Genomic DNA, 71,896 nt, shown 5'->3' on the forward strand with positions numbered 1-71,896 from the left:
CACTGTAGAACTAGAAGCCAAGGAAATACCATCTAGAGTAACTATATAACTAGACAATTTCTCCCTGAAGCGCTCAGGTCCAAAGAGAACAACTTCAGTTTTGTCTGAATTTAAAAGCAGAGAGTTCTGAGTCATCCAGGTCTTTATGTCTTTAAGACAGGCTTGTAGTCTGACCAGCGTGTTGGTTTAATCTGGTTTCATAGATAAGTACAGCTGAGTATCATCAGCATAACAATGGAAATGTATGCCATGCTGTCTAACAATGTTACCTAATGGAAGCATGTATAAAGTAAAAAGAATCGGTCCAAGCACAGAACCCTGAGGAACTCCATGACTTACTCTGGTGTGTGAGGAAGATTCTTCATTTACAAGAACAAACTGGAATCTATCAGATAAATATGACTTAAACCAGCCTAATGCAGTTCCTTTAATCCCAATAACATGTTCAAGTCTCTGTAACAGAATGCTGTGATCGATCATACCAAATACAGCACTGAGATCCAACAGGACAAGCACAGAAACAAGTCCGCTATCAGAGGCTAAGAGGAGATCATTGGTAACTTTCACCAGTGCTGCTTCTGTGCTATGATGCACTCTGAATCCTGACTGAAACTCTTCAAACAGATTATTTCCATGTAAATGATCACTAAGTTGAGCTGCAACTATTTTTTCAAGAACTTTAGACAAAAAAGGGAGATTGGATATATATATATATAATTAGCCAACACTTCTGAATCAAGAGTAGGTTTTTTAAGTAAAGGTTTAATAACAGCAACCTTAAAAGTCTGAGGTACATATCCTGTCAACAAAGACCGATTGATCAAATCCAATATGGAAGTGTCAATTAAGGGGAAAACCTCCTTGAACAGTCTGGTTGGGATTGGGTCTAAATACAAGTTGATGGTTTAGAAGAGACTATTGCTGTTGTTAGCTCAGAGAGATCAACTGGGCAGAAGCCGTCTAAATACAAATCAGGTTCTAAAGATACTTCTAAAGCTGCTCTACTTGATGATACATCAGTGATGATAGTGGGAAGGATTCCATTAATCTTCTCTCTGATAGAAACAATTTTATTGATAAAGAATCTCATGAAATCATCACTGCTGAGAGTTAAAGGAATACATGGCTCAACAGAGCTCGGACTCTTTGTCAGCCTGGCAACAGTGCTGAAAAGAAACCTGGGATTATTCTTATTCTCTTCTATCAATAATGAATAATAAGCAGTTCTAGCTTTGTACGCTATTAAACTATCTTTCCAGACTAATTGAGACTCTTCTAAATTAGAGGAACGCCACTGTCTCTCCAGCTTTCTTGCAGTCTGCTTTAAAGCAGCTGTGAATTATACCAAGGAGCCAACCTCTTCTGACTGATTACCTTCCTTTTCAGAGGGGCAACATTGTCCAGTGTTGTACGCATTGAAGCTATAGTGCTGTCAACAAGAGAGTCAAGTTCTACTGGAGTAAAATTTAGGTAGCCGTCCTCTGTCATATCTGCACATGGCAGTGAAGAAAAGGATGATGAAATCAACTCTTTAAATCTGGTTACAACATTCTCTGACAGACACCTTCTATATGTAAAATTCTTCTCAGAAACCGTTTAGTCAAGTAATGAAAATTCTAAAGTTATTAAAAAATGGTCAGACAAGACAGGGTTATGAGGGAACACTGTTAACTGTTCACTCTCAATGCCATAAGTCAGCACAAGGTCAAGGGTATTTATTAAGACAGTGAGTAGGTCTGTGAACACTTTGAGAAAATCCAATAGAGTCTAATATAGAATTAAAGTTAATATTTAGGCTGTCATTTTCAACATCGACATGAATATTAAAGTCACCCACTACAAAGACTTTATCTGTACTCAGCAATAACTGGGATAAAAACTCTGAGAATTCAGACAGAAACTCAGAATAAGGGCCAGGTGGACGATACACAACAACAAACACAAGAGGTTTTTGTGATTTCCACTTTGGGTGGGAAAAACTGAGAATCAGAGATTCAAAAGAGCTAAAACTGATCTTGGGTCTTGGACTGATTAGTAACCCTGATCTGAAGATAGCTGCCATTCCTCCTCTGCCTGTGGTTGGAGGAACGTGAACATTTAAATAGTCAGAAGAAGTTGATTCATTAATGCTAACATGATCCTCCTGCTGCAGCCAGGTTTCTGTCAGACAAAATATATCAATATGATGATCATAGATCAAATCATTCACTAACAGAGACTTCAAAAGGAGAGATCTAATATTCAGCAAACCACATTTAATAGTTTGATGTTTTTGTTCAGTTAAAGTTTTTCATCAGGTGGGAAGCCGCAGAGAAGTGTGTAAGACTACAACTCTGCATCCTGGTCTCAACCCTGAGTTGTCATGTTTTTGGATGACTAATAAATTCGTCCATATTTTTAGAAATGAGAGCCGCTCCTTCCAAAGTGGGATGGATGCCGTCTCTCCTCATCAGACCAGGTTTTCTCCAGAAAGATTGCCAACGTTGTTTGCTGGACACCATCTGGACAACCAGTGATTGAATGAGGACATGCGGCTAAACATGTCATCACTGGTCAGATTTGGCAGGGGTCCAGAGAAAACTACGGTGTCCGACATTGGCAAAATTACACACAGATGTAACATTAATTTTAGTGACCTCCGATTGGCGTAACCGGGTGTCATTACTGTCGACGTGAATAACTATTTTACCGTATTTATACTTATCCTTAGCCAGCAGTTTTAAATAGGATTCTATGTCGCCCGCTCTGGCCCCTGGAATACATTTGACTATGGTCGCTGGTGTCGCTAATGCCACGTTTCTGACTATAGAGCTGCCAGTTACCAGGGTTTTGTCCTCAGTGGGTGTGTCGCTGAGTGGGGAAAATCTATTTGAAACGTGGACAGGTTGATGGTGACGGGCTTGACTTTAGGACTATGACTATGACTATGACTGCTCGAGATCTGCTCGGGGACGACTAACAGAGCGAGCTACGCTAGGTGGCTCCGCACTGACTAAAGGGGCCTGGCTCGCTATCAGGTAGTTTTCAACAGTGCAGAGCCGAGCTTCCAATTCAGATAACCTTGCCTCCAAAACTACAAAAAGACTACATTTGTTACATGTACCATTACCACTAAAGGAGGCAGAGGAGTAACTAAACATCTGACACACGGAGCAGGTGAAAGCAGGAGATGGAGGAAGAGAACTGGTAGCCATGCTAAGCTAGAGAACCAGGGGTGGCAACACCCATTCCGAAATACCGCCATTCCGACATCCCGCTATTCCGACATCCCGCCATTCCGACATCCCACCATTCCGACATCCCACCATTCCGACATCCCGCTATTCTGACATTCAAACGTCCCACCATTCCGACAAGGCTTTCAGTTTAAGGAAATGTGCGTTACTCAACAGGCGAGTCCCTTCTTTCTGTTCATGCAATTTATATGTTTAACACATGTTTACAGATAAGCGTTATTAAAGGCACAAAGCCTCGGCAACTGGAGGAGGAGAAGCAGACCGCGGTGGTTTTCAATCACACACTCCAATGCCACTTGTTTCAACTTCCGAAAATTTAATCCAGGAAAAAAAGGCTTACAAATATGGACCGAAACGGCTCCATAACATGCACAAGAATCCAAAAGAAACGAAAGTTAACTAAAAGAAAGCAAATACGCAGCATGAAGTGGTCAAAATTGGTTTTACGCATGCCTATGTGCGTCTGGCACATGCGTCTTCGGGCTCTCCCACGTTGGTTTGTGAATGAAAGCTATATGTTCAGCTGTAATGTCATGTAAAAACAATCTCTACATGACATTTACTCCCAGGTGTGACCAGTTAGGTCCTTAAGATATCAACAGGCTGTATAAAGCCTTGCGCAACGGCTGTGTGTTTGTGCCAAATGCGCAAAGCCCATCCGCGCTTCCCATAAGTACTCATAAATCACGTGAATTACATGAATAAAGTTTTTACTGCATTTTGTTGTGTTTTATACGTTCTATGCTGTCATTTCTCTCCTCTCCTATTGGCAAGGCAAGGCAGAGTGCTCGCAACTGTGTCCTGTGCAGTAGCCGTGATCTGTAATTGCAATTATTACTTTTGCATATGATGACAGCGTGCAAAAGACGCATGGGCTCTGTGGAGAGCTCCGCTCCAGCTGGCTGCTGTGACAGCTCACTGACACTGTATTTCTGCTTAATCAGTTTCAGTCTCGCCAGAGTTACATTAATATCTGTATTTTTATATTTGACATTTCAGGGGATTTTGATAATAGATTATTAAAGTTTGTTTGCGAGGCTGATATGCCGGCGCGCCTTCATTAGTGTAAAATGTTTTGGGTAAAACATAGGCTATTAAAAGGAACTGTCGGAATGGCGGTATGTTAAAAAAAAAAAAAAAAAACATATCGCCATTACGACCATAGGAGGAAAAAAGTGTCGGAATGGCGGGACGTTTAATAAAAAATTAAGTGTCGCCATTCCGACAATTGGAGGCCAATGTCGGAATGGCGAGATGTCGGAATGGCAGCATGTAACCGAGAACCAGACACACGGCTAAAAAGTGAAAAATAAAAACTAAAGATCTGTAAGAGTGAGCGTTAGAATATAACAAGTATGCGATAGAGTTAACTATGCAAGATGTGTAAATTATAGGGAGAAATGAGGTGATTATTAGTGGTTCAAGAGGAGCGAGAAATATCACAGTGCACACACAAAGCAACAGGATGTGATGCAATACGTCTTACTGCAAAGCAAAGCCGTCAACGCAAAAGCCTCTCTATTTAGTTGCCAAGGTTCCGGTGTAGGTACCAGATGTGCTCGGGTTACCAGATCTGCTCGGGGCCCTGCGCCTGTTTGGGTTTATGTTTACCCCACTATTTACATTTTATAAATTAAGTATTTTTTGCCAATATGAGGTTATTTAATAGAAACTCCAACTCAAACTACATTGCGTCCCATTTCATAAGATCATCAGATGTGCTCGGGGTGAAGATAATGCTGGATTTCTTTGTAAAAGCCGTCCATGTTTCCTACCAAGAGCCGCGAAAACGACTTCAATAGGTTGTTTTTTTTACCTCTTCAGTAAGTTGTCCGGACCAATCACATTCCCAATCACATTCCCTTATGTCATCGTGCCAACGTCCAGCCAATAGGCGCAGGGCCCCGAGCAGATCTGGTAACCCGAGCACATCTGGTACCTACACCGTCAGTGCTACTCCATCCCTGTAAATTGTAGGATATGTAATCAGGAGAATCTCTTTTTGGGAGTGATGCCTAAATATATTGTTTTAGGTATGGTGCATCATGAGGCATTCACAGGAAGAAGGAACCTGTCACCCTTCAACTTTAAGCATATGGATATAGAATATCTAGCCCTCTGTCAAGATGGTAAACAAGTTCCCTCCAAGGCATTCCAACCCCACTTCAACCAAGGCATTTCAGTCAGAGAATTTTACGTGTTCACAGCGACAGGTCGCCATTTAAAAGATCTTCTTCTGAGTATCGCTCATGAAGAATTTAACGATTACTCACTGTTTGTCTTTAATCTTAACCCGGTTGAGAATACTGATGCCTTGTCACCTGTTTCCAACGGGGATATAAGATTGGAAATAAGGTTTAGAGTACTGCTACCTCATACCACCAGTCTCATCGTCTACACATGTTGCGACTCCATTCTGGAGATCAATACAAGAAGACAAGTGTTGGTGGACTATTAAAAGAGTAAGCATGAATAACTGTACACTCTGAAAAATCGGGATCAATAAAAGATTTATTGAGAACAGATAATGGTGTCTTTTATCTATTTCTTACAAAGATTTATGGGAAAAAGATGACCCAACGTGGAGGCTTCTTTGGTTTTACAGAAGGCATTTTCTCCATTCCGTTTGGCTCCGTTTTGAGGTAATGTATTGTTCACGGGCGTGCGGGTTATTCACAGAGGATACGAGTATGTTCAGTTCATTCAGGGTATTGAGAAAATGCTTACAACCTGTTGGTTGCAGGGCAGGGGTTTTTCTTTTAAAAGGGAGTAAAAGGTTTTTAAGTAAATTAAATCAAATGAGATCCTCTCACAGCATGCCCCTGAAAAACAAATTCTTCTTTAGCGGTCCAACCATTTCTTTCATAATTTTTTCAAGATGTATTCACCATTTTTTGCAATCACGTTTGGGAAGAATTTTTAGAACCTCACTTGTTGTTGCATCCAATTCTAGCTGATCGGGTTACAGTTACAGTTACAGTCTCTCTCTCCTCTATCTGACCTTGCTTGATTAGGGTGAGGTATCTTTGCAACAGAACATCATATTTCTTCATTTTTTCATAAGAGGTCATTCCTGGTGTTGTGTGAAATTCTGCTCCCCTGAAAGAACAGCCGGAGAGGTAGATTCTGTAAGAAATGAGCAAATGTGTTAAAATATTTCAGAGGGAGAAAAACAGGCTGGCTGAAATTTGCTTTTATTTTTTTTTCATGCTAGAGAAAGACCAATCATGCCCATTTATGTCACAAGGACAGTGGGTTTGAGGAAAGGAATGTATGCACTAAGTTATTTCAACACTACATCTGTTAGAGCAGATGGTTTTCAGACACAGAGCACATTAACTGACAATAATGATTAAAAGTTGTGGTAGCAACTAGAAATCTCTTTCATTTATCCAGTAATGTGTTACATTTTACATTATAAACGTGGTTTACAGGAATAACATGTAAAACTTCCAGTAAGTTTTATTTTTTATATCAGCAATAAGAATGAATAAACATGATGTGTGGGAACACAGGGTTTGGAAGAATGACTTATCTGTTAAACTATCGTTCAAGTGAACACGACTCAAGTTGGAAAAGACCATGATTCTCTCGGCGTAAATAAAAACACCAAACTGTGTAATGAACACCTTTTATACTGGGAGCCCGCAGGTTGAAAGATAAAATAACAACCTTGACACAATTACAAAATTGTCATTTTACCGACAACTTTATCAGAAATTATGTCTAGACTATAGGATCTGCCACTCTGGCTGTTGTGCGCGCTCCCGACACCAGGGGAAAAGTTTATTTCAGTTGTGTTGTGCGAACAGAATTTCGTAAGAAATGAGCAAATGTGTTCAAACAGAATTTCGCACAACACGGACTCTCATTTCATTATCCAAATCGTCCTCTGCCGTTTGTCTCATGGAAGTCTCTGGTTGAGTTAAATGTTTGAACTGATGCGGTGAGATGAGAATCATCTTTTGTGCTGTCCTGAGAGACATGGTTCCTATCTTCTGATGATTCCACCCTCTAGATCACAGATTATAGGTGCAAGAGCTGTTAGGATGGGGAGAATAAATCCGCCTCCTTGACTTTTGAGAGCCAACTGCTTACGTTTTATACCGCTTCTCTTATCAACCAGCAGTCTGATGACTTTCTTTTACTTTTTCAATTTCCGATATTGAGAAATGGTCAGCTTAATGTCGCCCTTTAAAATATTCTGAGCAATCTCACACAGGGCTTGAAGAAAGTCTGGCGAGCAGTGACTGAGGATGTTTTTACGTTTCTGAGGTGTGGCGTGGTACAGAGCTCTGTGTAAGGGAGCATTCCTTTTTATACGCTCAGACATGATGACTAACTTACTTTGCTTTCAGGACGTAGACAACCGGCCAGTGACTAGGAAGTAGACCCAATCTGAGTCTGTACTGTTCTGGGCAAGAGTGAGTGAGATCAACGATTAAGTACCCGTTTGGCTCTCTGGTGGCATCTTCAAAACTCTCCAGGAAGAGAGCTTTCTCTAAGGGGAAGATTTGACGGGCTAGTATATTCACCTGCCTATATTCACCTGGAAGGAAGTGTAAATCCAAACAATATTATCAGGTACAACATCCATCACATGGTTACAATTCTGTAAAACACTTAACAAAAAAAGATTTCCCACATCCACCGGGACCCACAATCAGACATGAAAAAGGAGTCTTTAGTCTGGGGTTTAAAATCAATCTCCTTCACATCAGTGAAGCGTGACATTTTCTTTTACTTCTTCCTCTTAATCACCCTAATGCCTTAATAACCAAAAGGCAGAGTTTTTCCGTCAGGAAAAAGGCATCTCTTGTCATACGTCACCAAGTATCCCTCCACTAACTCTCTGATGCTGTCAAAGTTGATCATCTCGCTGCATTCATGCGTCTGTGTGATGCCTGCCTGATTATTCATTTCCGCACAGGTGCGACAGAGAGTGCACATTAGTTTACCTCCAGATGACTTGTAAGGTAGAACAGGGAAGAAGAGACCTCGTGGTGGATAAACGACGGCTCTAATGAAGCCAAAGTCATTGTCGGGGTCATCAAAATCTTTGCAGATAATCTCAGGGTGACCGAGGGGTACAGAGATGTAAAGTCTGCATAGTGCACAGTTTCATCTATCCCTGCAGTGTATCTCAGCCTGAGTGCACAGGTCCGACCACCGTACTAAGCCTGTCGGGGAGAGAGAGGTTATGGGTCGTAAAATTTCTTGAGAAATTCAATCACCTCGAATGGGATTTCGTGCTCCCACATGACCTGCAAACGGAGACCATACACTGACTGAAGGACCTGCTGTCTCTCGAGGGTTTTTGCACAGACCAGAAAGGGGACGTGTACGTCATTCTCATTGACAAAGCATTCAAAATCATAGAAGATTATTTTTTTTACCGAGTTGATCATCACCGACGCGAGGTTGAATGTAAAACTGTTGTTCACCGAGAGTTACATCAGCACCGGGAGGTAATGTCTCACCACAGATTGTGCATTTTAACCCTTCACACACGTGGAGTTTTTTCTGTAGTCATCGCAACATGATAAAATCTCTTATTTTTTGGACACATTTTAATCACAATCACGCAGCTCTAGGTCTCTCCCGAGGTTGTTTGTGTCTGGTGAAGCATGACGAGTTAAGACAGCTCCTATTGCAATCACCACAGAACACCGGGTTGAACTGCTGCCGAGTACAAGACTGCTGTAACAGACAGAGCAGTAACATGAGTGGGGGTGATTGTAGCTAGTGCAGCAGTATCCACAGAGGTATTTTTACCCGATAAAGCCTCTGAGATTTTTTTATTCCATAGTAAACAGAAAGAGAGGGCTCGATCGAGCTCTGAAATCAATCTCAAATTTATACAAAGCTCGGTCGTCTGAGGTTCTGTGAAACACCACAATTTTTCTCGTTAGGATGTTTTCAAATTTTCCAAAATCACTGAAAGATACAAGCGTCTCTCCCTTGTACTAAGGCCTGATTATCAGTGAGGACAGGGTCAGATACGTGACCAAGACTGATGGAGAAGCAGAGCCGATTGGTACAATTATCTGTAATGTACAAGTGACACTTTTTTCCTGTGGATCAACTCACAGTCTAAGGTTTTTGCAGCCTTACATTTTGCACCCCCTGTGGGGTTTTTTACTACCTGAATGATTAACTCCGGGTTACTATCTGAAGGCATCTCAGCGTTAGATTGACATAACTGATCTGAAAACTCGAGAAACGCATTCAGGATTACATTTTCCTTGTCAGTGACAGGGAACGGTGATGTGTCAAGAGATAATTTCACCCACTAATTCTATTTGCACATCATCGTTACATTGTGCGTGACTGCTGTGTAGAACGCAGCAATATCAGGCGCAATACGGCATGGGCGCGGTATGGTGAAGGAACGCCTTATTTCAAAATTGTTGAAGCGTTCACATTCAATTGGTGGAGGTGAATCTCTCTGATTACGACCAGGGTTGTCTACAATCTCTTGATTCAATTTCCCGCCATGCTGTTGAGTTTGTTCTGGTGCAGATGATGAGGGCAGAGAAGCAGAATTTCGTGAGACAGTATCTGGAGACTTGTTTGGTAAAGATGATGAGGGTATGGAAGGAGACTGTATTTGGTGATAAGGCTCAAAAAGCTGGATTTGGTGAGACATTATCTGGTGACTCATTTTGTAGGCTGTGGGTGGGAGACAAAGGTCTATTTAAATTCAGGATTGCTTGATCTAATTCGTGTAAGTAATCGATTCATCATTTTCAGCTATTTCATCTTCTTCACTATCAGACGTAGGTGTAGGATCATTTATACACCGAAGCGCATTCTCAAACCTGCTAAAGACATCTGATATATGTACTCCTATACTGTAGGTATCTCTCGCAGGTTCTCTACAGCGGTTTCTAATTCATTTGGAACAACTGCAGCAGCCTGATTAGCCATGTTTACACAGGATTAACAATGATTAACAGGGGAAAAAAGGAAAACTGACACATTTAGTTTACTTTAGAATTACCTTCAAGTCATGGGACATTTTCTGTTACAAGATCTGGCTTGTTTGCATGAACATGAGGGCTCTGGACTTCTCTTGATTCTGGGATGTATCCGATCTACCAACAACGCAGCCTCTGTGGTGAAAGGAAAATAAATAAAGTATTTCAAATATTCAGGTACGAGGTAGTGAACATTAGCAAGTAAAAGTAAAGAAAGAAAGCACACCTCTGATTAACCCTTTAATGAGTGAAGCGTACTCTGCTGCTCCGCTGATTTGATACCACAGACCTCATAAACCTCACAGGAGCTACAACCTCAAATTCTGTGAAATAGCACGAAACATAGTTTAATAACAGAAAAATAAAGAGAACATGCTTAAATGTACACTATGTGGAATATGCATAAATATTACCGGATAATGAACTCATTGAAAGCAAACCGGAGTCATGAACAGGACAATATCATTATATCAGACTTTTTACAGACTGTCACACACATAGTTAATCTGAATGGGTGCCATTTCGAAGGCTGCTTTCCCCCTAACCCACACCCCTCATTCTCTCTCCCTCCTCCTATACGTTACTTACGTATTGACGTCATACGACACTTACGTAGTGATGCAGTGCGCAGATGTAGGAAATCCGGTTCAACATTCAAACGCGAATGTAAACTTATTTAGTTACAGAAAGAAGAAGCAGGAATAATGAATGATAAGTTTTAACTGACCCCGAACATCAGGCTGTTTATCTAAGGGTTCGGGGATGTCCACAGTTCTTTCAGCTCCTTCTTCCTTAGTCGCTGAAAACAAACTCTTTTGACCAGGGGTGAAACATTCAGGAACCGGCAGGACACACGTGCAGGATCTTTTCAGAATAAGAAAGTTAATTTATAAACTTCTTAACAGGTATTTCCAACAGAGAAACAAGGGCTATGAAAAATCTATGACACTGATCTCAATAACTAAGGCCGAGATAAATGCCGGTATAAAACTTAATCAAAATAAACATTCACTCCACTCCAGGAGGAAATCGAAAAACGATAAAAGATTATTATTCAAATTTAGCTGCTCTCTTCTAAAGAGGCGTAACAAAGCTCTCCTTCTAGTGGAGGATCTAGAAAATTCAAAAAGGAATGAGGTGCTGCAACCACTCCTATAACGGAGGTGCTAATAAACTTACAAATCAAAGTCACTCCTAAATGGAGGAAACCAAATCGGACTACAAAAGTTACCAACAGCTAAACTGGAATTCTAACTTTAACCAAAGCAAAACTCTGAAGGAGATACGCTCGACTTCAATGATCAAACAGAGCTCAAAGATACTGAGTACACAGGATTCAAATGCTAGCGGTTCGGAGGCTAGGATGACGACTGAAAGTACGACACACTGGCGTTGGACAAGGGAAGACGAAGACTACTTAAACACCAAGGGGAACAGGTGGAAACACTTAGGGAATCAGGGAAGACAATCAGACACTAGACACGGGAGGAAGGGCAAGGTACCTGAAACGAGAGGAGAAGTTAACATTTCAAAATAAAACAGGAAGTGACAATCTGACATTGCTGATTGGATGGTGGACAGCAGCATCTCCCTGGCTCAGGAGAGCTCCCAGGCCGAGGGGTCACTTGCTAATCCCTAGGCACCCGAAACTATGGTTGGGGGCTGCATTGAGTCGGGTGCCGAGAGGGTCAAGAGTGGCTTAGTCTACCTGGTTAACATAAAAAAAAAAAAACACATCTTGACAGCACATTTTGGTATTTCATGTTTTTTCTGTTGAACTGATATCGGGAAAGAATTAAAATGTTTTTATTTGGCAAATTTAAAAACAATATGAGAAAATATTTCTGCAAATGCAGTGGTTAAATTCACGTTCAAAATAGGCCTACCGCCTACGTTATGTAGCCTAAGTGTAAGGTTTATCTACACAAGAATCAACAGTTTTTATGTTTTCACACTGTTGTGTGGTCATTTTTCTGAATCAAATTTTTCTCAAAATTACCCCCCCCTCTGGTTTTTTCCCAAATCGCACCCTGGATATTTACATAAACACCATCATCCGACTTTAAAAAAACAAAACAAATTGATGTGTTAAGACAAAGTTTTAACATGAATCTTGGAGTTGAAACTCTCGTGACTCAGAACTCAGCCTGGCTTTCTTTCTTACTGATCCATCAGGGTCCTGACTTCTGTCCTGAAAGGGTCAAACGATCCAGGAATGCCCTTTAAATTTTAGCTGTTAAACTGGTGTTCCAGTGATGGACTGTTAGTCTGATCGTGTAACATTGGCACATCAAGATATTGTCTGTACAGAAATGTATGTATGTGACTGGATTCATGCTTTTTTTTTTTTTTCTAAAATAGAATCCATTAAGTAGGTAGAACAACAAATCATTTTATTAACCGGCTGAGGAAACTCAACTTCCAGGATAATAAAGAGGAAATGACAGATGCACTGACACTGGCAGATGTAGAAAATGACTTTTATTTACAAATAGATATTATGCAGTGAGTCTAAATTTTTCATAAAAGATTGTCAAAGTAAAACTTTGTTCTGTAGTCTAACTAGAACTGTGCAAGTGGAACAAAGAGAGCATAAAATGACATGCACTCATCTGTACACTCTGTAACCAAAATAGATCTGATTATAAAATATAGTGCTCAATATAAACACTCTGTGTGACCAGCTAATTTGTATTTCATGAGTTCTGAAAAGGACTCTTCCTCGTGGTGTTGTGTATGAAAATACTGAGCTGCAAAAATAGACTGCAGTGTCAATTTCTGCATATTATGACACAAATGCAGCTTCTATATCTCTAGCAGCAAGTACCCCACATTACTGGTAAAAGTCTCAATGTGTTTGATTTGATATCCACAGCAATGAACTGAGAAGCTTAAAATCAAGCAAAGGCTAGTACTGAGGCAGTCTGTTCTAGTCTGCATGTGAGTGTGAATTGTGGAGTCTGTGCTGGAACACACGTGTTACAGGTGAAGATATCACAATCAGCATTACTGGCCAGGAGTATGAAGCTTGACAAGATGAAGACTTTATATTAAAATGTGACAGCATATCCAAACAGTTGAGGAGAAGGAAACATGTCTGAGACTCTCTGCCTTAGCTTTAACCTGGAGTCAGTATCTGCTCACTGTGGTGGCAGGATGGAGAATAGTACAGCACATAGGGGTTCAGCTCTGAGAAGCTGTGAAATCGCACGACAAGTTGGTAGAAACAATAACAAGACTAAGAGTGGAACTAAAGCCCCATGAGGACAAGAGTAAAATTACAGTTGTAGGGGGCAGATGAGGAAAATTAACTGGATTTAAGAACATTCAGCCAGATGAATCATGGAAAGAAAATCATTGAATAATAAATGTTAATAAAAGTTTGCTTAGATCACTGAAAACTTGGAGAATTTTCCTGAGACTGGTGCTTTTTAAGTTATCCTCAGTATCACAGCACTGTGGCTACAATAACATGCATGTGAATATCGATATGCTACAACTGCCTACACAGCATTAGCTGATCAAAACATGAAAGACTTTGGCTACAATCAGAGCTCCTGAGGGGGACAGAACATCCTCTGATGGGAGTTTAGGTCACATTAACGGGGATGTACGATGGGGATGTAATCTAAATACCCTCAAACTGTCCTTTCTGTACAACTTCTAGTTCAAACACAAGAAGCTGTACAGAGAGACTACAGAGTCAAATCTTATTTCAACACAAGTCCATACAAATATTCATCCACAATAGTAAAAATAGGACTCACTGTATTGAAAAATGGCTGTCCTGTCCATTAGCATACTACACCCAAGGCCCACAGTATAAGATCAGTGTTTTCTGGAAATTACACTTTAAATGATACATGTATGTAGGGATTTTTACAAACAAATTTGGAGCTTCATCCGGCAAATTAAGGACATTCCAAATTACAACTGCATAAATCTTAAAGCTCCTGCTGTGAAACCCAGAAAGATTTAAGTGAACAACACCTCTTCGGGTGAGTCTCTCTTTGTCAGATTAGGTTTAGTATATTCAAATAAAATACTGCTGTAGTATAATAGTGAGGACAGGTGTGAAGACATGGCTCTAAGGTAAGAGCAGAGGAAAACAATAAGCATTGTGCTAAAAAAAAAAAACGGAGTTAGGCTGAACTGGTATTCTAGGGACAGATGAGTGATGCCAGAGGCTGGTCTGCCACTCTCAAAGCGCTCCATCACCCTCTGCTGGTAGCTTCAGGTAGAAACTGCACATTCTTATTAAAATACACTTCAAGCCAAAGGTGTGTAAACATGCCCACAATATATATCTATACAGAGAGACATAATCTATTGCTGATGACTCAAGCAGTCAGTCCACTTCTTCACAGAACCACTAACTTATGGAGGTTTCCATCCCTCCTCTCACCTCATTTATCCCGATCCTTAGAATCTATAAATACCTTCAACTAGTTAACACGAACAAATGATTATCTAAGCACAACACTTTAAAAGGAAAAAAAGCTAGCGATGCACCTTTGGTCACTCTGCAGTACAGAAATATTGCGAGAATGATACAGAATCCTAAATACGTCAGAGTCCACAGCTATTACTGCCACCTAAGCAGGAACCCAAACAGGGCTAACCTAACTGCTCTTCGTGGATCATAATAATGTAGATTTTCACATAAGGCCAGACACTGTTCTATCATGTAAAAGAAAGTCTTCTTATCCATATCTAAAAATAGTGTTCAAATGTGTGATGTGATGATAGGCACAGTAGAGTACACCAGTCCAGATCCAGAACTTTAAGAGAACTCAGCTCATCTATCAACATGCTGGTCTTTGCATTTTACACCTCCAGTACTTCTATTTCCATTCAAAGCGCCACTGTAAATGTTACTGTATGTCCTTCTATGAAGATCTTAGCCATCAGTCTTTCTTAAGGACATTACTGTGAGATTCTGCTGACATCTGTTAGAGGCATCGTTACAAACCAGCAGCAGGGTGAGATGTGCAACCCACACACACTTTACAATACTTGGCACAATGATGCTACTAGTGTTAAAAATCTAGTGGAGCTGAAAACAAAATAGTTCCAAACATTATTTGGCTCCAACTGCTTGGTAACAGACAGGTGAGGGCAGGGCCCTTTCCTGCCTTTTAAAGCCTCTCTCAAGTGAATGGAACATATAATTTTTGACTATGTTTTTTAAAGAATTGGCTATGTTGGTATCCAAATTCATGTATTCAATCTCAAGTGTTGCGGAGAAAACAGTAACAGGTCTCTGCCCACCGTTTCCTAAATGCTGTCATTGGAGCATGACCACGCCAAAGACTTTATGGTGCGCATGTAATATGCTACCATGGCACATGGCAACTTGAGTATAAAGTCAGTGGGTCTCGGATCTTACAAATCTTTCTAACAGTCATGAAAAGCTGTGTTGCCAAAATGTTGTGCTGCCAATACAAGAAAGCATTTGTCCAGGTTTGATTTTACTTTCAGATCAGTGGTGACATGATAAGGCTGAACAGTGCATATTTCTAACTGCGGGTGTAGCTGCCTTATGCTTCAACATTGTAGCTATCTATGTTAATATTTACATGATCAGATGAAGTGGGAATGACAGCCAAAGAATCTTGCTCTCATCTTTTAAATAATTTATGGTATATTCCCTCCCGTTAAATAGCAGCAACATGTAACAGAAGCGAGTGAATGACTGACAGCATTAAGTGGGTTTAGACCTATTCAGTCCATACATTGTGTATAGACAGACAACCACAGAAGCCAGAGCAACATGTTTGGAATGAATGAAAAGCAATAAGCAAAAAATGTGGCTAACAACCTAAACATATCCATCGAAAAGCCTGAAATATACTCTGTGGAAGACGCATGCCACATTCAATGTTTGGACAATAAAACATTTTGACTTTATGAGTTCATGTATTAGAAAACATGTCCCACATCTTTACCCTTGCTGTAATAGGAGGTCATACACACATAATAACAATGTTGTAGACTTTAATGTTTCACACCTGATCCTGTCAAGTGCGGACCAACCTGAGCTGGGGGAGCATAACAATACTGATTTTTCATGTGTGCACTATAACAGAGGACATTTCAGGCCTAAAAACAATCCCACCACCAACCCAACCAACTAAATAACAAACTATAATCACTGAAAAATACAAATAACCCTGAATGGACATTTTGCATACTAAAGACCGCCATATTCAAGAAGATTGATTCTCTGTTTCACTCATTCTATGAAACCTGTGGTTTCAAAGTATTTAAGGAAATGTCCCCCTGCTAAAACACAACCACAATGAGACCAACTTGAAAAAATGATTGGGATACTGGGACCATTTTGCCTATTGGTCAATTTCTACCATTTCAATCATACCACATTCCTGTATTTTAACGCAATTACGACGTGGGTAACAACAGCTCCAACACCAACAGCTTCCATATCTTCATCATGGGATGCAAAGGGAAATGTCAGAGTTATGACAACGAGCCAACACCTGCTTCTTCAAGATCCACCTGAATCTGACCTGAACTGTTAAATCTGAAAGCCCAAACCCATCATTACTATCACAGAGTGTTAGCTTTTGACCAATGCAAAAAATCCAAACCCCACAGCTTTACACAGACCCCAACCCACCCTGATATGCTGTCACGTCCTGGAGGGAGCAGACCTCTAAAGCACTGAAGTTTTTTTTTTATAGTTTTGGACGTCATCACAATTAACAATAATTCATAAATAATTTAGCAAAAAACATAAGTGGTCCAAACGGGGGGTAAAAAAGCCAACTGTTGACCCACAGTAACTTAATTGGAGTATCTGAAAGTAGATGCACGTCTATCCTGAACTTAATCCTAAATTTTTGAAAGTTCTGTCGGCCATCTTTGTTTTCTCTCATGCAGCTGAAAATTGCATTATCCAAAAAAAGTCATCAAGGTGCTGCTAACAGATTAGTTTACAAAGGAAAGAATCTTGGGTATAATGATTAATGTTAGACAGCAGTATTTGTCTCTTTAGCATATGTTGGTTTTCATCCCTTCAGCCATTTTTTTTTTTCAATTTTATGTTATAGCCTGCTGGATCAGAACATTTTTCTGATGCAACCATGGACAGGAACACTGTGAGCAGTTGAAGCTGTTAGTTGTGTATAAGTGTAAGGAGGTGGGTGGATGTTCCTATTCAGTAATACTTCTCAGAAAACTGATGTTTTGCTTCCAGAGAATTTCCAGGTCATTTTATTTTTATTGATAGAAATGACCACCAAATCTATAAAATGGAACTACTTGTACACTAGATAATCAGTCTGGGTGAAAATAGAACATGACAAAAAAGTACATTGATGTTTCATCAGTAACTGATAGAGGACTACTCCATCAGTGCTTTGTCAACACGACAAGTATCACATGTCAGGGTGGCAGCCCAAGACAAAGAATATGTTCTTGGAACTGGACGGTTTTGGGTTAGTTCATTTGAGCATACTCTGAGATGAGTTCCAGCAGGCAGATGTCAGATAATGTAGACAGAGCTCCTCACTTCTCCATTACATCATAGCCCATCTCTAATAAAACTCAACAGCACTTTAACTCCACCTTCTAATTTAAATAAAAAGGAAAAAGATAAATAAATAAAATCCCAACCAAGAAAAAAAAAAAAAAAAATCAATTCCATTGCTCAATCAGTGGGCTGTACCATGACAACGAGGAGCATGTGCCAGTAAAAGCAGGGATCAGGAGAAACAGAGGGAGCTCGGGGAGGAGGTGAGGGAGCACACTGGGGTGGGGGAGCCATAGTAGAAGGGCTCTGTGAAGGGGAAGAGAAAGATGAAAAAAAGAAGAACCCCCAGCAGGTAGGAAGAAAGAACTGTGAGTCGTTGAGGGTGCTCCAGGGCTGTGCTGATGGCAGGGAAACCCATGTAGTTACAGAAGGAGTGGCAGAGAACCGGGCCCATCAGGTGACCTGCAACACAAACAGGAGTCACAGCTGCAGCTGAGTGTGGATATGGATTGCTACTAGTCAGTTACGGTTTTCCAAATAAGTTCAATCTGTTGAAATTGGCTTCCAATCACCGCTTTTCCATTTTCAAATCAAGGCAACTTCATATTACAAATATTTTGACAGTTACACGAGTTTTGTCAAGATACTAGAATATAAACTCAACACCAAGGAACATATTCCAAAGGGAAAAACAACAAATGAAGAAGCAAAAACTGTTTATAGTTTTAGACTACCTTGTAAAAGTTGTAAAATGGGATAATCAATACAAAAAGGAGTACCACTTACATGACTCTAATGCAACATTTTCAAAAATTTCTTGTTGCCTTACAGCCTGAGATCAAAATTGATATTTTGGAGTTTATATCATTCGACTTACATATAGCCCCTCCAAAGTCACAGGGATTTTTATCATTCTTCAAAGCTCCTTTACGTCAGATGGGTTCTGCTTGTGCACAACTTTATTTAAGTCATACCACAGATTCTTAGTTGGATTTGGTCTGGGCTTTGACTCGTACGTTCCAACACATCTAAATATTTCCCCTTAAATCCCAAGAGTATGCTTGGGGTCACTGTCCTGCTGGGATGTGAACCTTATGGGAGGTAATCGATATCATATCCACACCACTCCTGAGTGAGGTCAGGATGTTCTCTGGTAAGGTGTGGACACAGTGTAGTCAGATGGAGATTGGGTTTTGGTCATGTTTATCAGAATGCATAAGAATTGCTGTGTGACATGTATGTCTGATGTTTCTTTGAAGAAATTACCAAAGAGACTGTCCAACTACTTGTTCTTTCTCCACATCAACCTCTGTTCCAGTCTTAAATCTCTGGAAGACTGAAACCCATTTTCCATCCATCATCCCCTCAATTCTGAGCATGAAAACATCTCCACAGCATGATGCCGCCAGCACAATGTTTGTGGGAAAAATGTTTTTAGGGTGATGAGGTCTTTGCATGAGACATAGCATTTTCCTTTATGACCAAAAAGTTCAATTTAAGTCTTATCTGACCAGAGGACCTTCCGTATGTTTGAAGGGTCTCCCACATGCCTTTTGGTGAACTCCTAAAGTGCTTATTTTTCATGTAAGCAGAAGCTTCATTTCTGGCCATGTTTCAGTAAAGCCCAGTTCTGTGCAGCTTATAGTGGTCCTATGGGCAGCTACACCAGTCTCCTCTGTGGAGCTTTCAGGCTCCTTCAGGTTTACCTTTGATCTATTTTTGTCTCTCTGATTAACGTCTATTTTTGCCTGGAAGGGGAGTTTTGGTTGACGGCCCTCTCTAGGCAGATTTGTTGTGGTACTGTTTTCTTTCCATTTTGTCATGATGGATTTAATGGTGCTTTTTAGAATTTTAGAAGTTTTTGGTATTTTTCTAACAAGCAGACTTTGATTTGTGCCTCTTCATAACTTTGTCCCTGGCCTGTTTGGAGAGCTCCATGGGCTTCATTGTGCTTCTTGATCAGTGCTGTTTCAGACTCTGGAGCCTTTCAGAACAGAATATACGGACATCATAGCTGAACCTTATTATGTGACTCCTGAAGATAACTGGTAGCACCAAATCATATTTAGGGACTTCACAGCAAACAATACTTGTGTGCATGCTACTTATCATTTGATTAGAATTTTTTTTAATGTTTTTCTTTGTAAATAAAATCCCCTGCAGTTGCAGGTGTCAATGCAAAAAAAAAAAAGAATACTTTTGTATTAATTTTATCTTGACTGCATTACTAATGAATAACTGATTTGGTCATTAAAAACAATTTACAAATTCTTCTGGGAAGATTTCACTGTTATGAAAATGTTACTTTACCAAAAAAAAAAAAAAAAAGTTAAACTCACAGACTTTACACCTAACACGCAGACGGTTAATAATTAAGAAATTCCTTAATATCAATCCCTTGATTTTAAATGAAGCGTCAGTTTGGTATTTCTGTAGGCTAAACTGTCAGTTCATAACTCACACATTAATCAGTAATGATTTTAAAATGATATTATGCTAATGGAATAAATGTTAAACCACTGACGGGTAAAGTGAGCAACACTTCTTATCTTGATCCAGTAAAATGTTCTGCTGGGAAAACCTGCGTCCTGGGACTCACATGGATTTCACTGACAAAAACAGCTTAGGAAGGGCTAAAAGTCTGTCAAAGAGCCTGAACTCTCCAGATTCCAATCTGATAGCATCCGTATACATCCAATACATCCTCTGCTAAGGCACCACAGTGCATCTGTTTCTGTAGAGTTTAGAGGTCGAGTCAGCAAACTACATTTGCAGTAGTTATCGATGCAACTGTTGGGCCACAGTGAGAGAGGTACATGATATACACAGTGTTCCCTTCTTTACAGTATTTTCACCTTATAAACTGCAAGACAGTTTCATCTGGGATGGAGGAGATGTTTGTCCACTGATTCCATGTGTTACTGTCATTATGAACTTGTCATGTCACAGGTCTAACTGTAGCTTTGAAGAATACACCATAGTTCAAAGGGTCAAGCAAAACAACAAAGAAAATAAAAATGATTAGGCAATCCGTAAACCCTCAGACAGCTCTGCATTAAAAACAGACCTGATTCTGTCCTTGAAATCACTGCATGGGCTCAGGAAAACACTTCCAGAAATCATAGTCTGTGCTTACCGTGCCATCCACAGATGCAGGTTAAAGCTCTATCACGCAGAGAAGAAGCCACATGTCATCAAGCTTGACTTCGAGCCAAGGATGTAGACAGCTTTTGCTTTGGTTATACACCAGATAGCACATGACAGGGGCTTGGTTACCTCATATTCCCACAGAATGCCCCACAAAATCACCCAAGGGATGCAATCATAATTCTTCTCCAGATCCACAAAACTGGAAAAAACTTTGAGACTGGAACAGAAGTTCCCCTTCCAGCAGGAAAGTCAAAGGCCAGACCTCAGTCCAACTGAGAATCTGTTGCATGACTTACAGATTTGTGTAATCTAAGAAAGCAGCATTGTTGAAGAATGATAAAAAAAAAAAAATCCCTGTGGCAAGATGTGCCATGCTCACAGAGACATACTCTAAGAGACAGGCAGCTGTAATCAATCTCATTAATACTTTTTTTTTTTCATTTCATTTCACCAATTTGGAATATTACAACAGCACAAAAAATAAAATGAAATAAAATACAGATTGTAATTTTAAAAAATGGGGTCACTGAAAGGGAATTGATTTTAGGTGAGCAAAAAAAATCTATCTCAGGGTGCTGATACAAAGCGTTGAAGTAATCAATAGTAAGGCCCTTTGTGTATGCACTCAAATAACTGGAATAGTGTGTACTTGCTACCATTCCCCATGTATTGAGAGGGCGTCTCAGCTCTTAAAGAGTTAGTCTACTTACTATTATTGAAGACTGTTAGATATTCTTATTTTCAGGTTTTTTCCCAAATCTATCAAATTATTGGGTTATTACATGCCGATAATTGTAAATAAACAAACATCAACGTGTCCTCACTATTAGGAACAAGCAGTAGGCTCCAGCCACTATCCTCCTTGTACAGTGTAGAAAAAAAATTAAAAGATCAACAGAATGTTAAACTTAAGCTCCTCACCTGTTCTGATAAAGATGAAGGCAGTATAAGCTCCAAATACTGCTGTGTAGGAGAACTGAAACACTGTAGCAAATCAGAGAAACAAAATGTCCTCATCAGCTGTGTGACGAGTCGTAGTAAACGTAGAGCACTCTATGAAAGGATGAGATTGCATGAAACACATGAGCTCTCACCTGCAGAGAGGAAGATCCCCGACAGTGTCCCCTGTCTGAACCTCAGCAGCTCTATCACATGGTGGAAGTGAGCTGAAAGACAAGCAGAGGTTGACAAATGTAGTAACATATTTTACTTGTTCAGTAAACATCAGTACAAAAATTAACAGCAATAATCAACTGCTGTGAAAGTTCATAAAACTGTTACTTGTAATAGTCTTGCTAACAAAAAAAAACATGATTACTGCCTTGTAGTTTATTGCCTATTCCAACCAACCAGATTCCAGTATAATCAAAGATAATTTATCAAATTTTGTTAAATGTTTGACCTATAAACCTGATTCTGACAGAGCACAAAGTTTTAGCCATCAGGGTTATAACGTAGAAATCAGCGGTCGATTTCCAAACTAATGTAATTATCTAACTCGAGACTTCAAATATGTTTTCTACAAGATGTTGCTGCAAACAAGTGTCAAATTTTCTAAGAGATCTGTAAAACACATTTGATCTATACAATCACCACAATTTCAAGGTGGGCACCAAAGAATAGCATCCCTTACTCTGCAACTGTTCCTAGCTAAATCAATGAGTAATGGTCAGAGTGCTTACAGACGTTACTCAGACATGTCACTGTGGAGTTCACCTTAATTCTTTTATTCTATCACACACAAGATGTTTCTGATTCTTCTGAGCTGTGCTAAATAATAGAACAGAATAGAAAAATACTTTATTCATCCCCCAGTGGGGGATATTCAAATTATTCAAGTATCTAAATTTTTCTTTTAAATATTTACAATTGTTGTATATTAGAACAAAAATAACAATAATAATAATAAATTAATAAATACATTTGAGAAAAACATTCATTGTTAAAAAGCCTTATGGCTGTGGGGACAAAGGACCTCCTGAACCTCAGGTTCAGCTGCTCCTCTGACCTGCCAGGATGCTGTGGAGATGATGTCTATTATTATCCAAAACAGAATATAAGTTCCTCCTCTTCCATTGCTCCACCACAGCACTGAGAAGGTCTAGCATTCTGCCTACAACAGAAATGGCCTTTTTCACCAGTTTGTCCAGGTGCCTACAATTTTACAGTTTTTGTACCCCAGTGTTCCAGAAACACATCTCCCCATCCTGACATGCTGTGGTCTGGCAGTCAGATAGTCATGGAGGGGATGTCAGGGAGGGGGCCATACCCATACCTAGAAGTTTGTCTTTCAGTATGGGAGGCTGTATCATGTTGAAGGCACTGGAGAAGTCATAGAAAATGACTCTCACATATGAACCAGACACATTCAGATGCAGCATGTACAGAATCACGTCTTCCACTCCTATGTGTTTCTGGTAGGCAAACTGGAGGTGGGGGTCAAAATCCTCAGCAACCTGCAATCTCATGCGACGAACAAGGAGTCTCTCCAAGGTCTTCATGATATAAGATGTCAAAGTCACCGGTCAGTAGTCATTCAGCTCCACCGGTTGCCCTAATTTGGGCACCGTTATGAGACAAGAAGTTTTCCATTGCACCAGGACTTTTTCCATCTGAAGGTTCATATTGAAGAGCCTCTGAAGAGGGACTGCTAGTTGTCCAGCACAGTCCCTCAGAAGCCTCAGAGCTCCAACCTCCTCTATAGTTAGAGACATGGGGAGCCGCTCAGGTTGTATCGGAGGGATGGCGACCGGAGTGATGTTCTTATCAATTATAGAGATGAGGGTAAGGGTGCAGCTGGACAGAGGACGGCTGAGTTGCTGCAGAGGTGTAGGTGCAGCTGGGCTCAGGAGGTCTGGTGGTGGAAGCTGCCGTAGAGGTGGAGGTACAGCTGGACGGAGGAAGCCTGTTGGTGAGAGCTGCTGCAGAGGTGGAAGTGCAGGTGGGTGGAAGAGGAGGCTTGGAGATGTGAGTTGCCATTGAGGTGGAAGTACAGCTGGGCAGTGGATTCAAGATAAACAAGAAACTTGTGCTAAAGAAAAAATGGACCAGACTCAGCGAATAATTCCCTATAATCCCTAAATAGACTAGTGAGCAGTGCTGACCAACATGTCACTGGGGTCATCAGGTGGGAACCTCCTTTCATCAGTGTTTCATCTTGTTGGGCCCACGACACCTCCAGGAGGCTAGACAGTGATCACTGGCGTCCCAGAGTCACTCCCCTAATACCAGCCATCACTGCTCCTCACACCACAAAAACCACCTTTTTTTCCACAACCACAGCTACCCCAGCCTCTCACCAACTGCACACCAGTCATAGCGGGGTGGGGATACAAACCCTGGTTCAGGTAGGGGGTAATAAAAGTATAGAGGGTGCCAGAGGTGGAGGCAGGACGAGACACACTAGCAGATTCAACAGACAAACTCACCTAAACAGTCCTACAATCACTTAAAAATACCAGTAAAAACAAGGTCATACAGGCCAACTCACCTGAAATGGCCGCCTGGTTTCAAAAGACTCACATGGGCCACACCCTCCACTCAAATACATACTGGATTTCTTCCTTGCTTCTCCCAAGAGTCTGTTTACCCCAGGTGCTCCCCCTGCTGGGCCCCCAGCTACTATGGCTTCTTCTGATCCAAATCATCTGACATTTCCTTCATTATTTTCCTCACACTCTGTTCACTGACACCCAACTCCCTCAACAACGAGACAACAGACTTTGCAACAAATCCTCTACATCCTACTTCCACTGGACATATCCTAACTTTCCATCCTTGCTGCTCTGCTTCTGCCCCCAACTCCAAATACCTAAGTTTTTTCCTTTCATATGCTTCTGCTACTAATTCCTCCCAAGGAAGAGTCAGCTCTATGAAATAGACTCTCATTCTACTCCTAGACCACAAGACTATATCGGGCCTTAGATTTGTAGGGGAACAACAAGCTTTCCTCCTAAATCTACCTGCATCTCCCAATCACAAGCATCCTCTAAGTTGCCTTGTCTCCTTTTTGTCTTATTAACTTTATCCCCCTCTTGAACAAACTGAATTGCCACTCTCTTCACCTTAGACCCTCCTAAATTTACCTGCCTTTGTTTATCTTCAAAACCTTCAGCTAAGCTTCTTAATACTCTCTCATAGGCTTAATAGACTCTCAATGCATCACTCGCCTCTGGTGATCACTTCCTGAAAGATCTAGTAGTAACAGGAAGTCTTTGTACACAAGGTCTGTATGTGGGCTGTAGATAGACCATGCTGTGATCAGATCTACCCAGTGGTGGAAGAGACACTGCCCTGTAAACCTCCTTCACATTAGCATAGAACAGATCTAATGTCCTTTCTCCATATGTTGGACAGTCCACATACTGTTCAAAGCCAGTCAGGCATGAGGATAGAGAGACTTGGTTGAAATACCCTGTGATTGCAATGAATGCTTCAGGATGCTGGGTCTCTATCCCACGGCGTCATGGATGACGTCACACGCCGTTGCAGATGCCACCCCCGTGGAATGTAAACAACGATGATGATGGTGTATCGAACACACGGAAACTAACTGACAGCACTTAAATGTCTGGACAGTATACCCTCTCCTTAACGGTCACATTGCAGGGGTTAACACATCTCTCATTAAAAAACAGGATAATACCCTCGCATTTCCGCTTACCGCTCATACTCAGGTCTCAGGTCCACTCGTACGGCTGTGAAGTCGGGTATGTCCACACATGGACATTAAGATGGCGGCGCGCAGCAGTGCAGCTGCTTCTCGTGCTCCCGGGGACAAGCCCCCTTTTATTACTTTTTATGTTGGTCGTAAGGCCAACTCTACCTGCTTTGCTAGCATGTAAGGTACAGCCGTATCAAACTTATTAAAATAAGGGAAGGTTTGGGAACAACAACAACAACAGCAGTGGCACTCGGACTCAGAGCCACACTGGGCAGACTGCAGCTCCTGAGAACACCGGATCGGCGTTGCAGAGTACGCCGGACAGAGAGCAAGAGGGTGCAGAAGCAGAGGAGGGGCAAACAGGGTGGCCTGCTAATCTGGCTAAAGGATAATGCCAGGAGACTACGGATCCCGCCCCTGTTCCTGTCCAATCTCCGCTCCTTGGACAACAAGATGAACCTACTTCGACTGAGGCTGGGGGTTTCCTGTGAAATGATGAACTGTGCTGTGCTTTATCTCACGAAAACCTGGCTAAACTCTACCTATCGCCCTCTACTCAAATCCTGCATGCCAACACAGAGGACCATCACCGTGTGGCCCAGGGATGTTATCTCTGCACTGCAGGACTATTTCCAGTGCACAGACTGGCAGGTCTTCAGTGAGGCAGCTGTCTGAGAGGGAGAGGTGGATCTGGAGGACTACACATCTGCTGTCCTTTGCTACATATAGAAGTGTGTATAGGATGTCACCACCACAAGGATAGTAACATGCTATCCATACCAGAAACCTTGGCTGAATGCGGAGGTCCGGTCTCTGGCAAAAGCCAGGGATGCTGCGTTTAAGTCTGGTGACAGCCTGTCACTCAAGGTGGCTAGGAGAGAGCTGACTGCAGGAGTGAAGAGGGCCTAGGCCACATTCGCCCAGAGGATCCAGGAACACTTCGCGTCCAACAACCAACGGAGTATGTGGAGGGGCATAAAGTGCATTACAGACTACAACACCAAGGATGCACAACGCCCCAGTGACCCCTCTCTGCCCGATGCACTCAACAACTTCTATGCCCGCTTTGAGGACCCAAACACCTCCCTCAGCACCAGACTCACCCCTTCACCAGAAGAGGAACCCCCTCAGTGTAACCTTAGCAGAAGTGAGGATTAACCCCCGCAAAGCTGCTGGTCCCGACAACATCCCTGGACGGGCGCAGAGGGGCTATGCACACCAGCTTACTAATCACCCTCAGCACCGGCTCCCCACAGGGCTGTGTGTTGAGCTCCCTCCTATTCACCCTGCTCACACACGACTGCTCAGCGAAACATCCGAGCTGTCTGATTGTGAAGTTTGCGGACGACACAGCTGTGGTTGGACGCATCATGAACAACGATGAGTTTGACTACAGGCAGGAGGTGGAACACCTGGAGGGTTGGTGCAGAGAGAACAACCTCTGCATCAACGCGAAGAAGACCAAGGAGATGATCGTGGACTTCAGAAGGGGCAGACACCTCCCTTCTCCCCTGCACATCGGAGGGACAGCGGTGGAAGTGGTCTCCAGCTATAGGTACCTGGGTGTACACATCACTGGAGCCCTCACCTGGAGACACAACACTTCCTGCCTGATTAGGAAGGCACACCAGCGCCTCTACTTGAGAAGAGGTTGAGACATGCCGGACGTGGAAGCTCAGTCCTGACATTGTTCTACAGATGTGCGGTGGAGAGCGTCCTCTGCTCCTGCATCACCGTGGCACGCCAGCTGCTCTGCAGCAGAGAAGAAGGCAATGCAGAGGGTGGTGAAAGCTGCACAAGACTGTGGGACACAGCCTATTCACCACCACGGACATTTACACCTCCAGATGCAGGAAGCGGGCCTCCCGCATCATGAGGGATCTCACCTAGCACACACACCATTTGTCCCCCTCCACTCAGGCAGGAGGCTGCGGAGCATTAAGAGCAGGACAACCAGACTGAGGAACAGCTTCTACCTGGAAGCTGTGAGACTGTTGAACTCTGGAGGACCCCCTGTAGTCCCTTCTGCCCCCCAGACAGACAGATCAAACTGCTCTCCTTATACAGCTGTTTGTTCCACACAAGTGCCTCTAGCTCATCACACTTGTTTGGTAGCGAGTTAGCGTTTCCCATCATCACAGAGGGCAGACAAGGCTTGTACCTCCACCTCCTGTTGTGCCTCTTTGACTTTAGTTTTGCTCCAGCTCTGGATCCATGACACAGTTTTCTTAGCTCAGTCGGAATTGGATGTTTAATTCCGCGCCTAATCCTTGACAGTGCCAACAGTTCTCTCTTGTGTACACTGCTCTACTGGTAGTAGTGCATATTGTCAAAAAATAAAAGTAAAACAAAATGTAAATAAAAAGCAGATCACTAAAAATGTTTAGATTAAAACTAAAATGACATAAAATCATATAAACGAAGAACAAAATTCAGAGCTACACAGACTTGATGCCGATAAGGCAGACACATAGCAACATACATAGTATGGTCGCATAGATCTTGATCTTAAAGGACATTAAAGAGATATTTTGTCCACTAAATGAGATGGATGTAAAAGGTACAGAAATGTTGTCATTTTCATTTTAAAATAAATTAAAATATTCAAACTGTAATGAACTGAACAGAAAGAGAAAGTGCAGTAGAGGGGGTAGGGAAGTACAAGGTAAGTGTTAGGGCAGGAGATGCTCTTTGAAGAGCTGGGTCTTCAAGAGTTTCTTGAAGATAGACAGATTGTTCTTGTAGCGCTCGGTAGGTCATTCCACCATCATGGAATGACACATGAAAAGAGTTTGGATTGTCTTGTGCGTGGTGTAGGCACTGCTAGACGACAATCCTTTGACGACCGGAGTGACCGTGTTGTGACATAAGCCTTTGCAAGAGCATTCAAGTAGATCGGAGACGTTCCATTTAGTACTTTGTAGGCTAACATCAGTGACTTGAATTTGATGTGGGCAGCCAGTGGAGTTCAATGAACAGAGGGGTGACGTATGCTCTTTCCGGCTCATCGAAGACCAGACGCACCGCCATGTTCTGGACCATCTGCAGAAGTTTCACAGTGCAGGCTGGGACAGGAGGACGTTGCAGTTGTCATGGTGGGAGATGACCATAGACTGCACCACGAGCTGGGTGGCATGTTGGGTTAGGTAAGGCCTGATCTTTCTTATGTTTAGTAATGCAAAGCAGCATGAACGAGCAATGGAGACAACATGATCTTTAATGGTTAGTTGGTCAACAATCATGACACCCAAGTTTCTAGCTACCTTTGATGGAGCAAGAGATAGGGTTTCAGTGCTGTGTAGATGCAGATGCGGTGGTGCAAGGTTGGTTTGGTTGGGAAGACAAGCAGTTCAGTTTTAGAGAGGTTTAGTTGGAGGTGATGGGCTTTCATCCATTTCGATATGTCAGAGAGACAGTCTGAGATTCGTGCTGAGATCATGTGGTCATCAGGTGGGATTGACAGATAAGGTATCGTCAGCATAGCAGCTGTATGAGAAGCCATGTGGTCAGATGATCTTGCCCAGTAAGGTGATCTATATGGCAAAGAGAAGAGGTCCCAGTAATGAACCTTGGGGGACCCCTGTGGCGAGGTGGTGCGCTGCAGAAGTGTGACCAAGCCAAGATACTTTGAATGACCATCCAGTGAGATATGATTCAAAGCCTGATCTCTTGTTGCCGACCATGTCTGTAGTGATGACGAGATGAAGCCTCATGAAGCACTGAAGCTTTCCATCCGAGTAGTTCACAAATGGGCCGAAGCTTCATGGCGCTTCATTTGCTCTACTGCACCATCACAGTCAAAGCTACAAGAACTTCCCCATGGGATTTATAAAGTATTTATATTCTGTTTTACACAATAATTATTCTGTGCCTACCTTATTAGGAGAGATCAGCTCAAAATGCTTCCAAACAGGAGAAAATCTCCTCTCTCTTGCTGACTCCATGAACAAAAAGGTAGCTGGCTATGAACAATAAGTTCACACCATTGCTATGAGTCTTTGCATTTATCTATTGCGTTTTGCTGGCACGTAGATTGGTAATTACGTATGAAGGATGATTTCTACACTTCATGAACCAGTCACGTGATAGGGTTGGTCTGCGAAGCCTCGAATGTCACCACATATGTCATCAACACATGCCTTGATACGCGCTTCACAAAAATTATCCTAAATTACTCAGCACACACTTCGAAGCCTTGATATGGAAGGGCACATCACTACCTGCCTGCCTCCGACCTGCCCTCCTCGTCTGCCTCCTGGTGAACTTACCTCCCTTCTGCCCCCTACCATGTGCTCTGCCACAGCATCTCTGGCATCTGTCTGTTCTCCTGGCTTCAACTCCTCCACTAGCCCCCGGCTCGTCACCCGCTGGGGAAGCGTTTTTCTTCATCTGAAAGAAGGACGGGTCCCTGAAGCCCTGCATTGACTACAGGGGCCTCAATGACATCACTGTCAAGAATCGTTACTCCTTCCCACTCGTCGCTTCAGCCTTTGAACTGCTTCAGGGGGCTCCACAATCTGGATGGACGGCTCATCCGGGAGTTCCATCGCCGGCACCCCACTGCTAGTGGGGGCACCAACGCAGAGCCTCTGCCCTCCCTGTCATCTGAGGTGTCCGACGATGATGAAGAGGAGAAGGGGTCATCCTCTGTGGGGAGACAACTCACCCCTCCGGGGGCAGGCTGAGATGGATTTCTCAGAAGAGACCATTCACCATCTTCTGGCTCTGGATACCTCACCTCACATAAGGTCCCTTCCCTTTGCTCCGGGCTGCTCAAGAACTGAACTGTACGGGTCCGGGCTCTCCAGATGACAAAATCACTGTATATTGAGGCAGACGTTGAAAAGTATCACAAGTGGCCGGCATAGGATTCTTCTTCTGCAACTGAAGCCAATTAATAGAGTTGTCCATGTTCTCCCTCCTTTTGACATCATAATCCTTAATGATCTCTGGTTTTTGATGGTCCTTACCAACCACTGCCTAGCCTTACGCTTGGTGTTTTTTTTTTTGACACAGACATCAAGATAGTTTTGAGTGAAAATACAAAATTAGAAGGGTTAAAGGCCTGTTCTTTGTAGGCAAAACCTGAGCTCTGGCATGTCTTTCTGTACTGTCTGACAGCTAAATTTTTCTGTTTCTGTTCTAGCTCTTGTGAAGTAAAAACATGATCAGAGATGATGCGGTGTCCAGAGTCCTGTATCATGTCCAGGACAACTCTCATTCTTTGGTTCTTCTCAGGGACTCGTCCCACTGGCTTCCCTATATACATGCTAGTTCCATGCATATGATGAAACAACTTCACAGGCAGCTCTGATCTTGATTTTGTATTTTGCAGGTAGATGATTATGTACTGCCTAAATGGCAACAGCTGCACAGTGGTATAAGGGGCAGGATTGGAATAAAGGGAAAGCAGTGTACCCACAAATTTGTCATTTTAATTGTCAAAGAGGATAATCCTGGAAATATTGTGAACATCTTCCAGTGGCACTGTAGCACAGAAAAGTTATCTCCCAGTTTTGTTAGAGAAATTCTGAGAACCCCAGCAAAGAAAAGATAATCTTTTTTAATCCCTCTCCAAATACACCATTCCGTTTAAATTTGTGCAATTCACAATGATTTCCTGGATGTCCTCAAATATGAAAAAATGTTCATAAGAAGACTTTACATCCTATATGTGAGTCCCTGCCATCTGTGTAGGCCCCGGCTGCATCTCGATTACACTGGCAGCGCTGCAGGGTTTCTTTGAACAGACGCAATTCAGTTTTACCATTTCTTTGAAAGTCCTGTCTCTCGACTTGCTGGCTGTTGATGAGCTACCTGCTGACTGACTGGTTCCTGTGGCTGGTTCTGCTGCAGGCTGTTAATAGACTGATTAATGCTCTAATAGACTGATGCTAATGCTCTGTCTGGCTTCTTGTTCTGTGGCTGGTTGCCAATGGGCTCACCTTGGACCTGGCTCAAGGTTAAATTAATCTTCTTCAAAGTCACTGTCAGGCTCTGAAGTGCCAAACATGGGATCTTTCAACTGGCTTTGCATTGCACCTCACACACCACCTCCACATTTTTTATCATTTGTGGGTCCAGGGGCTTTTTTTTTAATGTTCTTCACAGAAAATGAGCCACAGTCAGAGACTGAGGTTGAAGTGATCACAAATGGCATTGTGTTTCTTTGGGTAAACATTGAAAACTGTTTGCACAGATTTGAATACCACACAGGGTTTGTACATTTTTATAAACATATTCAATAATCACTTATGCGGATAAAAATATTTTTCTTTAGGCCCGTAAGTCTTTTCATTATTCAAGGCAGCTTGCAACGGTGGGACACACATGCCATGATCTAAAAAAGACAGGAAGAAAAAAATAAATACAACCTGCAGTTAAGTTGCTAAAACCTTCACTCACCCACTCCAAAAAAAAGGGGGCAGGTGAAGATTGCAGTGGATGGGCCTGCACAAGGCACCAACATGGGCAGCATACAGGCCCTGAACACCAGCTCCTCTGTTAATGGTGCCACCACCTGATTCCTCAACCAGCGCATGTCACTGAGACACAACATCCAGAAGCATGGGTCTGCAGGAAAACACACAAGTACATTCACACACACACTGTTTGACCCACACGTTGACATGTTTATAGCTGAAATAGTCTTTCTGTGAAACACATTTTGATAAATAAATGAGTAAAGCTTGTAAGCTAGCTCACCGACGGCCACCCGGATCCCATCTGTGAAGCTCCAGGGACAGTCTATGGCCAGCTGCATGAGAGGGCCCAGAAAAAGGACCTACAGTAGAGAGGCACACAAACACAGTTTCTGTATCTACATTTCATTCATTTAGCAGACGGTCTTATCCAAAGGGAATTACCAGTGAGGAGCACACTAAGGGGGCATTGTGGAGCTCAATAACTTGACCAAGCGCACATAATTCGTTCGGCTTCCGGCATTGACAACAGCAGCGGCCAATTCAGTAGCTCCGTCCGCGTCTGAGTGTTTTCAGTGTTTTAACGACACTTTACGCTGACTTTAACTGTTAATATATATCCCACGGATATGGAGTACTTTCAATTACAAAACATTTATAAACAAAACGTTTATTCATGAAAGCAGCCATCGCTGTTTACGTTCCTCCGCGAGCCCACCCTGAGCCCACCAGGCTGAACAGGACAATAGACTACCCCCAACCCCCAAGCCAAAGATCAAGAGGCAACCCACAACCACCTGCTCATTCAGAAAGTGGTCTCCTGAGGCAGAGGAGGGTCTGAGGGACTGTTTTGAGTCCACTGATTGGAGGGTACTACAGCAGCCACACGGGGAGGACATCGAGGGGGGGTCACACACTGCATTAGAGGACTACATGAACTTCTGCAGGGACATGGTGCTCCCTATTAAGACCGTGCACTGCTTCCCAAATAACAAGCCCTGGATCACGAGTGACATCAATTATGTCCTCAAAAGAATAAAGAGGGTGTTCAGAGATGGTGACCAAGAGGAGCTGAAGCAGGTACAGACGGAACTAAAGTTCCAGAGTTCTATAGCAGAAAGATGGAGCAGCAACTTCAACAAAACAACCTAAAAGAGGTCTGGGAGGGGATGAAGACCATCACAGGCTGCAAGAAGCACCACAGAGGGGGACACAAAGAGAGCAAACCAGTTTAACCACTTCTTCAACAGGTTTGACTGTAATGCGAATGTGTCTCAAAACCACCCTACTCACCTTCCAATCTCCTCAACACCCATCCCCAGCAGTCAGGGGGAGGAAAGGGAAAACAACAGGGTGCCCCCCTGTTTTCTTTTGAATAGGCTTATTCGTTTTGTTCGTTATCAGAGAACATCACCCTCATCCTAAATGATTTGCAAATGAGTCCCATTGTAAAACTGCAGAATGAATTTCATCAAGTCATGGATTAGGAATCAAAAGGAAATGAACTGTCCAGTACGGTGGCCCTGAGGAATAATATACAAATGCTGAAAATCAGTTTAGTTACTCCTGCAACTTATAGTACCTACATTTTGAGGTCTTAAATGGCCAGTAAGTAAAAAAGACAAAAATAATCCTTAAAAATAACATATCAATGTAGATGTGTTCTAAATACACACACTAATAGGCTATAATGAATTAATTGTATATTTTACTATTTTTATTTGAATAATTACTTATTCATATGCCTCAAATATGCATTCTTCATTTGACATATGTTTTGCCTTTATTGAAGAATATAAACACAGTCAATTACTAAACTGGTAGGAATGAAAACATTACGCCATTTCAACATCATGTTTTCAGATGTGTCAGAAATCTTAAAAATTTTGCGGTAAAAATGGGGCATTCTGAGGCTTCCTGAAGGACCATTATGGTGACTCGTGAAGTAAGGGCAAGTTACCACAGAAAATAATAATTATTATTATTATTATTTTGAAAATTAACCGGATGTTTTATTTTGTTTCTGCGCATGACTTCCAGTCCCGCACAATCTGCTCTGTGCCGTGTTGCTGGGTTGTACTCCGGCATCCGGCAGAAATATATAACAGGTTCAGCATCCAACATTGAGAAATCAACACTGAATAAACGTTTAATTTTCAATCGAAGACGTCGTTTCACTTGCAAAATGAATGTTAACTCAACCGGTGGAAATTGACTAACGACCGGTACTGACGGAGTTAACCAAAATTAACCTTTGATTCATGTTTCCTTGCTATCTGAGTTGTACGCTGGGCTGTGTAAAGTAATCGTGATGACCAGAAAAAGGGGAGAGACGCAAAGGAACCATTTTGCTTTGATCTTTTAGGAGTGGTTTCACAATGACAAACCCCTTAATTTACAATCATGAGAAACGGAGTGAAAACAACATTCTAAACAAGGACCTTCCACCTTGGAAAGATTCTGGAGTCAGATTAACATCTGCTCGGCCAGCCAGAGCTGAGTTGTATAAACACAGCCTCCCCTTTTGGTGACAAGATTGGTCAGGTCAGTGAGGCGCATACCAAAGAAAAAGAACATTACCATCCTTACCTAAAGAGCTGTAAATTAAGATGTGACACCCACCGTCTGGATAACAGACAGACTCTTGTTGGAAATAAAGGAAAAACTTCAGAGCCAGTTTCAGATGGATTAATGAATCTGTTACCAATATGCCTCATAATTACCTACTGACTGTGGAATACGAAAAAGGACAGCTCAAGCATCATTTTAAGACTTTCCACGACGCTGTACGTAAAACACCAGGAAAGTTAATATTACTCCGTAGGACCCGACCGTCGTGCTGTGGAACCACAGTGCCATCTACAGGTCGCGACAGCGAATCTTGGGATTAAAATCATTCTGTATTTTATTCTCCTGTTTATAATATGGTGACTACTGCATTAGTGCCAATTAAATGTGTGTGTGTTACAATGAACTGGAGGTCCAACTGACGGAATAACCGTCAGTCAATGAACCGTGTGAATAATACATTTTCAGTTTTATTGGTCACTCACTATAATCCATCGTCATATCTTGTTTGAACATGTCTACTGATTCAAGTTTACATTGCTTATATTTAATACCTGTGTGATAAGTATGGTAGTAATGTATTCCTTGAATGTGCTTTGGGAGGCCGGGATAAGAGAGATTAACTTTTCTTTTATAAAAGTTAATTCAAGAATCAAAGCCCCTCTGCGACGCCCAAAGGCAAACCCGCCATTTCATTGGATGTAAACCAGTGACGAAACTCCGCCCTCGCCAGTGAAAGCGAAGCGCGCTGCCGTTTGAGCTTTAGTCTTGTTTGCAGTCTAATTTTATTCCTTTTTTGTTAGTCTAGTCTTGTTTTATTTTATTCTTTTATTTATTTAGTCTTTATGTTTATTTTACACTTTCAGACTCTAGACTCATTTTCCCTTGTTGTCACTTATTTACCCTCTACTTAGATTATTTCCCTTCTCTCATTTTTGTTACCTTTTTGAGATGCTCCTTTCCTAAGCAAAACCCTCGGGGCAGACTCAAACAATAACCCCCTTTTTGACCAAGTTTACTTGAAAACCCAATCTTTGTTGGGGTTATTATGACTCGACCCCGCTCAAAGCCACTCAGCCACCTGCCCGCACCCGTCGGCAAGAAGGAGAGACGAGATACCGCATCAGGTGCCTTCAAGCCGGACCAGAACCAGAGACTGGACCGCACGCACCACGGATCCTGAGCTGCAACAAAGGCCACAATTCCGTCGGAGAAAGAGAATCTACTAGCTTCCGCTCGTAGACTCGCTTATCCGATGATCCAAAATCCTGGGAAGGCGGCGGCCAAATTCTCTGGATTCTGCTCAAAGTAAGGTCCACCCTTGTCTACCTTGTCTACGGAGCATCGGCTGTGGTTTGGTAATAAATAGGGCCGAGTTAAAATAACCAAGTTTTCATTCACGCAGTAAACTCATCCCTATAATTAGCCAGAGACCGCTCTAGAAATATTAAGTCCCATGTCTCTCTTATCTTATATATTGTTATGTCCTCCGTATCATAAGTACTGTCTTTCCCCCATGTTAAATATATGACCATATATATGTAATCGATCCGTGTTTCATGTTTCTTAAGTAATTCCGGTCAATTCGGAGAGAATTCTAACCTTCAGTAACGACTCTTAATATAAATATTTTCAGACGTTCCTGCCAGCGTAAATGGTAGGTGGTGCCCTATTTCTAAACGAGGTCTTAAGAATTAATATCATAGCTAGAACGCTACATACTATACAATTATTCTCTGGTGCCGTCCGCGTGAGGCCTCCGCAAAACTGGGTTACGGAAAGAAACATTGTTTATATGGTCTGGTTACTGCCTGTGTGTGAGCATTGCAAGTATTTGGGTTGTCTGTATAAAGCGAATGAATAACTGAGCAAGGAAAATCTTTTAGTTTTATTTTTAAATGAGAGCCGGCTGTGAACTGGTACAGTGGACACACGAACCAGCTCAGCCCGTCTGTTTGCGACAGTAAGCGATCGTAAACCACAGAAGAAGAATCAGCTGATTAGTTGATACTTGCTTCTCAAATAAATAAATAAATATTGAAGAGCGTAGAACGCTGAATCTTAAAAGGCCTTGGTGGGGATTTTTGTTGCGAATTTCCAACAAATTTTAACCTGCCCTGAGTGTCAGAAAAGGATCACTGCGAGACTCCGGGACCTTTATTCGGCTCAGAAACTCCGCGCAGGGCTAATAGTAGCTACTTAGTCCACAGCTGTGTTTGCTTGGCAAAACAGTCAGGAGCAATTACCCACCACAACGTAATCTTGTGGCTGGACGGTGAAATTAAATAAAAGCACGGCGTGCTTATTGTGAATCCCCGGTGTGACTAAAGTCAACGGGACTGAACGTGTATGACTAAAGACAGAGTCACTCGTTAATTGATTGAGGATCGGAACTCAGTGTTTGTGCTTAACGTGGAAAACAGTGAAACCTGTTGTGATTCCAGCTTAAAGATTGAATACAGAATACAAAATACAAACTCTGATTTAAATAATAAGACTCTAGGGGCCAAACTAATTTGCTGCAGAGAATTGGGTTGGTGATCGCAGTGGTCGTCATTATTGACGTCAGTGTGTTTTCCTGAGACCGCCGTGTCTCTGAGAATTGTGAGTTTGCAAAATTGCTGGTTTAAAAGTTTGTGGAGGCTGCCGCGTGAGAGAGGAAGTTTACTCAAGCGCATACAGAAACAAACTGTCGGAAACCCACCTGAGCGGTGAGCCGCTATCGGTGGGTGGTGCTAAATTTTGTCACTCGTGACGCTGACATATTCTCTCTCCTCCCGTCGCAACCCCGCCTACCGGGAACACGAGGACGAGCCTTAGCGTCATCTGCTGGCAGCTTTGGTTAATTGCAAAAGGAAGGGAGAAGTCACATTTATTGGGCTGTGTACTAATGAACGACAGTTACTTGAATGATAGTTAATCACGCTTGACAAATCATTAAAGCCCTCTAGCTAAATTGGTTTAACCAAATAACCTTCTATCACATCCTTAACTTCTATACTAACAAAACATTTGTCTTGTATAACCCATTTGGAAAAAGAACAAGGGGAAATACAAAGTCAATTGATTTTAACAGTAACTGACTTTAAGGTTAAGAGGAAGCTCAGTGTATAATTTCTGAGTATATCCATCCTTCCTAAATTGTGATACCACATCAATAACCTAAGAATAGTACCATCGGAAGGGGAGAAAACAGAAAAGAAAGGAAAGAAGGAATTTTGTTTAATGTTTGTTTTTGAAGAAAACTTTGTTGAAAACTGTTCTGGTAATTTTCTTTCTTCCCCTCTTCCGACTATTCTAGATTTAATCTATACCCTTCTTAACTGCATACAGCAGTTATTCCTGGGCAAATAGATTAGCAAACATCAACAATTAAACCAGTCAACAAACTACTGGTGTAACCCTTTAACGGAAAGCAACATGGCTTCACCTCAGTCTGAAACATCCAGCCATGAAGACCCGTTTGAAGCAATAGAAAACATGATGCTGGACTTGACTGAAGAGCTAATTCCAGGTTATGCAAACAAAATAATAGGCACTAATCCCAATGAACTCGGAACCATCGTGTCCGAGCTCATGGCAGAGGTGGAAGCAAAAACACCTAAAGATAAGACCTTGACAAAAATGTGAGGTAGCTTAGCTGTAGTCTTCTTTGCACGTTTTAAACACGCACATCAAGTAGTGGAACAAGTGGCAGCAAAACTCAAGACTCGAGCACAAACAATTTCACAGCTACAGGAGGAAAAGAAATTCCTCCAACACAAACTGGGAGTTTCTGAAAGGGCAGTCAGCCAAGCTAATGCCCAAGTAACAAACATAACAACCCAGGTTGAGCAGTCAAACAAAGAAATTACTCAACTAAAAGAGAACAACCAAGAGCTTGAGCAATCGCTCCAATACTGCCAACAGAATTTATTAACCCATCAAGACCAACTGGAAGGCGCGTGACATCTCTCATGCGGAGAAAGATGACCCTTTTAGCTCTCAGGGAGCCCAAGGAGACTCATTCTTTCCTCCTGCAGCATCAGCTACTCCCAATCCTTTCAGGACCCACGTGGGTTCCCCCGAACCAGCCAGACTGGACCAGTCAGTCTTTGCTTTAGGGAACCACACCCCACTGGGACCCTCTGATCGGGAGCTAGATAAAATCGCTCGCAATGTCCCAAGGTTCGAACCCACTCCCGGGGGAACACACGACACACGAGCGTATTTAAACGACATTGATTTCTACCTGCGACGGTTCCCAAACGCATCAATTAGTGACAAAATCTACTTAATTAAAATCACATCCAGCCGTGAAGTAAGTAGACTCATTGAGCGTCAACTCGATTACATACAAAATGACTACACACTTCTCTGCCAAACCCTTGAAAGAGAGTTTTCAGATGAGTTGGCCCAGTCTGGTTTGAGCGCAGCCATGATGGTTAAACAGGGACGGAATGAACTGCCTCAGCAGTATTATTACCGCCTCCTCAAGGCTTATTTTGGCTCCCGCAATGACAAAGGAATGGAAGAAGACATAAATTTTAAGTCTCTCTTCATCCAAAACCTACATCCAGTTACTAGTCATCACTTAGGAGTCATGGCTAACTCTCGCACAGCCACAATTCTGCAGCTACGTGAATGGGCTACCCTAAGCTTCCAAAAACATAGACAAGCTAAACAGCCAGAACATAACACTGTCCTGACGCTGAACGCTGAACCTTTGCCTATGGAGCTAGAAGGAGCTCAGAACAGTCAGTTAGCGAATCGCGGGTCCCGACCAGAGCGGCCAAGTGGGGGTCACAAGACACCACCGGCACAACCATTTTATCAGGGTAATGACTACTCGAAACCCCAGTGGCACAGCAGGGAACAAACATACCGGCGAGTGGAACCCCACAAACCTTCTTTTAACCCGCACAGACGTAAGTTCTCCCCCAACCGGTACTCCAAATACCCAGTTCGGGAGAACCAGAATGACTATAGAAATAGATCTCAGGATAGACCTCCGCACACGGAGTGGTCCCAGTTACCGCCTCAGCAGGAATCAAATGAAACCTACAAAAGGACAAACAAAGAGTTTCCAAAACAACAACTTGGAAAGAAAAAGGAGGCGTTTGGCCTCAGTCAAGACGACATCGATAACATTAGACGCTTACTGCTAGAAATGAAGGAAAAGAAAAGAGACAAAAAGCCTGACCTCCTTGCCATAACTGCTGTGACACCTGAAACAGCCCTCACAGCTGAGTCGTTTCCCCAGCCAGAATCTGCGGCAGAACCACCTCCAAATCCTGCCACTCCAGAATCTGAGCTGGATCCCCAACAGACTCAAACAGAGTCACAGACTCCTTTGGGAAGTGCAGAGGAGGAGGTGAAAAATCCTCCTCCACCTAGTGCAGTTTTGGTTGTCCAGCTGGATCAAAAAGAGATCTCCTCTGACCGGGATGCCTGATACAAGTTGAACCACCTGTACAACAATTTCTGTGCAACCTCTCTGAAAAGGGAGTCGCACGAAAATTTTACATCTCTTTGACATTGGAGGACGTGCTGAGGCACGAAGCCCTCCTCGACACAGCTGCAGACATAACTTTAATGTCTCTGTCAGTTTTTAATAAACTTCGCAAGGCCGCAAACCACGGCAACAAGGAACTGAAACTCCAGCCGTGTTCTTTAGAAGTGCGTCCATACGCCTCTGATAACACTACTTTATCAGCAGTGTCGCTGATACAATTATCAATTGGCCAATGACTCTGGTTCATCCAGTATATGTGTCATCCCTTGAGTCCATTCCTTTGCTTGTCGGAAAAGATCTTCTGAACCGCTTCGAGCCCCTACTCGACTTCAAACGTTTAAAAGTGTGGGCACAGTTGCGAGAACCTCTGACGATTACTTTACCTGACAACGCAGACTTCAGCTGCTATGTCCTGGAAAGTGACGAGCACCATACTACCAAGCAAATCGCTCCGCTCGAGTTGCCAGACAAACTAACACCAGATGACGTTGATCACAGCGGTTCAGCCAGTCAGGCTAAACCCGACAACCTGGTGAAACAATTCCTGGCACAGCGAGACACTTTCTTGTGCGCATTACAGCCATCAGGGACACAGGACAAGTACTGCCCACAAGTACTTGGACGTCTTGAACTGCAAGACTCTCAGATAGATGATGTCATGTTAGCTCTGTGGACTAACAAATCTGCAATCAGTAAGGACCAATATGACTCACTGACGCGAGAAAACGTCAGTCTCCAGATGGTGAAAAAGACTTTCCGTTTCCCATTAGATCCAATACCAAACAAGACACTCACTGCCACGGGTGTTTGTGCTCTCACTCTCAAGTGGAATAACAGGATGCTGGTTCACACTTTCCTGGTCATTCCCGATCTTTCACACTCAATATATATAGGCAGTGATATACTGGTGAGACTTGACGTCCAGGTTGACACTGTCAACAACGTCCTGTGGTCACTGACAACAGCGCGCAAAATTTCTTATCTGCCTGATGTAGACAATCTGAAGTCAGGACAAACGATCCCGGAGGCATGTCAAGTGGCTAATACCCAACAATGCCACAATACCCGCACGCACAGCAAATGTCCCTCTTCAGCTTTACATGCAACCAGGCCAGAATCTCAATCACTCACAAGCTCTATTCTAACCCTCACCACTATTCTTTGAGCTTGGACTGTCCCTGGAAGCAACTCCTCTTTTGGGCCTAGATTCTAGGACCACGTTCCTGTTAGTGAGCAACACCAGTGAGGAAATCATACTGATTCCAAAGGCCACGCCCCTGGGCTGGTTCATCAGCACCGATTTCCATGACTTTGAACTGGGCGTCCCAATACTTGGGCCTATTCCACCTCCACTACTACCAGGACATCAAACAACCCGAGTGGTCTACACTAAACCCTCAAAAGCGATCGCGCTCTTCTCGGTCATGACTCTCGACCAGGACTCAGTAAGTCGCATTGATCTTAGTCATGATAAACAAATGACACTCCATACAGTTGACATCTTGGCGGTTAATTCAACCCCAGATCCTCCTGAATCACAGGAAGAATTAAACCCGGGGTCATGCCCTACAGTCACTGATCGAATTGAAGAAGTGGTAGAACAAGCTGATGCTCTCGTCAACGACGAAGAACGTGACAAGCTACGCCAAATCCTTCTCAAATATCAGAACTTTTTCTCCCTTGATTCTCTGGATTGTGGTTTAACTACAATTCACTCAATGCGCATTCCTACTCCACCCGACGCACCACCAACCTTTGTGCGTCAGTATAAGATCCCTCTTGCATCCCAGGGACCTATACAAGAAATCATTGACAATCTGTTGAAAAACGGGATCATTCGACCCTGCAACAGTATACTCGGCACCTCTCTGGCCGGTCATGAAACCCAACGGGAAATGGAGACTTACAATCGACTACCGCAAACTTAATCAGCAGGTCCCTCTCTCGAGGTGGCCAATTACCCAACTTGAACAGGAACTTCCTCGTGTCAAAGATGCCAAATACTTCTCTACGCTAGATGTGGCATCAGGGTTCTGGACCATTCCAGTACACGCCGAGGACCAACACAAGTTGTCTTTTACGTTTGCTAGCTGTCAGTACACATTCATCAGATGCCCCTTTGGATATGCTAATTCACCTGCTGAATTTAACATATTCCTAAACAAAGCATGTCCTGATGCCAACGAACGAGGAAACCTAATTTATGTGGATGACATCCTCCTTCGTAGCCCCAACCTAGATGCGCACATACAAGAAATCGACCACGTACTGGGTCAACTCACCACTGCAGGAGCAAAAATCTCTCTCTCTAAGTGTCAGTGGCGCAAGACCAAAATAGATTATGTCGGTCTCCTCGTAGGACCAAGTGGTGTACAGCCACAGGTAAACCGCATTCAGGGCATCAGTAACATTAAAACACCCTCAAATGTCTCTGAGCTTCGCAGCTTCTTAGGTGTCTGTAACTATTCTCGTCAATTCATTGAAAACTATGCAGACATTGCAAAACCGCTAACCGAACTACTTAAAAAGGAGACACCTTTTGTCTGGGCCAAGCCACAACAAAAGGCCATGTCAGCGTTAAAAGACAAACTGTGCACAGCACCATGTTTAGCCTATCCCAACTGTGACAAACAATTCCACCTAGAGGTGGGATTCTCAGCTCACTGTTAAAGTGCTGGTCTGTATCAAAAATACGACCAGGACAGATGTGTGGTGGCATACGCTAGCAAGATCCCCTGAGCTGAAATACTCAGACTGTGAAAAAGCCCAACTAGCCACAGTGTGGGCAGTAAAACATTTCTCCAACTATCTTGGAGGCCAAAAGGTCATCGTAGAAACTCACCACCAACCCACCATGTTCCTTAACAGCCAACGCATTAGGGATGGGGTGGTTACAAATGCCCGCGTAGCCTCGTGGCTGATGGCTCTGCAAAGCTTTGACTTAGAAGTCCGCTACGCTCAAAACAAAAAGAGTCCTCTCGGCACCGATCTGGCTGCATGCCAGAGCTGCACTGAAGACACCCCGTCTCACCTCATGCTTGCTGATGAACCCTCACCTGTAACCAATCCGCACCATCACTACTTTGATGAAAACGTGTAAAAACATTAAAACTGCATACGTTGATGGGTGCTCATTCCATCATGACACGGTTACACGAGCAGGTGCAGGCGTCGTCTGGCTTCACAATAACCCCTGTGAACCTCAAAGTTTTCAGCTGGGTTCACAGTCATCACAATACACAGAGGTAGCATGGGGTGATTTGCACCGACTCCAACTATGCTCGTCTCAGCTTCTCCTGCCATCTTGCCACTTGGAAGCGCAATGGTTTCCTGACTTTCAACAGAAAACCAGGGAAACATAAAGAATTGTTTTTAGCATGTAACCATGCTATTGAAGCTAATGACATGCAGGTTTACTGGAAGAAAGTCAGAGGTTACTCACGTGTACCAGGGCAAGACAAAGAACTGAACGACCTGACGGATTCATTGGCAAAACAGGGAGCGATGCATGGCACGCCCTGGTCACTGGAACCCTCGTGGCTACCTCAAGCAGCCACCGAAGATCCCACCCACCCAAATGTCTATGTAGTGACGCGGTCAAAAGCAACCAAAACCTCTCCGGACCGGGCATCTAACGATGACTCCGTCTCAGTGGAACCCGCTTTCACTGACACTGACCTTATAACCCTTCAGTCTCTTGACCCGCCATCAACAAAATGGTGTTATTTCTATCAAACGACTCTGACAAACCGTCAGAGTCTGATTTCCAAAGCATCCCTAACTTAAAAAGGCTTTTCGCCACTCGCTCAGCTCTGCGGTTGGTCAAAGGTGTCTTGGTTCATGTTTCCGATGCTCTCTCTTCACTGGCGTTCGTGGTACCTCGGAACCAAAGGTGGGTGATGCTTGTGCATGCCCACGATCTTCCCGCTGCTGGACACAAAGGTGTCAAAGCAACATATAACGCTTTAAAACAGGTGGCATACTGGCCACAGATGAAAAAGGATGTAGTCGACTACATCAAAGGATGTCTTGTATGCTGTCAGTTTCAGCCAACAAACCCAATACACCGGGCTCCTTTGCAGAGGAGAGGCATCTCGTTTCCATGGTCAGACCTCCAAATTGATTGGGTGGGACCACTCACCAAATCAACCCGAGGCAACAAATACTTCCTCACTGTGACATGCGCATTCACCAAATGGGTAGAATGCCTAGCAGCTGCAAACGACACAGCTGAAACAACTGCCTACCTGCTCATGAACCATGTTTTCTCAAGGTTTGGCCTTCCAAGTCGCGTCAACTCAGACACACTTCACAGCAGAAGTCATGCGGCAGCTGTGGCAAGCTCTGGGTGTGAAAGCAAACTTTCACATCAGTCACCACCCGCAAGCCTCAGGTCAGGTTGAGCGAGCCAACCGAACCGTGGTGAACATTCTTAAGAAATATGTGGCATCCAACCAACGAGATTGGGATGTAAAATTGCCGTTGGTCTTAATGGCCATTAGAGCAACGCCACATGAAGCCACGGGAATTTCCCCATTTGAAATGATGACAGGCAGGCAAATGACAATGCCACTGCATCTGCTCTATCAACCAGGTGAAGCCAGTGTGGCAACAGTGTACACGACTCACCTGTACATGAAAGACCTGAGCAAACACCTACAGGCAACCTTTGCTTTCGCTCAGAAACGCCTGGAAAAATCTGTCGAGGGAAGGAAAACATACTACGACCAAAAAGCCTCACATGATGAACTTCAAGTGGGGGAAAAGGTCTGGTATTACACCTTCACCAGACCCGGTGGACAAACAGGTCTCAAGGTGGAAAAATTGGCCAAAAAGTTCCTTCCTCGATGGACAGGACCTCACCTGATCACCGAAAAACTGTCACCAGTGGTGTATTAGATAAAAATCGGCCGAGGACAAAAGGAATCCAGGTCCAAATGGGTCCACCGAAACCAAATTACACCCCGCAAAAGCCCCATGGGACTCGCTGGAGACAACCAGGTCTCAGCAAACCCATAAAACTGAGACACAAAAAGGGGGGGAGCAAAAAAACTAAACCTCCATCGAGCTTCCTCCTAATAAACGCTAGTAGTTAAGAAATTAAAATCAGGATAGGCAGTACTGCAATCAGCTAAATTCAAGTCCATCTTCCTGATCCAACCGTCTGCCTAACAAATGTGACTAACAAACGTTACTAACACACTAACTGCAAGTGGGGGTGAACTAGTTAACGTTAACCTTAGTCCAGCTAAAATGCATCAACGTGAAATCATCCCTAATTTACATCACTATCTGCCTGTCTTCCATGTCTTCAGAACCAGAGACTGGACCGCACGCTCCACGGATCCTGAGCTGCAACAACGGCCACAATTCCGTCGGAGAAAGACAATCTAATAGCTTCCGCTCGTAGACTCGCTTATCCGATGATCCAAAATCCTGGGAAGGCGGCGGCCAAATTCTCTGGATTCTGCTCAAAGTAAGGTCCACCCTTGTCTACCTTGTCTATGGAGCATCGGCTGTGGTTTGGTAATAAATAGGGCCGAGTTAAAATAACCAAGTTTTCATTCACGCAGTAAACTCACGTGTATCACGTCTATGGTGGTAACAAAATAAACGTCCAACTTGTGTGTGGTAGTTACCATAGCGAAAGTGCGTGTTGTTGATGACGCGCAGCAATATGCCCAAACTCTCGAGCTACTCTTGTGGGAAACCAAGATCATCGTCCTGCAGTCAGTTTCACAAGCAATTTATTTGGAGTTTATCTACCAGAATTTTAGCAAAAAAATAAAAAATACAGAGGACACGACCTCGGTGGCCTCAGTGGTAGTTACGGTCTTGGATATGGATAGCTGCTCCCCGCAACGTGTAGTTGATGTGTGGCTCACAGACTGCATGTGCGAGCGAACAGCATTTATGTCCATCCAGGTAATACTTGTCGTTTTCTTACAGAATGAACAATAAGGCTGCCGGTCATTTCCAGCGACGGCCCTCAGCCACGGTTTGAACTCCGGTTCGTCGGTCCATTTTTCACTTCCTGGGAACTATCATCTCCCAGAACCTAAAGTGGGAGCTGAACATCAGCTCCCTCTTCAAGAAAGCCCAGCAGAGGATGTACTTCCTGCGGCAGCTGAAAAAATTCAACCCGCCAAGGACAATGATGGTGCACTTCTACTCCTCCATCATTGAGTCCATCCTGACCTATTCCATCACCATCTGGTACGCTGCTGCCACCGCCATGGACAAGGGCAGACTGCAGCGTGTCATTCAGTCTGCAGAGAAGGTGATTGGCTGCAATCTTACATCTCTCCAGGACAGAGAAAATTGTGGGTGATCCCTCCCACCCACTCACAAACTCTTTCAGACACTCCCCTCTGGCAGGAGGCTGCGGTCCATCAGGACCAAAACCTCACGCCACAAGAACAGCTTCTTCCCATCTGCTGCTAGCCTTATCAACAAGGCCCGGTGCTGCCCTTGACAACGACTCTCTCCCTCTCCAGACCTACAAGCTACATTAACATAGCATCTTAAGACCGTAAGACCATCTTACCGTAACGCTCTGCATTCATTACTTTTCCGGCTGAGAACCATAGTCTCGGATTTGGAGGCGCTGATTCTCATCTCAGCCGCTTCACACTCGGCTGCGAATCGCTCCAGTGAGAGTTGAAGGTCACGGCCCGACGACGCTAACAGAACCACATCATCCGCAAAAAGCAGAGACCCGATTCTGAGGTTGCCAAATCGGACACCCTCAACACCCTGGCTGCGCCTAGAAATTCTGTCCATAAGTTAGGAACAGAATCGGTGACAAAGGGCAGCCCTGACGGAGTCCAACCTTCACTGGAAACGTATCCGACTTACTGCCGGCAATGTGGACCAAACTCTGGCACCGGTCATACAGAGACCGAACGGCCCCTATAAAGGGGTCCGGCACTCCATATTCCCGGAGCACCCCCCACAGGACTCCCCGAGGGACATGGTCGAACGCCTTCTCCAAGTCCACAAAACACATGTAGACCGGTTGGGCGAACTCCTATTAGCCATTACTAATACTAAATATTAGCAATTATTGTGTATTACTTAAGAAACACAAGGGACCCTTATTGTAACCGGGGGCTCACACCAAAAGCGGCGTGAGCGGCCAGCTGCCATTCATTTTCAATGTAAGCTGGCGTCGATGAGCAGCCGGCGTTGTGAGCGGCACGTTGTGAGCTTCGTGAGCTTCAAAAGTTGAGAAAGGCTCAACTTTATGCAAATGAGCAGCGACGCGACGCGATGACAGCCAATTGGGACCGATCTGGATTCCGAAGGTGGAAAAAAAGCAGAAAACGGCAGAGCGCAAACACAAAGAAACACTAAGAAGGCTGCCCAGAGTACGATCCATGGTGAAAGAAGGAACCAATGTATGGATGGCTTATTGTCTGCTAGTTGCTATACATATAAGCCACGCCCCTTTGGCCGCTTCCGGCTTCTCTGACCGCTTCTGGCAGAAGAAGAAGCAGAAGCGGCGGGCGACCACAGCCGCTCACGACGCTTTTGGTGTGAGCCCCCGGTAAAGTGTTACCATATTAGAAATATACTTGTGTCAAGACCAGCGGTATTCTATAATGTTGTATAAGGGTTAGGGTTAGAGATTTGGACAAAACATGTATAAAGGAGGGTTGAAAAGTTATTGATTGTTTGATTATTGTATTGTATTGATTCTTATTCGTATTGATTGTGGTTACACTAAACCTTATGAATTGCTCTTGATTCATTGTTTTATTGTAAAGTCAAGCTTAATTTCTCATTACCTAAGACAACCTAATCATTCAGTAATTCTAATGTAGCCTTGCATGATAAACAGTGAAAAAGATTGGACCATATAGCCTACTTTGTGAATACTAAAAACATTGCTTCTATGTATGAATGCCGTTTGAGGTCATTACCGTAACAAAACTTTTCATTACCGTAACAGCTTTTCATTACTGTAACACTTGCTGTATATGTAAATATTTGGATGGGAATGAGTGATACCTTCAAATTTTATTTTTGTACAGAAACTATTTGTCAAGTCTTTTCAGATTACTGAATTGACATTTTTTAATTACTTGTGAAATTTACACTACAGGAAAGATTTAGTGTAAAAAAATGCAATTTTGTAATTTTTCTAAAATTACTGTATCAATAAAAACATTTCTGAATGTTTACACTATGTGACTATTCTGAACTATTAACAGAACATGCATGGAAAAAATAAAAGGTCTACCTTTTATACATATTCAGTTATCATCAATTGAAAATGTGTTACGATAATGAATTTATTTGGTCAACGATTCAATAAAACATTCCGAAAATGTATTAAAGAACGTGTATTGATCACTAATTTTAATTGAGCCAGTAAATTGAGACCCTGTTTAATACTAATAAGAGAAAAAAATAGCAAAATTGACCTAAATTTGTTTTTGCAAAGGTTAGGACAGTTTCGTGAGAATCACCTATATATATATATATCTATATAGATAATATATATATATAGATAGATAGATAGATATATAGATATATATATATATCTATATAGATATATATAGATGTAGTATATAGATGTAGTATACATCTATATTATCTGCACCAAGTACACCAAGTCAAATTCCTTGTAAGTACAAACCTACTTGGCAATAAACTCCATTCTGATTCTGATAGGGGGAGCGGCGCTGTGAAGATCATGGTCTTTGACTTCAGCAGCACCTTCGACACCATCCAGCCCATCTGACTGAGAGACAAGCTGAGCGGCATGGGAGGGGACGTGAACCTGGTCTCCTGGATTGTGGATTATCTCACAGAGAGACCACAGTTTGTGAGGCTGGGCGGCTGCACTTTGGACATCGTGTTCTGCAGCACAGGGGCGCCGCAAGGGACCGTATGACCGTCTTTTTCACACTCTATACATCCGACTTCCAGCACGAATCAGAGCTCTGCCACATGCAGAAATACTCTGACGATACTGCAATTGTTGGATGTATTGCAGATGGACAATTTCATGCCAGAAATAAGGTCTAGGTTTAAAAATACCAGAGTTCCCCTTTAAGAAGAAGCAGCAATTAAACAAATACATTTTTTGTTGTCATGACATTTTCTAAAAACTGTACATATATACATCACCCCGAAAACAGGAGTGTTTCTTACCATAGTTAGCAGCAGAGGAAGTATAATTGCTGGAATGATGCCTTCAAACCGGATCCCCATGAGAGCAAACAATGAGGAGCTAGACTGACACACACAGATACAAAATTAAGTAAGACAGCCGAATATCCCAAGAATATGCAGTCATTTCCTTTAACCTGACCACTGAGCATGTCGACTTCCTGTCTGACTGAGCTGTACTGTCATGGTATATTGTCATTATTATCGTTATTCTTAGTAGTCCAACGACTTCTTGGAAAAAAACATAAATTTGATTCTGAATCAGTCTCTTAAATTTCTTATCTAACTACTATTTTCTACTGAAGGGACACTGCAATGCAAGGACAAATAACAGCGACCAATGCAGAAATGTATCAAAAATGATTCAGAACAGTCAAGCGTTCACAATGCTGTAAACAAATAGGCATTGGACATATTAAGTTTAATCTTAACTGGTATGACAGCTTCTGATGTATGACGAAAGAAAGGGATCACTTTATGAATCGAAATGTAGCTGTTCACTGGAGGTGTGTGTTGGGTATCTTCACCAATCAGAGACAATAACTGTCAGTCTTTATTATGACTCAGAGGATGAATGACTGTGATAGAGAATGATGATGGTTTTTGTTAAAAAGATCTACTCATTCAGTTCCTTCTACTTACACACACACATACATAGGACTGTGTGTGTGCGTGAGTTCTCCAACGTATTCTCATGGTTTCGTATGGAAACGTATGAAGAGTTATGTACAGATTTGCGTGCATTATCCTACGAATATCCAATGACACCAGTGTGTGCAATTCCCTACAGTGAAAGATGACTTTAATTTGTTTCATTCATAGTGGGAAAATGCAGGATTTTAAGATAGTTTTGGCATTAAAGTGCGTTTTGATAACATTCTTAGGGAAAAAATTATTTTCTCATATTATTCCTTTTGTGAACAAATATGATCTGTCGTTTGTTACTTGTTTTTTTTCAAGGTTTCTATCGTTGCTATGGCGATTACTATGGACTCTGCTCGCGCTGTGAATGACGTACTTCGGCCAGTTTCCATTCATTTCACTCATAGTGGAAAATTCAGCATTTTAAGATAGTTTGGCATTACAGTGCGTTTTGCTAACATTCCAAGCAAAAAAAATCTGCATTTTGACACAAGCCACCAGTGCGCATGCACAATTTCCTGCAGTGAAAAATGGCTTTCATTCGTTTCAACTATTGAACACGCCCCTTTCCGTCGCCAAACACAGAGTGGTAGGAATCACGTCTATATCAGCATATTTTTATGTTTTTATAACATAGCTTTTCTCACGACATAAACGTACATGTTTGGGTTATACTTTTTCAGTTCAAGAATGCGCACATATGTTTTTTAAACCCTAATTTCACAACCTCCTGACCCTAACCCGGAAGCACGATATATAAACTACAATTTGTACTAAATTGCCGTACATTTCAAATCTGTTGGTTTTGTTATGTTTCTTGCTCCCCGACTGTGGAACAGCCTGCCGGAGAACCTCAGGGCCGCAGAGACTGTTGATGCTCTTAAAAAGAGGCTCAAGACTCACTTTTTAATCATGCTTTTATTTGATTTTATTGATTTTCTTTATTCCTTTTAATCAAACTTTGTATCTTATTTTTGTGCTATACCATTTTGAATATATGTTTTAACTACATGTTTTAGTTAGACATTTTAACTACACGAGCTGAAAAGCTTTTTATCTATTTTGTTCATTTTACACCTTTTTATCTTCTTTCACTGCTTTAGTCTTTCAGTTTTTAGCTCCAGTGTTTCCTTGTGGGGGCCTACCAGACTGGGAGCTGCTTTTGGTCTACTGACGGGGTGCTGTCCTGTGGACTGCTCTGGCCCGGGTGACTGGAGGGCTCTGGACCTTGGTGTGGGGCCTCTTGTCTGCCCGGGTCGGAGCCGTCTCTGTGGTGGCGCTCCCTGTAGTCGTGGGTATTCAAATTAATGGCTCCTTATCAGGCCACTGCAGAGCATGATGGCGAGCTGATCATTTGAATCAGCTCTGATGGAGGAGGGAAACATCAAAAACCTGCAGGGCAGTGGGTCATGACTGGAACTGAGAAACACTAGTTTAGGTGTTCCGGCTCAGCTGTGATTTTTTGTTATTCTGTTTTTGTCAAATAAGTTTACTTTTTATACATCTGCATCCGGGTCCTAACTTCCACCACGCATCGCACCCAACCTCACCATTCATGACAGTACACAGTGGCGGGCAGCGCCATATGTTCTGTAGTTCGAACGTGTTTCCTCTAATGTGTGAAATTGTGGCCGGGAAACTTTCAGACGTATTATTTAATCTAATAATAAGATTTAATCTTGCTTATAGTTAAAGGAATGAAATCACGTTTTTTTCTGGGTTTTGACCCTACTTAGTGGCGCCCCCTACAGGTGTCCCACAGGTGATGGTAGTATACACACGTGGACAAAATTGTTGGCGCCCCTCAGTTAAAGAAGGAAAAACCCATAATTCTCACTGAAAGCACTTGAAACTTACAAAAGTAACAATAAATGAAAATGTATTGAAAATTAAATAATGAAAATCAGCCATTACTTTTGAATGGTTGATTAACATAATTATTAAAAAAAAAAAAAAAACTAATGAAATAGGGCTGGACAAAAATGATGGTATCCATAACTTAATATTTTGTTGCACAACCTTTTGAGGCAATCACTGCAATTAAACGATTTCTGTATTTGTCAATGAGCGTTCTGCAGCTGTCAACAGGTATTTTGGCCCACTCCTCATGAGCAAACTGCTCCAGTTGTCTCAGGTTTGATGGGTGTCTTCTCCAAATGGCATGTTTCAGCTCCTTCCACAGATGTTCAATGGGATTCAGATCTGGGCTCAAGGAAGGCCACTTTAGAATAGTCCAACGCTTTTCTCTCAGCCATTCTTGGGTGTTTTTGGCTGTGTGTTTTGGATCGTTGTCCTGTTGGAAGACCCATGACCTGCGACTGAGACCAAGCTTTCTAACACTAGGCAGCACATTTCTCTCCAGAATGCCTTGATAGTCGTCTGATTTCATTTTACCTTGCACACATTCAAGACACCCTGTGCCAGATGCAGCAAAGCAGCCCCAAAACATTGCTGAGCCTCCTCCATGTTTCACCGTAGGGACAGTGTTCTTTTCTTCGTATGCTTGGTTTTTGAGTCTATGAACATAGAGTTGATGTGCCTTACCAAAAAGCTCCAGTTTGGTCTCATCTGTCCCAAGGACATTCTCCCAGAAGCTTTGTGGCTTGTCAACATGCATTTTTGCAAATTCCAGTCTCACTTTTTTATGATTTTTTTTCAGCAGTGGTGTCCTCCTTGGTCGTCTCCCATGAAGTCCACTTTGGCTCAAACAACGACGAATGGTGCGATCTGACACTGATGTACCTTGGCCTTGGAGTTCACCTTTAATTTCTTTGGAGGTTGTCCTGGGCTCTTTGGATACAATTCAAACGATCTGTCTCTTCAATCTGTCATCAATTTTCCTCTTGCGGCCACGTCCAGGGAGGTTGGCTACTGGCTGGGTCTTGAACTTCTGAATAATATGAGCCACTGTTGTCACAGGAACTTCAAGCTGTTTAGAGATGGTCTTATAGCCTGCACCTTTAAGATGTTTGTCTATAATTTTTTTTCGGATGTCCTGGGACAATTCTCTCCTCCGCTTTCTGTTGTCCATGTTCAGTGTGGTACACACCTTTTTACCAAACAGCAGAGTGACTACTTGTCTCCCTTTAAAAAGGCAGACTGACTGATTATGAGTTTGGAAACACATGTGATGTCAATTAAAGGACACACCTGTTAATCATGTCACTCTGGTCAAATAGTTTTCAATCTTTTATAGAGGTACCATCATTTTTGTCCAGCGCTATTTCATTAGTTTTTTAATTATGTTAATCAACATTTCAAAAGTAATGGCTGATTTTGATTATTTAATTTTCAATGAATTTTTATTTATTGTTACTTTTGTAGGTATCAAGTGCTTTCAGTGAGAATTGTGGGTTTTTCCTTCTTTAACTGAGGGGTACCAACAATTTTGTCCACGTCTGTAGGTCAAGAGATTTCCAAAGCTGTTTACAACTTGTTTGTAGACTATTTTGTTGCTGCTCTGTAAGCCTTCAAAAGTGTCTCAGGTTCAAGGTTCAAAGGTCATCTCTGAGGAGCAGCTCCTGCCCACAATTTTCATACAGACATGTGTTACTCCCAAGGTCAACACCTTTCCAATGATGTCTTCACTTTTGTCCTACACCTCACCCCTTTGAGGTGTGCCTTCTCAGACCCTTATTACGTCCAAGCTGGATGAAATAATATAAACGGGTTTTAAGGGGTAGTTAGTGGCCACATGTGTTCAAAATATTGACGTCTGCTTAATACACTGTCAGACTTTTAAATTTGGACCAGTTTAGACCTGGTTTTCCCCATAATTTACAGTGAGTTTCACATTATATTTCTAATGACCTAATATGTCTAATTATACCTACTGTATCCCTTTCCCCAGGCTGGTCCTAGATGACCAAGACTGCAGTATATTGTAGTGCCAATATCTATCTGGATATACAGTTTTAACTTTTGCAAACGTAGCTTTACAAATGTTGTTTATTAGCAATGATGTGAAGATGATGAAGGATTTCCGTAGACTTACAGTGTTTCTTAGCACTTGGATCTTGCAGTAAATTCAGCCAGCCTGGGTCTCATTTTATTGGCTCCACCCTGTCCAAACTGTTAGTTTTAGCTCAGAACAGAACTGCTACCAGTGTGTGGTGTCTGTCGCTGTTCATTTCTTAGAGCACCAATTTAATGATCATTTTTATTCTCTTTTATCCCTGACCATTTTAAGCTGTTTGATTTATTTATCCATGTTTCCTTATTTATTGTTGAAATTAACTGCACTGATCTCCAAACGGTGGATGTCTGAAACACAGTTTTGTTTTTATGTGACGCATAAGAATGACAAATAAAACCTATCTTTATCTTCTTTCTTTATATATTAGCTGTCCGTGAATACTTCCTCCTGTAAATAGAATTATTCCGTCTCTCTCTATTCGCCTCGGCGCTCTGATTCGATGCAGAAGATATCAGTGGGCAGTGATCTTTCAGGTGTTGTTCATCCAAAACAAACTTATTTCTCCGTTGCCGGCGTGCATTTCCTTTATAGCGTGTTTCAGCAGCGAAGCCGGAACAAAAACAGATTAAGACGAACAAAGTAGCCTATGGTGATTTCCGCCGTTTGCAATAGCAGCGTCCTTAGTAACAACCATAGCAACGTTGGAAACAAAAATAAACTTTACAAGTTAATTACTAACAAACTGAAGCTTGCATACATTCCCCGAAGGAAGACTGTAAAAATAAAAAGTAAATTTTTCGCTTTCAGCAATGTATTATAATGTCAAAACTATTTTTAAATGTTTATCTTCCTCTGTGGACAAAAGGCACGTCAGCCCTGACTTTGAGGCTTTGAGCAGGCGCACTGGTCGCTTGTGTTGATGGATATTTGTAGGATTATGCACGAAATTCTGTGCATTACTTTTCATATGTTTTCATACAAACTGTGGGTGAGAGCAGCCTGGACTTCTGTCATAACTTCTTTTCATCCCAAATTTTCCGCTTTTGATCATGATTTGAAAATCAGTCCTGGGTGTCAATGAGTAGACTCTGTCTCCACTTTGATTATTCCTTGTCAGGGTCAGTTCATGCTTGTCTCAGACTGGTGTGAAGAAGAACTATCTTTTCCAGATAAACTCCAGAGAAAGATATCAAACATTTGACCTGGTACTCTAAGATCCCTGTAAAAGTAGTTTGCTTCCAGGGCTGTCTACCTGTTCTGTAACATTGTAAGGACGAGTTACTCCTGAGCTGGATTTGTAACATAACACATATCTTGTTCAACTGGAGCAGGTCTGGCTTTCTGTAGTCATATTAACCCACCGAATTTGAAGGAATCTGACAGACCATGTTGTAAAATACATAAACAACAGGCCCTCCCACATTTTCTATTCTATACTTTTTTGTAATTATTTGGCGCAGCTCCTGAAGATTTTTCAAATGTGCTGGAGCCAAATGAAATGGAAAAAGTGTTTTTTGTTTCAGACAAAACAGACAGTAGTAATCCCTGGTGAATTTCAACCTCTTAAGAAGTAAGCCAACCTCTCTTCTTAGCCAGTCCTTTATAACACTGACTGTGTTATAAAAGTGATATTTTCAGCCACTATGTTTCACAAAGCCACTGAGAGCAATGTTGAAATATCCATCAAATCAAATCAAATTTGAAAAAAAAATCTAAATTTGTACAATTCATACAAAGCTAAATTTTTTAAAAAGTAGTTGAGCTAAGGAGACCAACAGACTGTATGGAAAAATCTCTTCGATCCAATCCCTTGTACTGAGCATTGTACAAGGTGATGGTGGGAAGAAAAAACTGCCTTTAATTGCAAAAACTGTTCGTCTACCAACCAAGTCAACCAAAAGGAACATTTGCATACAACATATGTTACTTTCACTGGCTGATGGAGTCATGAATGTTCCAAAATTTATGTCTGATAAGGGCTTAAGACACACCAATGCACGTCAGAAAAATTATGTAATTTAACAATAAGGCAGAATAAGAGTGCGGTCTGTGGTTTTGGAGGCATACTCACCCTCACAGCTGTGAATTCTCTCCATGTCCAAACAAAGAGAGGTGACAAGCCTGACACAATCAGGACACTGGTGAAGCGTCGCTTTATCACAGCAGGATGATCCCTGGAGACAGAGGCCAGGGGACAATGAGCACAGTGAAATTTAAACAAACAGCTGAGACGTCTGGAACGGGTCCTGCCATGGTTCTGCATCTGAACAACATTCACACACGTCTACACGTTATAGCATTTTACTGTCACTTAGTCTGATAAATATGTGGAACAATGTGAGCTGAGGACAGCTCTTGGTTGTGTTGGCGCTGTTGTTAGTCCTTCAGCTTTGCTCTGCCAGAGAAAAGGCTGGATGTTGTGATGAAGAGAAACCAAGTGTTAAAAGTATTGAAAACCTTCCAGTGCAGCCGAGTCTGTGCTTTTTACCTGTGATTCTTTGTGAATTGTTGATTTCATACTTCTTTGTAATGAAATCTGCTGTTATTAGCCTCCTTCCAGCTCAGTCAACCCATCAGTATATAATCTATCATAGCATCATCTTTGAGGGCCATGTGTTTTCAAGATTTTTCAGTGACTGCACACAGGCCTGTCTGCATTGGATGATTACCCAAAATCCTTTTCTGAGCCTGCCAAACAGCATCTAGAGCAGGGTGAAATCTCATTACAATGATAATTTTTTTTAAATCATTCTATCTCAATCTGATTCTAAAATAGAATTTAGGCCTGCACAGTGGTGTGGTGGTTAGCACCAGTTCTTTCCGGGTACTCCAGCTTCCTTCTACCATCTAAAAACATGCATGTTAGGTTAATTGGTGATGTACATGATTGTTTATGTCATTTGTCTCTGCGTGGCCCTGTGATGGACTGGTGACCTGTCCAGGGTGTACCACCTCTCAATCAATGGCAGCTGGAATAGGCTAAAGCTCCCCAACAATCCTGAATTTGATTAGGTAGGTATAGAAAAGATAGATGGATATAGAATTTGACCATGCTGTCAGTGTGTAACAACACACTTTTTAGCTATTCTTGCATATGCATTTACAATTATATTAATATTTTAATTTAAAACATAATTCCTTCATATTTCCTTTCTCACTCACAGTGACATTCTTATCAGCTGACAGGCTGCTGCCCTCACTCTTAATACTGCTGTCATGTCCTTTGTACTTGGTAAAATTGGCTCCATATATCTCCATATGCATATCTGGAGCATGCCTGTAACAACACGACTTCCACCTACCTCTCTGCCTTTAGTGGGAATAAGCAGTATGAAGTTGCTATGTTTCTCGCTAGGTGTTTTCTTAAGAAGTCGCTTGCTAAAGACAGAAAAAGAAAAGTTGAATTCATACTTTACATGCAGCTATGACATGAAAGAAGAGGTTACTATTTTGGATCATAAAAATGTTAACGGGGCACCAAAGAACTCAACTGGTTAAGCTGGTGCCTCATTTACAGATGTTGAGAGTCCTTGATAAAGCCAGCCTGACTTCGAGTCCCAGCCTGTGGCCCTGTGCTGCATGTCTTCCCCAACTCTCTCTGCTCCATGTCTTCCCCAACTCTCTCTGCTCCATTTCTATCCACGCCCTGTCAAATAAAGGCCCCTAGTACCCAAAAAAACTTAAAAAAATGACTAAGTAATTCATTATCTCAACAGCTGGAGCGGGTAAAGCAACTTAATACAAAGTCTCTCCCGTGCTTTTGTGCCTCCCATCTGGTCCAATCATTCTCTCTCATGCAGTGGCCAAACTGGCATCTCAATCAATGTTTTGCTATAATAAATGGGGATGTATTTTGATGTGATAGCCAAACATGTTAGCCTGAGCGTCAGGCTGTTTGGTGCATCAATGAATTAATGGAGCTCTTCACTGCATCTCTAAGGCTGACCCAGACACCCTACAAAATAAACTCATTTCATCTGCTTGTATCTGCAATCTTATCTTTCAGTCACTACCATAATGTTGTGAACATAGGTGAAGAATGGAAAACTTCCTCCTTCAATTCAACTCCCTCTTCAAAACAACCGCCCTCATTACTGCTGACGAAGCCTCAGTCCATCTGTCTACCTCCCACTTTAACCACTTTAACTTGACATCAATCGTGAACAAGATCCTGAGATACCTAAACTCACCCGCACAAGGCAGAGACTTGTCCCTGACCAAGCACTCCACCCAATTCTAGTTGAGAACCATGGCCTCAGATTTAGAGGGACTTCTTCAGGTCGCTTCATACTTAGTTGCAAGCCGCTCCTGTGAGCGCATTAAGTCATGGCTAGAGGAAGACAACAGAACCATAGACTCCACCTGAAGTTCCAAAACCAGGCACCATCCTCTCCCTAACTATGTCTTAATAACTTGACCACAAACAGGATCGATGACAAGGGGCAGCCCTGACAGAGTAAAACACACACTGTAAATGGGCTCAACTTTGTCCGAAGGATGCAGACACGGCTATTGCTTTGGTTATACAGGTACCTGGTAGACTACAACAGCAACTCTGATACTCCATATTCCAAACGGCATCCCCCACAGAACTCCTCAGAGGACAAGGTCATTGGTCTTCTCCAAATCAACATAAAACGCGTGGACTGGATTGACCTCCTCTGTAACTCTGCTGCCTGGTCCACTGTTCCACAACCTGGTTGAAAACCACAATGTTCCTCCTGAATCTAAGGTTCAACAATCTGTTGGAGGCTCCAAAACCCCAGAATAAACCGAGTACCTCTATAGTTGGAACACACTCTTCGGCCTCCTTTCTAAACACAGGGACCACCACCCTGCCACTTAAAAGGTGTCATCATAGGCATCCATGCAACACAGAGATGTTTACATTAATATTGTAAACAAATTCTAATACAAAATGATAACATCAAATACATTTGGCGGTCTGTATATCTTATAGGCAGGACTTATAAGCAGAGGGTTTTAATAGTTACTATATTTATTAAGATGTCTTTTAATCTTGAAACTCATTAGAAATGTTTTTTAACTTGCAGAGGACAGATATGTTTAGTATTTGGTGATGAGGAATAGATATGGACAGAGATACAGTTTTAAAGGTTGATCCTACAGTTTAAGTGAAGAATCGCAATCTTGAAGTTAAACTTCAAGGTCTGCACATTCAAAACTCCCCCTCAAAGCAAACGATACAATGATAAAGTATACCTGGAAGACATAATCATTGATAGAGGAGTTTATACTGTGTGGTTACATCTGTTTATACATTTTGTGCTTCCTGCTCAAATTACCACTATAAGACTGAAGTCATTGCTGTGTTATTGGTGAGCCATTGTCTCAGCAGAGACGTCTACTAATTTCCAAGAAAACTGCGGTGGGTCCAGCCCTCCTGAAGCAGTGGTACACAGTTACAGAGCTGTGTTGACGTCACAATTCGCCCTATGATCAATACAATGAGTATAATTTCAGCTTAACTTTCTGCTGTTCCTCTTTGGTAGTGGACACATGCCAGATAGAGGTGGATCAGCCCCACATTAGTGTGTGCTTAAACACGTTAGGTTGGCACATAGCACTGAGTGAGAACACGGTTATTGGTTAGGATGGTGTGTTTCATCATGTCAGCTTGCCTTCACATATAGCTACAGCCTGTTTGGCCTATCACTGCCTACCTTGGCCACTTAAGGCCATAACAGCAGTGGACCAACTTCAATCGTCCATTTTGCCTCTCTGCTTTCACACTACAATGATGCACAACAAAGGCACGTCAGACGTGGACTGAAAGTCATATGTGAAAAGCCCTACTGACCTCAGTGAAAGCAGAGTTCAATGAAAATGCAGACACGGCTAAGATATGTGACTGTTGAGAACAACAAGGGCTGAAGAACACTGATTTAATTTACAGGCTTTATGCAAACAGCCTAATGTGTCAATCCTCCTATGCCTTTATATCTCCAGTCTTTACTTTAAGACAACACAATAACGTGAGATCGCACATTAAAGGCAGTGAACTAAATCAGTGTGTAGGTTTATTCTCCTGTTACTGCAACAGGTGGTGTGTCACTAGCCTTTACTGCAGCCTATGGTAAGAATGAATTTCTTGTGATTTCATTGATCATCAGTCTGGCTGTTCACATTATTTGACTGAATGTTCAGAGAGTAACTGATTATGGAGCAAGTAGTCCTACAGCTTAAGTTACAATAATAAATGATACAATATCTACTCCCGTTTCAGTTTAGAACATTTTGGTACACGGGACAGGATATTTAAGGCCAAGGGTAACATCACGGGAGCTGTAACATAAAGTGGGAAGCTGTGACTCAGGGGCGAACGTCGACTATTCTCTAGTGATTGAAAAGGGGACCAAACAACATATGTAGCCCCGAGCCACCCTCCAACATCATCAGCAGTCATCACTACTGTCTGTGCCTCATTTCCAGTCATAGTGTGCAGCTGCATGGAGTGCACGTCTTTTTTTTTTAAAAAAAAACATTACTGTAACACACACACAATGCTTTTCTGTTACTTAAAATCACTTTAATAACCCAGTAATAAACTTCCAAGATATAAGAGTGTAACTGAATAACCCGGTAGATAACCCGGTAGAGTCGAGATTTTGTGTTCACGCCTATAATACAGTTCTGTTTGGCTCACCTCGGCAGGTCACTCCTCCACACGTATAAACTGCCAACATATGAACAGGCAAGCAGTAAACAGGACAAAACTGAAACCCAGCATAACCCATCCGGAGGGATGAAGTCGCCATTGCTGCGTTTCATCTCCTGTGTCAGAAGGTTTGGTGGTAAATCCTCCTCTTCTACCATGACGAGTGTCGTCTGAGACTAAAGTAAACTACTGATTTGCGGCAGCTAAACCCCCTATCATACTCAGACATGAGCAGCGTTATGTTTAATAATGTCCGCTCTAAAACGTGAGCTAATGTTGCTAGCTTCACCGGCGCGTTGAATCTACGTCATCATGTGTTTCTTCAGCGCTTTAGCTGCATTCGTTGACAGCAACGACGTCGGAATTTTCTATGTCGACCTTTCAATGTATATTATTAATACTCATAATTCCCAATTCCCACTCTCTCTCTCTCTCTCTCTCTCTCTCTCTCTCTCTCTCTCTCTCTCTCTCTCTCTTATGTATATATATACATATATATATATAAATATATGCGATCTCACTTTATTGTGTTATATTCTTATAGCATGTGTGCAGTTTGTCTCTGTGATGGCCCTGTGATGGAATGGTGACCTGTAAAGGGTGTACCCCGCCTCTCGCCAAATGACAGCTGGGATAGGCTCCAGCTCCCCAAATCTTTCAAAATGTGAAATTAAATTTTGTATAAATGGAATGAAACATTGAATATATTGAATGAAACTTTGAATATATTGAATGAATTCTGAATATATTGAATGAAACTTTGAATATATGGAATGAATGAATCCTGACTATATTGAATGAAACTTTGAATATATGGAATGAATCCTGAATATATTGAATGAAACTTTGAATATATTGAATGAATTTTGAATATATTGAATGAAACTTTGAATATATTGAATGAATCCTGAATATATTGAATGAAACTTTGAATATATTGAATGAAACTTTGAATATATTGAATGAAACTGTATATATTGAATGAATCCTGAATATATTGAATGAAACTTTGAATATATTGAATGAATCCTGAATATATTGCATGAAACTTTGAATATATTGAATGAATCCTAAATACGTAGCGTGATGTGATAAGATATAAGGATTTATCCGAAAGTTCTCACTATCTGAATAAGCCTTATTTAACCTCGTTTTAGGGCACCACCTTCAATCGAAGGAAAAAGACAGAATCTTACGATTCTGGTATGTTAAATTAATAATCAATTATTAATCAATAACTAATACATTCCAGTCTCATATTGTTGCTACTTGTGAATTCTCGTTTTGTTGGACTCACACCTACGTAAAGAACACATACACAAAAGCCGGTTGATTTTATATATGTATATATATGAACCATTTATTAAAATGACATGACCAAAGACATGAACCTTAAAACAACAGGAGAAATGCTTTGAATATGGATGATTATATAAGAAACACTTAGTGAATTGAAAAGAACTAAGGCAAGGGGATGGATGGATACCGGAATCATTCAAATAGTCGAGCTTTGTTACTATTTGAATTTAAAGGCTATCAACTTGGGTTAGTTTATCATTTTAACAGCACATTCTCTCGACACCCACCGCATACCGTCTGAAATGTAAGAACAGGGCAGATCTTACGGTCAGGTCAGCTCCGAACCACAGGTGATCGCCAGCGGGTCCCACTGGGTCTCTCTCTGTTCCGCGTCTCGCGGCCTTTGTTGTGGTTGACTTTCAGGGACTGGACCGGTTGCTTTCCTGCGCTGGAGAAGAAGCCTTCCTTCTGATAGCTTGAAGACGAGCGGGTGGTGTGTCTGAATTCACCATAAATAATGATAAAACTGTCCAAGGGTCGAGTTGGTTTTGGTTGCTGACCAACTCTGATGAGGTGAACTTAAATTCACCAAAGATTGACAAAAAGGTTGACAAGCTGAAAGCTGGCTCCTTTTTCTGATCAAAAATAGGTGAGGATGCTGCAGCAGATAGGAGACAGGACGACGGACGAACAAAAGCGCAAAAATGTATCTTTCTGCTACATTCTTCTCTTTCTGTCTTTGTTCGGACCTTCTTCTTCCATCTCATCTTCCTCTCCTGCCATTTTCAAAGACTCTCCGCCAGACTCTCATTCCATCAATTTTAAAACTCTCTGCTCTTCATCTTCTCTACTGATCTGGACCTTCAATATTCTCTTACAATATTTCGTCCATATCCTGTTCAAGAACTTATGAGATAACTGGGCAACAACTTATGTCATGACTGGGCAATAACCCTCTTTTCCTCGCGGGTTCCGGAGTTTGATTCGCGGAGGTGGGGCATGACGTAGGCCTACACTACACTTTCAGCCAATGGTATGCCTGAAACTGTTGTGACGTCTGCCTGGGCGTATTTTGTAAGGCGACCTGCAAGGAGGTTTGCCTCAAAGCAATTCGACTCCTGCATTCCTCCGTCTCATAAACATTTGTTCAGAGCATTCTAAAACACCATAACTTGTTAAGAGATAAAGGGAAAGATATAGCATAAACTTAGGATATAAAGACAGCAAAAACAACATAACATAACATGATGGTTATGAGTCTCAAAATTCAGATGGATATCTGTAGAGTTATGAAGTATGAATAACAAACCAACCAATGTTATTTTCCTGTGTTAAACACAGAATACAATAAGAAACAGCTGAAGAATTGGTTAATAGTTGCATTATTTCATATAAATGTCACATGTCATATGCAACCACTCGGGGGCAATGTGGCTCCATAAGCTGATTAGTAATTTTCCAAAATAATAATATCTTCCGTATCGTTCCACGTACGATCATGAAAAAGGTATTAAAATGCAGCTTGTGATATCACTGAGAACATGAAAGAACTTGTACAAAGATACAAAGCACATTTAATACAGTTTCAAGATTCAGCTAAAAAGTGATTCTGGGTGAGATCCTTTTGAGAGGTCCGCGCAGCGGCTGTCTCTGGCTTGAGTCAGAGTCGGGGCAAACTGTCACCATTATTTACTTTGAACCATATAGGGTCGGAAGGGTCCTGTTCTGGTTTTCCCCAATACCCTCCTGAAAGGGTCCGTTGTTTGTTCAGCTTAGTTAGCACCAAGTTATTAATGCATTTATCTAAATTTATGGCACAGGTCTGTGGAAAGAGGGGCTGAGAAAACTCCCCCAAAATGCCTTTGTGGGCAAAGGTTGTTGTAAATTTCTCTTCTTTGATGTAGAAATCCCCCATCTGGTATTTCCACACTGACCATCCCCACAAAAGAACGTTGCAGTCATTTAAAATCTTAAGTTTGTATTAAATTCCACACTTGAGTTCGCTACACCTGAATATATTGAATGAAACTTTGAATATATTGAATGAATCCTGAATATATTGAATGGAACTTTGAATATATGGAATGAAGCCTGAATATATTGAATGAAACTTTGAATATATTGAATGAAACTTTGAATATATGGAATGAATCCTGAATATATTGAATGAAACTGAATATATTGAATGAAACTTTGAATATATGGAATGAAACCTGAATATATTGAATGAAACTTTGAATATATTGAATGAAACTTTGAATATATTGAATGAAACTTTGAATATATTGAATGAAACTTTGAATATATGGAATGAAACCTGAATATATTGAATGAAACTTTGAATATATGGAATGAATTCTGAATATATTGAATGAAACTTTGAATATATGGAATGAGTCCTGAATATATTGAATGGAACTTTGAATATATTGAATGAAACTTTGAATATATTGAATGAAACTTTGAATATATGGAATGAATCCTGAATATATTGAATGAAACTTTGAATATATGGAATGAATTCTGAATATATTGAATGAAACTTTGAATATATGGAATGAATCCTGAATATATTGAATGAAACTTTGAATATATGGATGCGGCCATCTTGTCTAATGTGTGGATACTGCAGCAAAAACCGAATGACAATAAGTCAGTCCGCTCGGAATCTCGAAAGAGGAATAGTAAAGAATGACAACATCATTAACACAATAGTGTATGCGTGTACGGGCCAAAATCCTCCCGATACCCCTGTCCACTACCATTTTTTTGACAAAGAAGTTCGCTTTCCTTTTAATCATGGCAGGCCCTACAGGCCAGGCAGCTGTTTGCCTTCAACTAGTGATGGCAGCGCGACACTGAAGCTTCGATACGTGCTTCAAACCATGAACTACAATTCTATAGAAGCACTGCTTCGAAGCTTGCTTTGGTGCGAAAAAACACGTGACATATGACGTCCGAAGCAGCAACTGCTTCGTTGCCGGAATGAATCACCTGACTGGTTCGCCGTCCAATCAGGCGATTCACTGGCACTGCCTCTATCGATTCTGACAGGTGACAGGTTGAGACGGTTGTGAATTTGAGTGCCTTCAACACTTGATAACCGCTCTAAACAATGCACTCGCTGTGGGTTGTTGTAGTTGGAGCGTTGTTGTTGCTATTGCTGTTGATTTGTCGGTATTGTGTTTTGGATAACCATGGAGCCAGCCAGGAAGAGAGGTCGTTCTGACATGTGGGAACACTTCAGTCTGATCGCTCCTGGTAGGTGTACAGGCTGTATAATAATGTAACAAGTACCGTAGGAAAAGTAAAGTTACATATACAACGATAAGAAGACCCACTGGCATACTGGCAGAACCATCAATATGTCTACCCTCACCTCTTTAAACTGGTAAAAACAATTTTTATGCACACCTGCCTCATCGGTTCCCTGTGAGCGGGTGTTTTCAAAATGTGGAGAAATTGTGAGCAAAAAAAGAAACCGGCTCAATCCAAAAACTGTTGAAAAAATAATGTATCTGAATAAAAATCTTTGAGTGTCCCCCGTCCTACATAATCACCCTCTGCCATAAGCTACATAAGCACACCTCTGTCATAAGTTTACCACCTAAACCCATATTTTCCAAGCAATCTCCTCAATAACACAACACACAATCCTCTCATTTATATTAATTTGTCAATAGAACATAATAATCAGTGTGTGTGTGTGTGTGCGTTCGGGTGCGTATGTATGTAGGCTATTTAATTAAAAGCCTGTCCACTAACTAGCCTGCCTAATTTGACTGCAGCCTGGCACTTTGCCGGGAGAGGTCACTGTAACTGAAGCTTTGAGTAACCCATTTTCAAAACAACTGGCTCAAGTGATTCAATGCTTCACGAAAGCTTAATTTGGCCATCACTACCTTCAACCCCTCAGGAGTGCCCCAAAACAGCAATGCAGGCTGAATATTTTATTCATTATTGAACGTTTTTGATGATCCAGACACAGTGTCAGCTTTGGACACAATGCATATGTCTGCTTGTCCGCTAACTACGTTGGCCCTGGAGTGCAAAACACAACAGCAAAAGAGAAAACACAATGGTAAATAAAAAAACACAATGGCAAAAGAGAAAACACAAAATAGTAAAAGAAAAAACAACAGCAAAACAAAAAAAACAGCAAAAGAGAAAACACAACAGCAAAACAAAAAAATAGTAAAAGAAAAAACAACAGCAAAACGAAAAAAACAGCAAAAGAGAAAACACAACAGCAAAACAAAAAAATAGTAAAAGAAAAAACAACAGCAAAACGAAAAAACAGCAGCAAAACCAAAAAATAGTAAAAGAAAAAACAACAGCAAAACAAAAAACAACAGCATAAGAGAAAACACAACAGCAACACAAAAAACAAAAGAAAAAGAGAAATTAATGGCAAATCAAAAAACACAACAGTAAAAGAAAAAACAACAGGAAAAGAGAAAACACAACAGCAAAACAAAAAGCAACAGCAAAAGAGAAAACACAACAGAAAGACAAAAAAATAGTAAAAGAAAAACCAGAACAGCAAAAGAGAAAACACAACAGCAAAACCAAAAACATAAAAGCAAAAGAAAAAACACAACAGCAAAAGAGAAATTAATGGCAAATCAAAAAACACAACAGTAAAAGAAAAAACAACAGCAAAAGAGAAAAAACAACAGCAAAACAAAAAGCAACAGCAAAAGAGAAAACACAACAGAAAGACAAAAAACATAAAAGCAAAAGAAAAAACACAACAGCAAAAGAGAAATTAATGGCAAATCAAAAAACACAACAGTAAAAGAAAAACAACAGCAAAAGAGAAAAAACAACAGCAAAAGAAAAAACATAAAAGCAAAAGAAAAAACACAACAGCAAAAGAGAAATTAATGGCAAATCAAAAAACACAACAGTAAAAGAAAAAACAACAGCAAAAGAGAAAAAACCACAGCAAAACAAAAAAAAAACAGTAAAAGAGAAAACACAACAGCAAAACAAAAAACACAACAGCAAAAGATAAAACAAAGCAGTAAAAGAGAAAACAAAGCAGTAAAAGAGAAAACACAACAGCAAAACAAAAAACACAACAGTAAAAGAGAAAACACAACAGCAAAACAAAAACACAACAGTAAAAGAGAAAACACAAAAGCAAAACAAAAAACAGTAAAAGAGAAAACACAACAGCAAAACAAAAAACACAACAGTAAAAGAAAAAACAAAAATGCAAAACAAAAAACACAACAGCAAAAGAGAAAATACAACAGCAAAACAAAAAACATAACAGCAAAAGAGAAGACATCAGCAAAAGAGAAATCACAACAGCAGAACAAAAAACACAAAAGCAAAATAAAAAACACAACAGCAAAACAAAAAACACAACAGCAAAAGAGAAAACACATCAGCAAAACAAAAACACAACAGAAGAACAAAAAAACACAACAGTAAAACAAAAAACACAACAGCAAAAGAGAACTCACAACAGCAAAACAAAAAAAACATTAAAAGAGAAAACACAACAGCAAAAAAAACATAACAGCAAAAGAGAAGACACAACAGCAAAACAAAAAACACAAAAGCAAAACGAAAAACACAACAGCAAAACAAAAAACACAAGAGCAAAAGAGAAGACATCAGCAAAAGAGAAATCACAACAGCAGAACAAAAAAACACAAAAGCAAAACAAAAACACAACAGCAAAAGATAAGACACAACAGCAAAACAAAAAACACAAAAGCAAAATAAAAAACACAACAGCAAAACAAAAAACACAACAGCAAAAGAGAAGACACAATAGCAAAACACAACAGCAAAACAAAGAACACAACAGCAAAAGAGAACACACAACAGCAAAACACAACAGCAAAAGAGAAAATACATCAGCAAAACAAAAAACACAAAAGCAAAATAAAAAACACAACAGCAAAACAAAAAACACAACAGCAAAAGAGAACACACAACAGCAAAAGAGAAAACACATCAGCAAAAGAGAAATTAATGGCAAATCAAAAAACACAACAGTAAAAGAAAAAACAACAGCAAAAGAGAAAAAACAACAGCAAAACAAAAAGCAACAGCAAAAGAGAAAACACAACAGAAAGACAAAAAACATAAAAGCAAAAGAAAAAACACAACAGCAAAAGAGAAATTAATGGCAAATCAAAAAACACAACAGTAAAAGAAAAACAACAGCAAAAGAAAAAACATAAAAGCAAAAGAAAAAACACAACAGCAAAAGAGAAATTAATGGCAAATCAAAAAACACAACAGTAAAAGAAAAAACAACAGCAAAAGAGAAAAAACCACAGCAAAACAAAAAAAAAACAGTAAAAGAGAAAAGACAACAGCAAAACAAAAAACACAACAGCAAAAGAGAAAACAAAGCAGTTCAAGAGAAAACAAAGCAGTAAAAGAGAAAACACAACAGCAAAACAAAAAACACAACAGTAAAAGAGAAAACACAACAGCAAAACAAAAACACAACAGTAAAAGAGAAAACACAAAAGCAAAACAAAAAACAGTAAAAGAGAAAACACAACAGCAAAACAAAAAACACAACAGTAAAAGAAAAAACAAAAATGCAAAACAAAAAACACAACAGCAAAAGAGAAAATACAACAGCAAAACAAAAAACATAACAGCAAAAGAGAAGACATCAGCAAAAGATAAATCACAACAGCAGAACAAAAAACACAAAAGCAAAATAAAAAACACAACAGAAAAACAAAAAACACAACAGCAAAAGAGAAAACACATCAGCAAAACAAAAACACAACAGAAGAACAAAAAAACACAACAGTAAAACAAAAAACACAACAGCAAAAGAGAAAACACAACAGCAAAACAAAAAAAACATTAAAAGAGAAAACACAACAGCAAAAAAAACATAACAGCAAAAGAGAAGACACAACAGCAAAACAAAAAACACAAAAGAAAAACGAAAAACACAACAGCAAAACAAAAAACACAAGAGCAAAAGAGAAGACATCAGCAAAAGAGAAATCACAACAGCAGAACAAAAAAACACAAAAGCAAAACAAAAACACAACAGCAAAAGATAAGACACAACAGCAAAACAAAAAACACAAAAGCAAAATAAAAAACACAACAGCAAAACAAAAAACACAACAGCAAAAGAGAAGACACAATAGCAAAACACAACAGCAAAACAAAGAACACAACAGCAAAAGAGAACACACAACAGCAAAACACAACAGCAAAAGAGAAAATACATCAGCAAAACAAAAAACACAAAAGCAAAATAAAAAACACAACAGCAAAACAAAAAACACAACAGCAAAAGAGAACACACAACAGCAAAAGAGAAAACACATCAGCAAAACAAAAACACAACAGCAGAACAAAAAAACAACAGTAAAACAAAAAACACAACAGCAAAAGAGAAAACACAACAGCAAAAGAAAAAAAACATTAAAAGAGAAAACACAACAGCAAAAAAAACATAACAGCAAAACAAAAAACATAACAGCAAAAGAAAAGACACAACAGCAAAACAAAAAACACAAAAGCAAAAAAAACCAACAGCAAAACAAAAAACACAAAAGCAAAAAAAACACAACAGCAAAACAAAAAACACAAAAGCAAAAAAAAAAACAACAGCAAAACAAAAAACACAACAGCAAAAGAGAAGACACAACAGCAAAACAGAACAGCAAAAGAGAAAACACATCAGCAAAACAAAAACACAACAGCAGAACAAAAAAACACAAAAGCAAAACAAAAACACAACAGTAAAAGAGAAAACACAACAGTAAAAGGGCTTTGACGATGGCTTTGCTTTGCGGTAAGACGTATTGCATCACTTCCTGTTGCTTTGTGTGTGCACTGTGATATTTCTCGCTCCTCTTGAACTACTAATAATCACCTTATTTCTCCCTATAATTTACACATCTTGTATAGTTAACTCTATCGCATACTTGTTATATTCTAACGCTCACTCTTACAGATCTTTAGTCTTTATTTTTTTACTTTTTAGCGGTGTGTCTGGTTCTCTAGCTTAGCATGGCTACCAGTTCTCTTCCTCCATCTCCTGCTTTCACCTGCTCCGTGTGTCAGATGTTTAGTTACTCCTCTGCCTCCTTTAGTAGTAATAGTACATGTAACAAATGTAGTCTTTTTGTAGTTGTGGAGGCAAGGTTATCTGAATTGGAAGCTCGGCTCTGCACTGTTGAAAACCACCCGATAGCGAGCCAGGCCCCTTTAGTCAGTGCGGAGCCACCTAGCGTAGCTCGCTCTGTTAGTCGTCCCCGAGCAGATCCCGAGCAGCCGGGACTTAAGAGTGGCTGGGTGACTGTTAGGAAGAGGAGTCATAGTCCTAAAGTCAAGGCGCTTGGCCCTTTCAACCTGTTCACCATCAACCTGTCCACGTTTCAAATAGATTTTCCCCACTCAGCGACACACCCACTGAGGACAAAACCCTGGTAACTGGCAGCTCTACAGTCAGAAACGTGGCATTAGCGACACCAGCGACCATAGTCAAATGTATTCCAGGGGCCAGAGGGGGCGACATAGAATCCTATTTAAAACTCCTGGCTAAGGATAAGCGTAAATACGGTAAAATAGTTATTCACGTCGGCGGTGATGACACCCGGTTACACCAATCGGAGGTCACTAAAATTAATGTTGCATCGGTGTGTAATTTTGCCAAAACAATGTCGGACACCGTAGTTTGCTCTGGACCCCTGCCAAATCTGACCAGTGATGACATGTTTAGCCGCATGTTCTCATTCAATCGCTGGTTGTCCAGATGGTGTCCAGCAAACAAGGTGGGCTACATAGAAAATTGGCAGTCTTTCTGGAGAAAACCTGGTCTGATGAGGAGAGACGGCATCCATTTTTTGGAAGAAGCGGCTCTCATTTCTAGAAATATGGACGAATTTATTAGTCATTCAAAAACATGACAACCCAGGGTTCAGACCAGGATGCAGAGTTGTAGTCTAACACACTTCTCTGCGGCTTCCCACCTGATGCTGCCCCCCCGATCAAAAAACACAAAAGGAGCAAATCCTCTTGTGCAAAAGTAATTTAAAAGCTTCTGCCCGAACCAGGGTTTTGTCCAGCATCTCTGGCCAGCCCACGAGTCCCTCCTGCCGCCGCCTCTCGCTTGTCCTTGTCCGCGCCGACCAACTGCTCCTGTTGCGTATCTTTTTCCTCCTCCTGTCCTACCTGGCCTCCTTAAAAACAATCTAGGCGCCAGTCCCAGCTCCCGATTGACTGGCGCCGCAGTCAGCCAACAGGTGGATCCACTTACTTGTTAACAGAAAAAGACAATACATGCAAGAACTCAAATCATAATAAACACAATTGTAACAAAAACAAAATATAAATAAACATGCAACTCAAACTAAATACACAATTCATAACAGAACCAAAATATAACAAGTAGTGGATCACACTCGTGACATAATTAGTCAGAAGAGGTTGGCTCCTTGGTATAATTCACAGCTGCGTTAAAGCAGACTGCAAGAAAGCTGGAGAGACAGTGGCGTTCCTCTAATTTAGAAGAGTCTCAATTAGTCTGGAAAGATAGTTTAATAACGTATAAGAAAGCCCTTCGTAAAGCTAGAACTGCTTATTATTCATCATTGATAGAAGAGAATAAGAATAATCCCAGGTTTCTTTTCAGCACTGTTGCCAGGCTGACAAAGAGTCCGAGCTCTGTTGAGCCATGTATTCCTTTAACTCTCAGCAGTGATGATTTCATGAGATTCTTTATCAATAAAATTGTTTCTATCAGAGAGAAGATTGATGGAATCCTTCCCACTATCATCACTGATGTATCATCAAGTGCAGCAGCTTTAGAAGAATCTTTAGAACCTGATTTGTATTTATACGGCTTCTGCCCAGTTGATCTTTCTGAGCTAACAACAGCAATAGTCTCTTCTAAACCATCAACTTGTATTTTAGACCCAATCCCAACCAGACTGTTCAAGGAGGTTTTCCCCTTAATTGACACTTCCATATTGGATTTGATCAATCTGTCTTTGTTAACAGGACATGTACCTCAGACTTTTAAGGTTGCTGTAATTAAACCTTTACTTAAAAAACCTACTCTTGATTCAGAAGTTTTGGCTAATTATCTACCTATATCTAATCTCCCTTTTTTGTCTAAAGTTCTTGAAAAAAATAGTTCAACTTTGTGATCATTTACGTAGAAG

General features: G+C 41.5%; 1 protein-coding gene across 2 annotated transcripts; it reads right to left on the reverse strand.

The window, feature by feature from the left end:
• Positions 1–12,679: 12,679 nt before the first annotated feature.
• rce1a (Ras converting CAAX endopeptidase 1a) lies at positions 12,680–60,726 on the reverse strand. 2 transcript variants are annotated; one of them, XM_072376496.1, is made up of 8 exons: positions 60,414–60,726; positions 55,818–55,920; positions 49,171–49,254; positions 32,230–32,308; positions 31,930–32,097; positions 21,956–22,027; positions 21,783–21,845; positions 12,680–18,173 (listed from the first exon to the last, which is right to left on the reverse strand). In XM_072376496.1, the coding sequence occupies exons 1-8, from the start codon at positions 60,581–60,583 to the stop codon at positions 17,944–17,946; spliced, it is 969 nt and encodes a 322-aa protein (XP_072232597.1). In that variant the 5' UTR covers positions 60,584–60,726; the 3' UTR covers positions 12,680–17,943. The 2 variants fall into 2 exon arrangements, with proteins under 2 accessions (XP_072232597.1, XP_072232598.1); XM_072376497.1 differs by lacking the exon at positions 60,414–60,726 and having other exon boundaries at positions 49,171–49,249; positions 55,818–55,878.
• Between the last annotated feature and the right edge of the window lie 11,170 nt (positions 60,727–71,896).

This window comes from Leuresthes tenuis, unplaced genomic scaffold (genome assembly GCF_036924035.1).
Source record: "Leuresthes tenuis unplaced genomic scaffold, fLeuTen1.0.hap1 SCAF_22, whole genome shotgun sequence".
NCBI lineage: Eukaryota > Metazoa > Chordata > Actinopteri > Atheriniformes > Atherinopsidae > Leuresthes > Leuresthes tenuis.

Excerpts from the sequence above, each read along its gene's own strand:
- rce1a (XM_072376496.1), bottom strand. The coding sequence starts at position 60,583 with ATGGTAGAAGAGGAGGATTTACCACCAAACCTTCTGACACAGGAGATG. Across the intron at positions 32,098-32,229 it reads TGGGATCCGGGTGGCCGTCG|ACCCATGCTTCTGGATGTTG; the intron begins GTGAGCTAGCTT and ends GTTTTCCTGCAG. Across the intron at positions 21,846-21,955 it reads GGGGATCTTCCTCTCTGCAG|TGTTTCAGTTCTCCTACACA; the intron begins GTGAGAGCTCAT and ends GATTTGCTACAG.